General features: G+C 37.1%; 1 protein-coding gene across 1 annotated transcript; it reads right to left on the reverse strand.

Moving 5' to 3' along the window:
• Positions 1-26,848: 26,848 nt before the first annotated feature.
• APOBEC1 (apolipoprotein B mRNA editing enzyme catalytic subunit 1) lies at positions 26,849-53,891 on the reverse strand. The gene is made up of 5 exons (XM_072650560.1): positions 53,759-53,891; positions 31,647-31,674; positions 28,727-29,124; positions 27,491-27,609; positions 26,849-26,998 (listed from the first exon to the last, which is right to left on the reverse strand). Exons 1-5 carry the CDS (start codon positions 53,889-53,891, stop codon positions 26,849-26,851), a joined length of 828 nt encoding a protein of 275 aa, XP_072506661.1.
• Positions 53,892-72,089: the final 18,198 nt, after the last annotated feature.

A 72,089-nucleotide genomic window follows, 5' to 3' on the forward strand; every position in this document is an offset into this window, starting at 1 on the left:
TCCCCCTCCCCTGCCATGGAGCCTACTCAATGCTTTTATACCCTTGGAAGAGAGGGTGCTGTTGAGGATGGCAATCAACTTTGATTGGTTAAGAATTAATGAGAAGAATGAATATTGTAACGAGAGGTGGACTCATTCTAATGAGGGTCTGTAGGATGTCACTTTAATCACTCTCACTTCCAGACCACCCCTAGCCTGGGTGATCTAGATAAAGGATCTACCTCACCCTCCAAGCTTGAGGAGAACACAATAGGTCTCTCCACTTGGGTGGAGTCTGAACAAGATTGAAGAAAAAGTTAATCCAATCTCATTGTCAGCCATGTCCTTCACATGCTGCCTTGATCCAGCAGAGAATGAAGAGAAAGGAAGGGAAAAAACCCTGGATTTCCCCAATAATGGGTTATTTGATAATCATTCCTCTTAATATATATGTACATATGCATATGTATTTGAAAATCATACACACACAAATATGTATATATATATATATATATATATATATATGTATCCAACAAAGCTTCTGGGGTCTTGAGCAGCCAGACATTACTGTCTATCTCATTGTCTTCAGATACTCATATCAATGGGACATACAAGTTCTAATGCTCCTTTAACAAAGATTTTGAGGCAGAGCAAGTTTCCATATGTTGCCCAAGGTCTTATAGCAAGGCAATAATAACTAAAGTGGGGTGAAAACTCAGGTCTGACTTCCCAGTGAATGCTGAATCCAGGAGATGGATTTTAGCTATCAGAGGGATTGTTTACAATCTGTGTGAATGTTTCACAAGGATGCCGTTGTTCCTAGGCTTGTTTTATAGAGTCTGATAGTTCCAAGGGCATAGTTTGGTGGTTTCCCTTTTACCTCAGAAACCATTTCGAAACAATCCCAGGAGGCCTGGCCCACATACTTTGTTCATTAGGGCATCTTGACACACTGTAGATTCCATTAAAAAATCTTTGAGAGCTGTGGATGCTAAGAACCTGTGCTTTTTTTCTTCTTTTGCAGATTGCCAGATTAATGCAGTCTCTTAGGGAATGAATCTTCTTCAATTCATACAACAGGGAGCTAGAGAGACATCAAGACCAGCTAACCTGGCACGCAGCTGGCTGTTCTAATCCTCAGACCACAAACTCTGCATGACGTAAACATCTCCTAGTTGAGTGAATAGTCAAATGATTTCTTACCCTAAGGGTTTTTAATATATCATGGGCCAGGGGATAAGTTTCCTTTTGCTACTTAGTCAAATCCCAAGAGCTTCATATATCTTGATTCAGACCTCTGGGTTCAAACATCTGATTCAGAAACACCTGAAACAGTTATAGATGCGAAACAGAAAACAAGCCAAGAAAGGGAAGCACTGGACTTTGCACTTCAGAATCACCACCATAAATTGTAGGCCTGGAAAAAGTCTTTGTATAAAACTTTCCAAAAGCCAGTGGAATTGACTTTACTTCATGGAAGTAACTGGAGTTAATATCAATGCAATACCAACTCTGAGTGAAAGTCAGGGGGTACATGAAGTTATAAATGCCCAAGGTATCATAGAAACAAGGAAATTACAAGAAGCACATCATGTAGATTGTATCATAAGAATGTCACTGATTAGGAGGTTATTAGGATTGGCATGACAGCAATAAAGTTTGGTATAAGAGGTTCATGATAAGACAAGAAATGCTGCAAAAAGTTTTCTGAGAATATTGAGAAAAGGTGAAATTGGCAGCATTATTTAAATTTCTTCTAAGTACAGAGGAATACCTTGTTCATGATCATGTACAAAAATAATGACATGAAATTTAATTTGGAAAATATATTTGAATTATGAAAAAAGTATCAATACTTCATTGGGTGTGTGATGTCATTATTTTAGGCATTCCCTCCTTTGCTACAGATAACTCATTCATGCCTTACCCTCTTATTCAATTCTTGTCTACGTTCTCCCATAGATCCTTATCTGAAGATCATGCTGTCTATATTGTCCCTTATTCTTGCTACTTGGCAAGCTCAAACACTTTTTCATTTCTATATTTCCTTCCTTCTTTCTATTTTATTTTTCTTCCTATTTCTTTCTTTTCCTTCCTTCCTTCCTTCCTTCCTTCCTTCCTTCCTTCCTTCCTTCCTTCCTTCCTTCCTTCCTTCCTTCCTTCCTTCCTTCCTTCCTTCCTTCCTCTCTCTTAATTCTTCTCTCTTTTCTTTTTTTCTTCCCTTGTCTCTCTGACCCTTCCTTCCTCCTCCCCTTATCTTGTTCAGACTGGAAGTTCAATAGGCATTCATAGACTTGGTCCCACTATGGATTAAGATAGAAGTTTTGACTTACTCTGTTTCCAACCTGGGTCAATTTCTCTCACTTTAAGCAGCCCAGAGTCTCCCCACTGTATTGGTGCCAGATTTACTGTGAAATTCTGATCATATTTTAGTCCTAATGCAGGTCAAGACTCCTGAACTCAAAGGCCTTAGCCTCTCCAACAACGGGGATAATAGGTATTAATCATCACAGCTGGCTCCTATCCTGTATTTCTTCAGTGAGATCCCTTATGCCACTTGAATTGCACGTAGAAATTCAATGGGAATATGTTGTAAACTACTTCTGTCCATTGCATATCTTTCCATTGTCCTTGAGGTTTAACTTTCCATTTTCATAAAGAATGGTTTTCTAAGATTTACAACAATAGAAAAGCACTGGAAAAAATTTATGTGAAAAAGAAAGGGGCAGGGAGACCAATTAGAAGGATGTTGCTTTTGTCCAAGCTAGAGGTGATGAAAACTTGTTCAGGTTGTGGCCATGAGGGGATAGTCAAAGAGATGTTATGGGGGAAGAATCACCAAGACTTGACAAGTTATTAGATATAGGGGGTAAGGAAGAGTGAAGAGTTGAGGATGACTCAATGGTTGGGAATCTGGGTGGCTGGAAGGACAGTACCTTTTGAAAACAAGAGGGAAGTTTCAAACTGCAGTGTGTTTTAGAGAAAAGATCTAAAATTCTGGGTCTCATAGGTCACAATATCACCATTTGCTAGGAAGCTTAACCTCAAGAGAGGTCCTTGAGCAATATAATCTTATGCCTTGATCAGTGAACTTCTACCACTGATGCTCTGTTCTTGATTCACTGCTCAGTGGTTAACAACTTCCCATCCCTTTATATTCACTCCATCCAAGTAGTCCAGAATTTCTGAAACATGATGCACAAACTCTGTTCCCCTTTCTCAACACTCCCCACTCTCAACACTCCCTCTTCATACTTAAACACTTCAATTCTATCTCCTTCATGTCCTACTTCAGATCTTACCACTGTGCCTTATGGAATGCCTGTTCTATAATGAACAAAACTGGATTCATCCTAAGCCTGTTTCTCTCTCATTCCTTCCATTTCTGGTCCTCACTGCGGCATGGTTCCCCCCTAGCAATGACATTTTCCTAACAATAACAGCCTTTCTAGAACTTACTTTATTTTCTCTCCTACCTCCTGACTCACTGATCATGGTGGGACAGTTAGAATACTCTTTGCTCTCACTGCCACTTTCAGATCCTCCCTTGGTCACTTTCACTAAGCAACTTCTCCAAAATAGCCATCAGTGATTAGATTCTTTTTACTTATTCATTTCTATTTTATTTTTAGCAGCTTATTATTATAATCTGGTTTTAATTCTGAGTTGTGGGTAATGTTGCTCCCCTCATGTTCTCTCTCTCTGCTTTTTTGGAGGCCGTGGGGGTTAAGTCACTTGCCCAGGGTCCCACAGCTAGTAAGTGTTTGAGGCAGGATTTGAACTCAGGTGCACCTAACTCCAGGACCTGTGCTCTGTTCACTTAACCACATAACTGCTTCTTGCCCAGTATATTCTCCTTCTTCAATTAGTTCAGAATCTGACTCAAAGGCAAAGTTTTTCCTCTTACCCATGTCCTGCACTTATACTAGGAGACTTCAACATCGATATTGATACTCCTTCAAATATCCTGATTTGTGAGTTCCTCGATCTACTTAATTCCCAGGAGCTAGTCCTTCAGTCCCTCTCAGCTTGACCTTGCCATTAACTAGAAGTACTCCGTCTCCGTATTTCTTTATCTGTTCATAATCTCTTTTAATTCCATGACCCCTTATGACCCCTTATGACCCCTAACCTTAATTTTCAGTCTCATCTGGACCTTCAATCCCTTCACTCTTCAGTTCTTTTCCATGCTATCACCCCTACACAGACTCCTCTCTTCTCTATCTAGATCCGTTGATGAATCTACTGGAACCTACATTATCTTCTACCCTGATTCCCTTGGCCCCTTGCCCTACTTCTGATCATGCCTTGCCAAACTCCCACCCTGGATTGCTCTCATCATCTACCTTCTTTTCTCCTATCTGTATACTGGTGATCTGAAATGGAATAAATCATGAAACTATGTTGACTGTAGTCACTACAAATTTCTGTTATGTAATTCAGGAGTAGGGAGCTTGCGACCTTGAGGCCACATTTGGCTGTCTAGGTCCTCAAGTGTGGCCCTTGGACTGAATCCAAATTTCTGTGATTTGTCAAAGGACTCTACTTGAGGACATAGAGGGCCACATATGACCTTGAGGCCACAGGTTCCACATGACAGAATCAACCTGATCCTTATTTCGGAAAAGCAAATATTCTATTTTTGCCTAATCAATGTTGTACAATTCCCCTCAGCCACTATTCTGAACCATCTTGTGTTTCCTAAAGCTTCTCATGGCACTTATGCCCCTGTCTTAGCCTCTGAGAATCTTGACTCATATTTCATTGAAAGTGAAGTTTTGGGAGCGTTCTGGGAAAATGGTGGAGTAGGTCAGAAATTTCTAGGCTCTCAACATTTCCTCCACAGCAAATCTCCATGAAATGAGTATAGAGCAACAAAAATGAAAGTGTAAAGCAGTTGTCCTCCTAAGATAACTTGAGAAGATCTCAGAAAATACAGGGTCTCCAGGGGCTGAGGTTTGGCCTGAGTGAAGTATGTCTACCTCCAGGCCAATTCCGTTGAGTCAACAAACAGTAGGCCTAGGGTAGCTCTTTTGGAATGTGAACTAGGTCTAAAGAAATTTCACCTCACAGCCTCAGGTACTTTCACCTCATTCACATCATAAAAACCAGAAATCAGCAGGGAAAGATTGAAGCACCCCCTGCTGTGTCTGGAAGCCAGGCTTAGTGGTGCTGACCAGAAGTGATGTTTGGGCTTTGACTGTGGGAGGGAAGGAGTCAGCACACACCTGATGAGTGTGGTACTCCAGGGAGCAAGAACATTTTTGGGACAGTGAGACTGGGGGCCCTAACTATGGCTTAGGTGAGGAGAGGAGTTCCTGAGGTTGACTCCTGGAAAGAACTCAGACAATAACAGTAAGGAGATTGTGAGGCCTAGAGTACCATTACCCTTCCCAAAACTCGGAATTAAAATCTGATTATAATAATAAGCTGCTAAAAATCAAACACAATAAAAATAAAAATGAGTAAGCAAAGAAAAAAGAACCTGGCTAGAGATAACTGTTTTGGTGTAAAAGATGACATGGGTTCATATTCAGAAGAAGATAGAGAGGTAAGAAAAAAACACTCCCATGGAAGAACTTCAAAAGGAATTAAAAAATCAAATAAAGGAGATCGAGGAAAAATTAGGAAAAGCATTAAAAGTAATCCAATAAAATTATGAAAAGAAAAGTTAACCAATTTGGAAAAGAGGTCCAAAATCCTAAGGAAGAAAATAAATCCTTGAAAACTAGAATTGGGCAAGAGGAATCAAACAACGTTATGAGACACTAGAAAAAACAGAAGAGATTTTGAAACATCTCATTAGAAAAACAACTGATTTGGAGAGGAGAGACAACATAAGAATTGTCAGACTACTTGAAAGTTATGATCAAAAAAGAATCTGAATACAATATTACACGAAATTACTAAGGAAAATTGCCCTGAAGTTCTAGTACAAGAGGGAAAAGTGGAAATAGAAAAAAATATCTACTGTTGACTTCTTGAAAAAGAGCCCTGGAGGAAAATTTACAAGAATGTCATAGTCAAGTTTCAAAACTCCCAAGTTAAGGAGAAAATATTGCAAACAACAAGAAAAATATTTAAATACTGTGGCAATGTAGTCAGGATTTCACAAGACCTAGCAGTTTCTATTCTAAAAGAGTAGGTCTTGGAATATTTTGAAGGTCAAAAAAAAACTGGGGTTGCATCCAAGAATAACTTACCCAGAAAAGTGGAATAAAATTCTGATTGAAAAAAAAAGGACATCTGATGAGCTGAAAGACTTTCAGGTATTTGTAATAGAAAGACCAGAACTCAATGGAAAATTTGATATAAAAGATCCAGAAGAAATATAAGGAAAACATTAATGACTAATTATAAGCCACTTATTAAGCTATTTACTTATTTTATTTACTTATTTACTTTATAACTATTTACTTATTATATATATGAAAATGTTTTCAGTATTCTTAAAACTGTCTTCATTATTAAGGTAATGTAAAAGAAAGGTTGGAGTCAAGTTGTATATGATGGGGCAACTCCAAAAAACAAAATAGGATAGGAAAAAGTAAAAGGGGGCAATTATATTATAAAAATGGGGCATGAAAGGAAGAACTAGTGTAGAAGAGGGCTGGTAATGTTGAAACCTCACTCTCATCTCATAGCAGTTCTTTTTGTGGCGGCAAAGAACTGGAAATTGCAAGGATTCCCATCAATCGGGGAATGACTGAACAAGTTGTGGTGTATGGTTGTGATGGAATATTACTATGCTTTAAGAAGTGATGAGCTCAATCTTAGACCTAGAAAGTATTGGAAAGACTTGCATGAAATGATGAAGAAAGTTAGCACAACCAAGAGAACATTGCATGCAGTAGCAGCAAAATTGTTTTAAGAATGACTTTGAGCATCTTAGTGATTTTGAATATTATAAATGCACAGATTTAAAATAATGGACATATGAAGAAAGATTTTATCTGCATCCAGAGAAGGAACTGATAAATAGAAGTATGAGATGGATAATTTTACACACACACACATATATGTATATGTAAAATTATATCTCTTTGTATCTAATGGTAGCCATCTCTGAGAGAGGGGAGGAAGGGAAAAAAAGAAATTTGTATGAAGATTTTCTTGTATATTTGAAGGGAATAGCATGATGGATTTTCAGTTTCATGGCCAATCTTTTTTATTGTACTGTTTTATGGAAATGCTTTTTTTCCCCTTGGTGAATTGAAAATGAAATAAATGTGTACTATAAAAAGAAAAAAAAGAAAGTGAAATTTGGCCATTCTTCAAGTGCTCCTCCCTTCCTTCCTTATCTCACATCATTCAACATTTTCCTTCACTAATTCTTCACAACAAGCTAGATGAAGAGATGATCTTTTTATTTGGTAAGGTACCGTTGATACCATCTCATCATATCTTTACCAAACTTGGTTTTTTTAAATAAATAGTCTTTTATTAAAGAATAAAATTGCTGAAGATTTAATTCTATATACCGAAGACAGTTGCTAAGTAAAGTGACCAAATGACATGAGAAGACTCATACCTACAGATTGATATGACTATATCAGTTTGCTAGAGATCTGTTCCCAGGAAATAGGAAACAACAAGAGCATTTAGAGATCAGACAGGCAGCCAGAGAACTGTTCCTAACGGATACAGAGGAAGTTGGCCAAAACGATTAGGTGGACTGACCTGACCACTTGGAGAGGATCAGTGTTTGCTATTATTGTTAATAACATTTGAGCATATTATTTTTATTTATGACAATAATAATAGACACTTTGGTTATTCACAGACCAATAAACAGGTAATTGTTCACATGCCAGGACTCAACCAAATTCATATAGCTAATTAGTGACAGAACTAGGAGTCTTTTTAAACAGAGCCAGCGACATTAATCAACAAATAGAAATTTTTGGAGCATATAACGTGTACAACACTTTCCTAGGCTGCTTGTAAGGGGCTACGAAAAACCTTCAGATGCATAGACATGGTTCCCAAGTAGATTACAATGTAATTAAGGAGATAAGATATACTCAGTGAGAAGGTAACTAACAATATAAGGTGATATAGACATTAGGTGCTGAAAGAATTCAAAGCAAGAAAAGATCAGTATAGAATAGGCTGGTTATTCAAAGATTCACGGAAATAGGCCCTGACCTGGGTTTTGAAGTATGGGTTTTTTTCAGATAAGTATGAAATAGTAGGGAAGGGGATTCCAGAAGAAGAGAATAATGTGTGTAATGGCTAATAGAAATTACCAAAGTTTAACTTGGAAAGGCAATAGTGTCAGTGAAGAAGTCAAAGTTAGAATTCAATTCAATTCAATTTCATTGATCAAAATTCAGTTATAGTCCTCATGTAAGAGACTAAATCATGACATGAAAGGAATAGGGGATATTTCCACCTTCTTGGCTCATGATCTTCATCTAGAAAATAGGGTAAAATACATAGATAATAATATTACATAGTATCTTGAGATTGACTCTTCACTTGAAAGCTTACAGCATTATAGAAGAAGGGGAGGAAAATAGTATAGAAATGCTGCAATAAACATTTTTTTCCTGAAAGTTTACATAAATGCATATAGTCATGCAATAGTCCTGAGTTAGAAGATTTCACTCATTGAGAGTCATTCTTCATCAAATCCTATCTTGATATTTTACTTTCTTCCAGTTATAGGGGGAAAGAAATAACATTTTGTCAACAACACCTGCATACTCCAAGCTCTGTAGCACTGAAAGATGGTCTATCAGTTTATTTTTTTTGTTTTTTATATTTAAAAAAAATTATTTTATTAGTTTTCAGTGTTCTACAATCACTTCCATACATCTTAGATTTTTTTCCCTCCTCTCTCCTTCCCCTTCAGTCCCCCACTCCATCCCTGAGAGAGCATACAATTTTATATAGATTCTACACATACATTCCTATTAAATACATTTTCATCTTAGTCATGCTGCACAGAAGAATTAAAATGAATGGGAGAAATCATACAACAAAACAAAACAAAACATAATACAAAAGAAAATGGTCCGCTTCATTTTGTGATCAAAGTCCATAGTTCTTTCTCTGAATGTGAAAAGCATTTTGCTGCAAGAGTCCATTGGGAATTATTTAAGTCCTTGCATTGCAATGAAGTACTAAGTCTACCAGAAAAATTCCTCGCACACTGTGGTTGTTGATGGTTACAAAGTTCTGGTTCTGTTCCTTTCACTCAGCATCAGTTCATATAAGTCTTTCCAGACCTCTCTGAAGTCTTCCTGTTCACCATTTTTTATAGCACAATAGTATTCTATTACATTCATATACCACAGTTTATTCAGCCATTCCCCAGTTGATAGGCATCCCTTTGATTTTCAGTTTTTGGCTACCCCAAAGAGAGCTGCTATAAATATTTTTGTACATGTGGGACCCTTTCCCATTTTAATGATCTCTTGGGGGTACAGCCTTTTGGGCATAGTTCCAAATTGCTCTCCAGAATGGTTGGATCAACTCACAGCTCCACCAACAATGAATTAGTGTTTCAGTTCTCCCATATCTTCTCCAACATTTATCATCTTTCTGTTTCATCATCAATCTGATAGGTGTGATGTGCTATCTCAGAGTTGTTTTGATTTGCATCTCTCTAATCCATAGTGATTTAGAGCATTTTTTCATATGACTATAGATAGCTTTAATTTCTTCCTCTGAAAATTGCCTGTTCATATCCTTTGACTATTTATCAGTTGGGGAATGACTTGTATTCTTGTACATTTGACTCAGTTCTCTGTATATTTTAGAAATGAAGCCTTTATCACAGACAGTAGTTGCAAAGATTCTTTCCCAGTTTTCTGCTTTTCTCCTAATCTTGGTTGCATTGAGTTTGTGCAAAAACTTTTCAATTTAATGTAATCAAAATTATCCATTTTGCACTTCATAATGTTTTCTATCTCTTGTTTAGTCAAAAATTTCTCCATTCTCCATAAATCTGATAAATACACTATTCCTTGCGCCACTAATTTGTTTATAATATCAATCTTTATACCTAGATCATGTATCCATTTGGACTTTATTCTTGTGTACTGTGTCAGGTATTGGTCTATGCCCAGGTTCTGTCACACTGTTATCCAGTTTTCCCAGAAATTTTTGTCAAACAAAATTGAATTCTTATCCCAGAAGCTGGGGTCCTTGGGTTTATCAAATAATAGAATGCTACTGTGTCTTGAGTACCTAACCGCTTCCACTGGTCTACCCGTCTGTTTCTTAGTCCTTACCAAGTGGTTTTGATAATTGTTGCTTTATAATACAATTTGAGATCTGGTAGGGCTAGACCATCTACCCTACTATTTCTTTTCATTAGTCCCCCTGATATTCTGGACCTTTTGTTCTTCCAGATGAACTTTGATATTATTTTTTCTAGCTCTAGAAAATAATTATCTGAGAGGTTGATTGGTATGGCACTGAATAAAGTATTTAGGTAGAATTGTCACTTTAATTATATTGACTTGGCCCTAACCATGAGCAACTGATGTTTTCCCATTTACTTAGATCTGACTTTATTTGTGTGAAAAGTGTTTTGTAATTGCTTTCATATAGTCCTTGGGTTTCTTTTGGCAGGTAGATTCCCAAATATTTTATAATGTCTACCTTAGCTTTAAATGGGATTTTTCTTTCTATTTTTTACTGTTGGGCTTTGTTTGTAATATATAGAAATGCAGAAGATTTGTGTGGGTTTATTTTGTAACCTGCACCTTTGCCAAAGTTGTTTATTATTTCAAGTAGTTTTTTACTTGATTCCCTGGGATTCTCTATAAGTATATCATCATATCATCTGCAAGGAGTGATAACTTAGTTTCTTCTTTGTGTATTCTAATTCCTTGAATTTCTTTTTCTTCTTGGATTGCTACAGCTAGGATTTAGACTACCATTTTGAATAATAGTGGTGATAATGGACATCCTTGTTTCACCCCTGATCTTATTGGAAACGCATCTAGTTTATCCCCATGGTCTACCAGTTTCTTAGCAAAGTCTTATCCATCCTTGCAAGATGAGGTCAACAGCCTATCCATATGATCCTTTTCAATTGCTACAGGTTTTGACCCATAAGGTCTTAATTTTCTTTCTCTTTTTTATTCTTTGCCAATGACCAGTACCATACATCAGAGGTATATCTTAGAAGCAGACATACTTTATTTTTCTAAAGTACACAAACAGAAAAGAGAGGTGCAAGTAGATATTCTCCAAAGCCCAATACATTTGCCCCCTCTCTCCCCTGCCCCAGTTAAAAATGTCCAGTCCTTGCAAATTCCACCAGATACTTTATATAATGGTCACTAAATAATCATTCACATGTAACATAAATATTGATGCATAATAAATTCACACTTTCCCACTTGACTGGTAATTTCATTAGTGCAGGGAATTCCTGGCATGGAACCACCCTCTTCTGATGGCAACTCATCTTACTTTCTAGTCTTAAAGAACTGCACCAAGTACTCAGAGGCTAAGTGGTATTTATTATAGCTAGTGTCAGAGACTGGGACTGGAAATCTGTTCTTGACTCTTAGGTTTCCTGGCTCTCAATTTACAATACAATACTACCTCAGAAAGAAATAAAGGAAGAAATTATAATTGCAAAAGAGGAATAAAACAAGATGATGATGTGCCTATAAATAAAACAATGGATTCACTGAGAAATATACCACTATTGTAGGAGGGTAGATTGATAGAAACCACAGAAAAAATGACATAATAAGCTAAAATGACCACTCATATGGAAGAATTCTTGGAAGCTTAGTCACCAAAGGTGATATATGTAGAAGATGGAACTCATTGACAATAAATGAAAACAAAAAATACAATATGTCATTTGGAGAACCAAAAAATGGCATGAAAGGAATTGTCACCCAAGAATCATCACCCAAGAAAACTTCCAGAAACAGCAATCAAAACAGATCAAATTGATGGTTTTTATATGTTATATGTTATGAGAAAAGGGATGAATCCTAGAAAAATTCTCATAGAACTCTGAGACTATGATTTTTTCACCTTCTAAAAAGAATATTGCATTAACCAGTTTAAGAACATTAATGTATATTACATAAGATTGTTTACCCAAGATGAAAAGTGACAAGGAATGGTTGGAAATTTATATATCTATACATATGTTTTATATTTGTATATATATTTATATATATTTTATATTTTTATATTTTGTATGTATTTGCGTGTATACGTAATTATAGGAAACTGAATTTCACCCCTAAATCAGTCATCCCTAAATCAGTACATACTTCATTTTTATACTTTACTTTAGCATTCACTTTTTAAAAATGTTTTGAGATCCAAATTCTTTCCCTCCATCCATCCCCTCCTCCACCCACTGAGAAGGCAAGCAGTATGATTTCAATCATACATGTGAAATCATGCAAAGCATATATCCATTTTATCCATGTTGTTCAGAAAAGAAGCAAGAAAAATAAAATAAGAGAAAAATGTATGCTTCACTCTGAGTTTATCAGTTCTATCTCTGGAGGTGGATGGTGTTTTCATCATGAATCCTTTGGAATTGTCTTGAATCATTAAAGTAAATCTTTCACAGTTGAACATAGATATAATATTGTCATTTATGTGAAAATATACTTTTTAAAGACAAAAGATGACTGTTCTGGCATCCAAGAGAATTTTGAGAATTTGTGGATGGCAACCAACCTTAAAATTGCTTTTGATATAGGAATTCATGAAGAAAGTAAAACACTAGAATACAAAATCAGGAATTTACTTCTTTCCCAAAGAGATTTTATAACAATTAATAGCTGATTATGGATTGTACATTTCATAGAAGGCTAGTAAAACAAGGATAGTTTTTGAAAAAACAACTATCAATATAATCACTCTAAAGGAAAAACAAATAAAAATGTTTGTATTTAACAACTGATTGACATAATTTTAGGATCAGCCGGCCAGTCAATAAATACATATTAAGTGCTTACTATGTGCCAAGTTCTGTGCTAAGCACTAGGATACAAAGAAAAGCAAAAGATCAATCTTGTTCTTAAGGACCTTACAGTCTAATGAGACTGGGGTTAGGGAGAGAGGAAACAATATGCAAATAATTATGTATATATGAGATATGTGTAGAATTAATTGGAGAAAACCAATAGAAGGTTTTAGAATTAAGATGGATCTGAAAAGTTTTCCTGTAGAAGATAAGATTCTAGCTGAGACTTGAAGGAAGCCAAAGAAAGTAGAAGGTAGAGATAAGCAGGTAAAACACTCTATGGATGGGGTATCACCAGTGAAAATGCTTGGAGTTGGGAGAAAGTCTTGTTTGGGGAATAGCAAAGAAACCAGTTACTGGATCACAGAGTATGTAGTGGGGTGTAAGGAGCAAGAAGATTGTAAATAGTCTCAGTAGACGTTTGTATTTGACCTCATTTAAGCATCTCAAGAAAGCAAAAGCAAGGTTTTACTTGGGAAGAAATCCAGATGATAACCAATACCCATTTAAAAACCTTGCCAGACCAAATACTGCTCCAGAGTTTAACAAACTCCCCAATACTTGGGAGTTTACCTGCCAAAACAAACTCAGGAACTACATGAACACAATTACAAAGCATTTTAAACACAAAGTCAGATCTAAACAACAACAACAACAACAAAAGATTGAAAATGTGCATGTGTGTGTGTGTGTGTGTGTGTGTGTGTGTGTGTGTGTGTGTGGTTACGAAGGGCTTTGAATACTAAACAGAGTATCTTATGTTTGATTCTGGAGGTGATAGGAATCAGTTGGAGTTTATTGAGTGAGGGACGGTGGCATGGTCAGATCTAATGCTTAGGAAGTTTGATTTGACAGTTGTGTAGAGGATGGATTGGAGTGGAGAGAGACATGTCAGGGATATCAACCAGTAAGTAGCCTTTTGCAATAGTCCAGGTGTGAGGTGATGAAGGCCTGTGAGAGGACGGTTGCTGTGTCAGAGGAGAGGAGTAGTATAGAGGAGGTGTTACAAAGGTAAAATTGAGAGGTTTTCTCAATAGATTGGCTATCTGCCGGGGGTGAAAGTGTGAGGAGTAGAGGATGACACCCAGGTTGAGAGCCTGAAGGACTGCAAGGATGATAGCACCATAACAGTAACAGAGAAATTAGGAAGAAGGGAGATAATGAAGTCTGTTTTGGCCTTGTTGAATGTAATATGTCTATGAGACATTTAGTTTAAGATATCCAATAGGTAGCTGGAGATATGAGTTTGGGGGTCAGTGGAGAGCTTAAATCTGGATAAGTAGATTTGAGAATCATCAGAATAGAGTTTTTGATTGTTAGAAGACTGTTGAGTATCATAGAAACTTAGATTTGGAAGGTAACATCAGAGCCTAATCAACTCAAAGCTGAAGAATACTCTTTAAAATAGTTGTTCCTATTTAGTGATTCATGAGTCTGTAGGAAAGTCTATGAGGTTTGTGCTAAAAATTCTTTAAAGGTACCTTAAACAGTAAATAGTTGTCCAATTATGTTATAAATCTATTTTTCTCCATGACAACATGGATGTATATGTTTAAAACATTATAAGTTTGTTTCTATAGTGATTTTTAAATCATCATAATCATGTCCAAAATGATTTTGGTATTTGTACAGTGATTGCATCAAACCTGACCAACATGTTCTTGCAAGTTCTTAACTTGTCATCAAATTATTTCCAAACCACCAGAAGAGTTCAACATTTGAGCACAATCAGATTCCAAAGTATTTCAAATGCATGCACATACTTTCATTTTTGTTCTGCACACTGCACCGGAATAGTTCCTTTGTTAGCCTCTGTAACTATACCTTATCAGCTGTGTAATCATGTGATCAAGATGTTATGAATGTTTGTATTCTTGTAGCACAATTTCGGGCTGTTTGAAAACCATAACTTCTGAGCATATGCATTAAAAACCATCTGGAAACTATAACAGACCAACAAAAATACAGCAAAAATAAAACTCAGATTGCCTCATTGCAGCATTAGTGCTGTTTTCTGATTTAAAATTATTCTTCATTTATGTTACTCTTCTTTTCTCTGACAGATTTTCAAATGAACTGGTTGGTAGCACTGGCTAGTTCTTCAGTAGACTTTCTGTGAGTGCAGCCGGTGTACTAGTTGTAGAAGAGAAGCGAATCACAATGAAAGAGATTCTTTCCTTACAAAAGCTGGCTTATATACAAGCATTGTCAAAAATGAAGCAATATGTGCAATTGCATTTTAAGTACGTTTGTCATTTAATATATTGCTTGTCATTAGCCAGTAGAGAAGAAGGCATTTTATATCACAGTTATTCATTTTTATAGATTGATTAGGGTTAGGTGTCTAAAAATAAAAATGAATTTCAATCTCTTAGCAAAAGCTTGTAAAATTTTTCCACCCTTTCCACCATATATTTGTTGCAAATGAGCATTTTCACGTTACTCTTGTTTTAGATAAAAATGGAGAAATAAGCAACACAGAGACAGATTTAAGATCATGTCTGGTATTGAGCCAAATATTGCAAATCTTTGTTCAAATAAAAAAGTCCAACATCAAAATTAAGTTTACATATGATTATTATACTATGGGGCAGCTAGGTGGCACAGTGGATAGAGCACCAGGCTTGGAGTCAGGAAGACTCATCTTCAAGAGTTTCAAATCTGCCCTCAGACACTTACTAGCTGTGTGACCCTGGGCAAGTCACTTGATGCTGTCTATCTTAGTTTCCTCATCTGGCAAATCACTCTGGCATCTTTGTCAAGAAAACCCCAATGGAGTCACAAAGAGTAGAACACAACTGAAAATGACTGAACAAAACCAATAAATTATATTATGTCAAACATCTTCCAGGTTCTAATTTTTCATTAAAATTATTTCATTAATTGCTCATTAAAATATTACTTATATTCAATAAAATTTATAGAATAAGAAAACAATATGAAATTGCAGATAATAAATAGTAAGCATATATGGTTTTGCTTGATCACTTTTAATTCTTACAAAATGTCTCACATGAAATATTCATGGTTATTTTATAATTACAGAGGAAAAGAAGAGTATACTTTAAAAATTTTGTACTTAGAGTTTTAAAATTCATAGACAGAATAAAAATTTTATATTTTATAATTTAAATTATATAACAAAATTTAATTACTACATTTTGGGGCACAAATTATCAACTTAGTTAATGTAAACATTTAATAAATAAGATTAAAATATTATTATGAGTAATAAATATATTAAACTACCCTAAGGATTCACAAATATATTTTATTGTTGTTGTAGTTGTTGAAAGAGATCCATGGAACAAAAAATAGTGGGAACTACTGCTTTGTAACACAACTGATAAATGTCCATTCAATCTTTGTTCAAAGATCTTTAAATAACGGGGAATTTTCTTAAGGTACAGCTGAGTGCTAGGTCTGGACCCAGCAAGATCTATATTCAGATATGGCTTTAGACACTTACTGGCTATGTGATCTGGACAAATCACTTAACCTCTGTCTGCCTATTCACCTGTAAAATGGGGATAATGATAGTATTTACCTCCCAGGGTTGTTGTGAGGATAAAATATAATAAATATAGTAACTTATATTATGGTATACATTATAATATTATATGTTAACATAATAATATTATATTATAATAAGAAGGATCAAAGAAAATAAATAAATAAAGATAATAAGTATAAAGTGCCCAGAACATAAATAAAGTGCACAGTGCCTGGAACATAATAAGCACTATAGTCGTTGTTATTATTCCTGTCAAGAAAGACCATTAGAATTAGAGATTTAAGATAGTCCCTAATGAATGGGAAGTCTCAGAAATCTCATCTCTTTCACTGTAACAAAGAAGTTTAGTATAGTGAGTATATGAATTATATATTCTCTCTCTGTCTCTGTGTGTCTCTGTCTCTCTGTCTCTGTCTCTGTTTCTCTATCTCTCTCTCCCTCTCTCTCTTTCCCTTCCTTCCTCCTTCCCTCCCTCCCTCTCTGTCTCTGTCTCTGTCTCTGTCTCTCTCTCTCCTCCACTACCCTTTCTGACCCAACACCAGATAGGTTGGGTTATCTGTTTCTTTACAATCCCCTTCTGACCATCCCAAGTACAGGGAATCCTGAGGTGTATGTGTAATAGAAATGTCTACTGATTTGCGTCTACTCTGCTATGCAGGCACCAAAGGAAGATGGAGAGGCCAAACTGGGCCAGGCAAAGAAGAGAATTCCAGAAACATTTCAGCCAAGTTGCATGGACCGGGGTCAGGAATAGAAGTGGGCTACTAACTGTTTAACAGCTGCTTCTCTGATACAAACAATGTATGCAGATCACAACTTTTACATTTAATCTGCCTTATTAACATTTTTCCCCTATCACTTTCTTAAGTCTAGACAATCAACAAAACAATAAATCAAACTGCGATTTGTGTTAATTATAGATTTCCAAGGTGTTAATGGTCACACTGAAAATTTAACAATTTGAACCAGGTGGAGAACACTCCAAGTCGGAGGAAGAGCAGAGATAAAACAAAGGCATATATGCCAGCTATTCCACATAAGGGTTTGAGAGTGCCAACATGGATAGGTGAAGGAGAGAACAGAGAGACACAGAGAGACACACATGAGCCAGAAGGAGCCCCTGAGAGCTTTGGGAGGGAGAGATGGGGACTGCAGGAGTCAGGGTGTTGCAGACCACAACTGACAGTAGGGCACTCTTCAATGTTTCTCAGGGAAATTTTGTCATAGGGAGAATTTTGTCACAGAAGACTCTGAATAAGTCATAGGAACTACGATGTGGAATACTCAGAGGAGAAGGCACATTTAAAGGGGAAAAGAATTCTATTTAATCCCTATATGCTCAAGTACAAAACCTTTCTGTGTTCCTTGATGGGTAAATAAATCCTGTTCTGTATATGACGTCTTTGTTAACTGGAGAGCTTGCAGGAGAATTGATGGACACCTTTTTTCTTTTTTGGTGGGAAGAGTAGATCACAACAAGGAAGACCTCCTGGGTAAGAACTGTAGATAACAGAAGTTTACAGTCATCCCTAGTCATTCTTGGGTTTCACAATTTTGGTTTTGGTTGTCCCTGGGTTAGCCATCGATAATTAGTTGGAAATTTGGATCTTCTTACAGGAAATAGCAGAGACCTGTGGATGTAAGGAAAACAAACAAAAATTAGTCAGTCATAAATGCATAAACACTTTATATTATTAATCTAGTTTATAATTCGCTACCAAAATTATACATACATAAGCAGTTAAATTTTGTTAAACGTTTCAGTCTGCACTCCCTTTGGGAAAGGCTCCTTTTTCCTCTCTGCCATTCTGACTCAGTGACACGATTTTCTCCTGTGGTGACCATTGTATCTTACACACTTTTAATGGGAGAAGGAAATCCCTGAAGCAGTTACTATAGCTACACTGGACACCTGAAGACTCGTTATAACGTGTAAGGTACTAATCTGTCTCGCATAGAAACTGCAACTTTTTCATGGGTATAGTGTGCTATTTTACTTGTTTTTTGTGTTAAATGAGTATGATTTAGTTATTAAAAAATAAAGCTTTGGGGTGGGACCTTAGAGTTATTGTGTTTTTTCACATTTGAGGGGGTCCTGCACCACTATAACCCCTCTGGATGTTGAGCATCATTGTACAGTTTCATGTGCAATAACAATTCCCTTCCCCTACCTCTTTTTTAAAGTGTATTTATATATTTGTTACTTACTTCCGACATGAGATTTATCCCAATTCCTCTGGTTGCTAGTGTTCTTCATTGAGAAATAACCTTGTATTTACTTTTTATAAATTTTGTATGGACTTGTCTGGGCCCATGTTTTGCCCTTCCTATTCCCAGTCCCAAGCAATAGAATGCAAACTGCTTGAGAAGAGAAACTGACTAATTTTTTTTCTGTGTATCCCCAATGCTACGTGCTGTGTCTGGTACGTAGTCAGCGCTTAATAAATTCTTGTCAAACAAAGGGCAAAGATACTGAAATGATTTGTCATTTCCTTCTCTCTTTCTTAGCTTCTCTTTTACTTTTGTTACTTTCTTTTCCTTATTGACAAGATATCAGTGTAATTTATCGTTTCTTTCTCTCTTTATTAGCTTCTCTATTTACTGTTCCTCTTCTGACTTCTTTCCTTTCCTTCATCTGAGAAGTTTCTAAAATCAAACTCAAGATAAGTTGATGATGGTAATGGCTCAGAAGGCTACGTTAGAGACCTGAATTGTAAAGAAACTTACTATGTCTAGCCACCCCTGCCTTCTATCTTATAGTTTCTGCAAGGAAGCTATACGATCCTTTAAACAAATTATAACGTCATTATTATCAAATTATCAAAAATATCAGTCATCAATATTATCATTACACTTCACTCCTCTTAGCACACAGAAGGATCTGAATAAATGCTTACTATTTTACCCCTCCTCCCCAACAGTATACTCCCAGATGAGATTGTTGGGCGGCTTTATGATGAAGGCAATGCTTTCGACGCATACCTGACAACAAGTATAAAATCCTAGGAGTGTCTCTAGTTTGATGCAATTCAGCAATACACTCTTTTGATATGGCCAGGTAGCAAATCTCAGGCACAGAGCCTCTGTTTGCTTATTGAATTATTCAGCAAGTGCTTTGGAGAGTTTGCTAAGAAAAAAGAAACTCCAGAAATACCTGGGTTTGGGCAGACCCAGGAAAACAAAAGCAGCTACATCTACCCACCTCTTTGTTAATATCCATTGCTTTCCATGGAAATTTTAGTGGAGCTATGACATGCTCTTGATATGGGTTGTCTCTTTCATTAGTGCCATGAAAGTTTAGTCTTCTTATTTGACTCAAATTTTGCTCATAGGCTAACTCAAATCCAAAGTTTTCCTAAAATCTACAGCTATGTGCAGCTGAGTGCTCTTTCCCTTTAAATCTGATAGTCACTTTATTCCATAAGTAATGGAGAAATTGGTCTATGACTGAGATAACTACTGCCTCCATGCCCTTCAAAGACTTCTCCCAAATGTACATTAGTCTGTAGTTTCTGGAATGGCAAGAGTTCTCAGAGCACCCAGCTTCACTGCTGCATATACTCAGAACACAGATATCCATCTTGCCTTTACTGAAAAAAAATTTGTTGATTCCTTCCTTTACTTCATTCCCTATTAAGGTGAAGGTATTGGTTGATAGAATTAGGATGTGAAAGGTTCTCCACAATCTAGAATCATGGACCAAATTTAATAAGATAGGATTTAATGAGATGCCTCATGTTTTGCTTTTGGTTCTGAGCTTTTTAATGTTCCAATGCAGATTTTATAGAAGTACCATGTACTGGTGAAAAATCTATCAATTCCTTTTTGTTCTCTTTTAGTAACTTCAGAAATCTATCATCTTTAATTTTAATGAAGCTCTTTTTAGGTCCTTAATGTCTTCCTTATTTATCCTGTTTTAAAAAAGATTTTTCTAGGTCTAAAGGGAGTGCATTAAGACCCCTCAACTCTTATAGTTTTTCTGCCAATTTCTTCCTGAAATTTGATTAACTTTTAGGTATTTAGATTTGGTGTCTGTATTAGATATTGGGGTTAATTCATCATCTTTGGTGCTTTTAAGAATGATGTACTTTCACGGCTTATCTCTTTTAATTGTGTCTGTTTTCACTACTGCCTTCTCTGAAATGATGATTGCTACCCTAGCTTTCCTGAGTTCGCATATAGCAAAATGAATTATACTCTGGTCTCTAATTTTAGCTTGGTGTGAATATTTATGCTTCAGGTGTATTTTTTGCAAGCAACATATTGTTGGATTCTATTTCTTAGTCCATTCGCATATCTTTTTCTGTTTTATGAGTGGACTCATCTCATTTACATTCACAGTTATGATTGTTAATTTTGCACTTACCTCTTTCCTGTTCTTTTGTATATTTTCCTCTCTTTGCCAAAGAAGAAGAAAGTACTGAAGAAGAAATGTTTTGCTTAATACTAGTGATTTTTAATTAATGGGGTATATTTCTGTTCTGTTTCCTTCCTCTTCTCTTCCACCCTTTCCTGCCTTTGGTTTTTATTCTTTTTAAAATTTCCTTTTAATTTCCCCCTTGGTCATCTCCGGTCATCCTGATGAATATCTGGTCACTGGATTCAGATGGCTCTGGAGGAGAAGTGAGGCTGGTGACCTGCACAGCCCTCCCTCACTCAAAACAAAGTCAAGTGCAAGTCATATCATCATTTCTCTGATGGCATGGTCTTCTTTGGCAATGAAGGACGAACACAACAATTAATTTCCCCATCATTCTCTCCTCTTTTGATATTGATTTGTTTTGCTTATGACTACTGCTTCACTTAATCTTCCCTCTCTCATAATTATATCTCTACCTGTCTGTCATTTCCCTTTTAAGAAATGACAGCATAGTCTTTGTATGTCCACCTGTCTTTTTTTTCTGGTTTAAGTGAAAGTGAAGCTCATAAGATGCCCAATCACCCACTTCTTTCTATATGCTCATGTAGTATCCATTTTATATACTCCTATTATGTAGGACAATATAGTCTCTTGTTTTCCTCTGGCTTTAATCCCAAATGTATCCCCCTATTCCTTCTATTTCTTTTTTTTTCTAATACCATCAAAAAGGAAATAGAACCATGGAGAGAGGATTCTGGGAAGATGGCAGAGTAGGTCAGAGAATTCCAAGCTCTCCCCCTACCCCAAACAAGACAAAGTAATGCCTCAGGGCCAACACAGGGTGTTAAAAATAAACAAGAATTGGGACAGGGTAGTCCTCCTGGGACAAGTGCAGAAGATATGAAGAAAAATGCCAGGACTGAGGTTTGGTTTTGTGAAGAGTAAACAACTCCAGAGTGAAAGAGCAAGGGCTTATTATTAGTAATTGGGTAGTTTGTAAGAAAGATTGGCGTATACCTGAGTTTCATATGATTTTGAAAAGTAAAGCCATTTAGGAACACATAAAAAGAGCAATTGTTTTATACAAATGAGATCCAAAAGGAAGAACTGAAACAAAGGAATTAGATGGGGGAGGAGGGCTGGTAATTTTGCAATTCTACTTTCATCAGCAATGAGTTTAAGAAGGTAGAAGGGTATAAAAGTCTTTTAAATTCAGAAAGACAAAAAAAGCTAAGGGGATGGGGAGGGGGGAGAGGATAAGGGAGGAATTTGTAGAGGGGAAGATGAGAGATTAGGATAAGGGGGGGATAATAGAAAGGTATTTAGATTAAAGGGAAAGGGAGGATAAGGGAGGAATCCTTGGGGGGGTAGGTTAAGTAATAGGAGGGCAAGGTAGCAAGTAGAAGGAAAGTAGAGAAGCCAGGAAGGACAGGAAATAAGAGATATACACAGACATAAAATAATGATCAGGAGTAGAATTTATTAGGGAAAAAAGCAGAGATAGTAATCATAATTTTAAGGGGTGGAGTAAAAGCAGGGACTTACCTGAGCTCTCCCCCAAACAATTCCAAATATCTGTAAAAATGACTCTGAACAAATTCTAGAGTAGCAGAACCCACAAAATGACAGAGTGAAACAAATTTCCAGTCAATGACAACCTGTAAGGTTGACAGGAAAGGTCTGTTGCCCCAGTCTAAGAGAGGAGCACAGTACAGTGCAAAATGTAGCAGCATAGACAGGGCCCCAAGGAAGCTGGAGCAGGCTGCAGGGGACAGCTATGGTGCTTTCCAGACTTCTCAACCCACAAATGTCAAAGAAAACTTAAAAAGTCAGTAGGAATGGTTGGATCTATGTAAGAGAGGAGCCCAGTACGGCCTCAGTCCCAGGGAGGCAGGAGCTAATTCCAGAGCTCTCAGTTCACAGACAGTGGGGAGGTCTATAGGGAGATTGAATGACTGATCAGAGGGGGATTGCAGGAATCTCTTTGGTGGCACTGAGGCAGGATTCTCTTGCTTTGCCTGTGCTTGGATCTGGGTCGCTGTCCTAGGTGATCATCCTGAAGTTAGGGGGAGTACTGGAGTGGTAGAGCTTGTGACAATGGTGGAGAAGGAATCCTCCTCACAGTTCCAAGGTAGAAAAGAGTGCTTGTCACTCACAGAACAGAGCACAGGACAGGAGAGGAGTAAACACCTCTCCTTTGATCATACCATCTTGGAAGAACTGAAAATTTACAGGTCCCTAGAAGTATCTCTGAAAACAGTTGACAAAAATCCCAAAGCTTGGAATAGTACTTCCTCCATGCTGGAAACAGAGTCCTACCTTAATAAAAAGTTAAAAAGTCAAATAGTTGACTGGGAAAATGAGCAAACAATGGAAAAAAAAATCAGGGTATAGAATCTTACTTTGGTGACAAAGATGATCAAAATATAAAATCAGAGGAAGACAACAAAGTCAAAGCTCCTATATCCAATGCTTCCAAGAAAAATATGAATTGGTTGCAGGTCATGGAAGAGCTCAAAAAGGATTTTGAAAATTAAGTAAGAAAAGCAGAGGAAAAATGGGGAGGAGAAATGAGAGTGATCCAAGAAAATCATGAAAAACAATTCAATGGCCTGTTAAAGGAGACTTCAAAAATATTGAAGAAAACAACACCTTAAAAAATAGACTAACTCAAATGACAAAAGAGGTTCAAAAAGCTAATGAGGAGAAGAATGTCTTAAAAAGCAAAAGTGGCCAAATTGAAAAAGAGGTACAAAAACTCACTGAAGAAAACAATACCTTCAAAATTAGAATGGAGCAAATGAAAGCTAATGACTCTATGAGAAATCAAGAAATTATAAAACAAAATCAAAAGAATGAAAAAATAGAAGACAATGTGAAATATCTCATTGGAAAAACAACTGATCTGGAAAATAGATCCAGGAGAGACAATTTATTGGACTATCTGAAATCCATGATCAAAAAAAGAGCCCAGACATCATCTTTCAAGAAATTATCAAGGAAAACTGCCATGATATTCTAGAACCAGAGGGTAAAATAGATTTTGAAAGAATCCACTGCTCAACTCCTGAAAGAGGTCTCAAAAGGAAAACTCCTAGGAGTATTGTAGCCAAATTCCAGGGCTCTCAGGGCAAGAAGAAAATATTGTAAGAATCAAGAAAGAAATAATTCGAGTATTGTGAAAACACAATAAGGATAACACAAGATTTAGCAGCTTCTATATTAAAGGACCAGAAGGCTTGTAATATGATATTCAGGAGGTCAAATGAGCAAGGATTAAAACCAAAAATCACCTACCCAACAAAACTGAGCATAATCCTTTAGGGGAAAAAAGGGATATTCAATGAAATAGAGGACTTTCAAGCATTATTGATGAAAAGATCAGAGCTGAATAGAAAATCTGACTTTCAAATACAAGACTCTAGAGAAACATGAAAATGTAAACAGGAAAGAGAAATCATAAAGGACTCATTAAAGTTGAACTGTTTACATTGCTTCATGGAAAGATGATATTTGTAACTCATGAGATCTTTCTCAGTATTAAGATAGATGGAGGGAATCTATCTATCTATCTATCTGTCTGTCTGTCTGTCTGTCTGTCTGTCTGTCTATTGACAGAGCACAGTTGAATATGAAGGGATGATATCTAAAAATAAAATAAGGGGTGAGAGGTAAATGTAATGGGAGAAGAAGAAAACGAGAGGTAGAATGGGATAAGTTATCTTACATAAAAGAGGCAAGAAAAAGCTTTTACACTGGAGTGGAAGAGGGGGCAGGTATGAGACAATAAGTGAACCTTATTCTCAACAGATTTAACTTAAGGAGGGAATAACACACACTCAACTAGATATAGAAATCTATCCTATTTTACAGGAAAGTAGGGGGTAAGGGGATAAGAGAAGGCAGGCTGGTAGAACGGAGAGCAGATTGGGGGAGGGAGTAATCAGAAGCAAAAACTTTTGAGGAGGGACAGGGACAAAGGAGAGAATAGAATATTGGGGGATGGAATAGGATGGAGGGAAATATAGCCTTTTGCAACACGACTATTATAGAAGTGTTTTGCATTATTACACACGTATAACCTAAATCTAATTGCTTGCCTTTTCAATGAGAGTGTGTGGGGAGGGAGGAAGGGAGAGAATTTGGAACTCAAAGTTTTAAAAATAAATGTTAAAAATTGTTTTTCCATGCAACTGGGAAATAAGATATACAGGCAATGGGGTGTAGAAATCTATCTTACCCTATCTTTTCTTCTGGGTTTCTCTCCATCCATGGTATGTCTTTAATATGCTTGGAATTTTCTTCTGTTTACTCATTTCTCTGGCACCAGTCTCTGGATTAAGATTTTATTCCTTTCCATACTCTTAGTTGGTATAGGCAGCTCCCGCTCATCCCTAGATGTGTAGTAGACCCCCCACTTTCTGCAGAAATTCCTAAGTTTTGACTGAGTTTCCTTGTGGCTTGACCTAGATTTTGGACTTGGTTCCTTCTGTCTTCTTGAATAATTCTGAGGCAGAGTTTATTTCTGTACCTTAGTGTGAAGCTGATAGATCCCACCCAGATATTGTTGATGGTGATGGTGGCAGGCTTAAAGGAGATTCTAGATGATTTGCTTCTGAGGTGCCATTGTGTCACTTTCTCCTGCTGTGCCTTGAGTGTTGGCTACCTGGATATTGGGTTTCCTGTGTACTATACTACTGCTTAAGTGTGAAACCAATCTGGCCCCTATCTTTCTGTATTTCCATTGGAACTTCTTGGCCTCTGGGAGATGCTTTGGTCCCATCTCCTTCTATGCCTCTGTTGGTGTTGCCAGGCCACTGGATACTAAAATACTGAGACACTGTCAAGGTATTGATCTGGCCTTGCATGCTGCTGTGCCTGATGCCATCTGCCTAGTTGCTGGGATGACTGAGCATGGAGGTAAACTGAGTGTTGATATATGCTGTGTTCCCAGCATTGTGGTCTTACCTTCCAGTCTAGGTCTAGACTATGCCAAGGCTTATTTTTGCTCTAAGCTTCTCATGGATTCTGGCAATCTCTCTGTGCATTTCTAGACTGGATAGAGGAGCTTCCAGCTATTTTGTCTTTGATTTTCTTTATCATTCTTCCTTTGGGTTCATTTTTAAATGTTTTCTCAGGGTGTTTATAGGAAATCTGGGCTCCTCCTAATATGCCATCATATCCCTATAATTCTGATGAAATTTAATAGGAATAAATTTAAAGTCTTTAACTTCAAAAAACCAAAATTCTCAAATACAAGATGGTGGGGGGGGGGGGCCTGACTAAACCTAAATTCATTCAAAAAACATCATGGTGTTTTCACATATTTCAAGTTCAATATGAATAAATAGTCATAGAGTTCTGGGTCAGCAGCCAGTTGAAAAACTTTTCTGTCAGTATGCTCTCTGAACTCCAAAACCATCATGGCCAAAAGACTACATATTACAGATAAAAGTGGAAGTCAGATCATAACTATCTGATGCCTATGGATGTCCTCTTACATCTACACATTCTCTGAGGTGTGGTAGTGGGGTGAAAGAACCCCTCTATCATGTGTGGCTAATAACACCTCAAAAGAGATGTCTATAGAAGTGTAATACTAATATTTCCCATTAGTATTAAATCCTTGAGGGCGGGATGTATTTTATATATTTTTTCTTGGCATCTCCAGACTTTGAACATTAGCTAGTGTTTAATAAATGCTTGTTAAGTTGAATTAAAAAGCAAGTAATGAGAATATCAATGAGCTTTTAGTAGCTTCTCCTTAAAGTTATCCCCAGAAAGTATTAGATGTTATTATTTGTTTAAGAAATAGATCCAAAACTGCCTGAGCGGGAAAATCTATGATATTACTTTTTGCTGTGTTTCTTGTATGTTCTCTTTCCCAGTTCTTTTTCAAGCCCAGTTAGTAGTATCATCAATACTATAGTCTGTATTATAGTTAGTTCTATTAGTTAGTATTGTACTAAGTTAGTAGGTCATCAGTGCTATAGTCTGAAATAAGAATACAAAAGAAAGAAACATTTATTCACCTCCAGGTTACAAATGGTTGGACTATCCCTGTGGCTACAAGAACATGAAACGGAATTCTTTGGAAATGACAGTCTTGCAAATCAAGTCTGAAGAGCACAAGTTGATTGGAATGATGTACTGAAATCCTTAAACAAGGTGGAAGCCCCTGAAAGAGCAAAATAAAATGAAAAGAAAATTAGGATCATATCATCGTTTCTATTCTTTTTTCATTTTTGACATTTCGATTATCATTTAATGTTTGACTTTTACTCATTAATTTATGTTAATTATTAGATGAGCATATAAATGGTTTTCTGTAGTTGTTCTAATAAATCACACACAGACACACACACACAGAAGATATTAAACATCAGAGGTAAAAATGGTTCCAGAATCTGATTTCTTTACTGTAGGAAGGGGTGAAATACTCACTTGTACCATCTGTTCTGCATCTTCCATCTAATTATTCCCTATAAGAGGTTGTCTTGCCCCACTCCCAACCCCCAAGACAGGCCATCATATTAAATAACTGGCTAGTCTGATCCTGGAACTAAGGCAAGTGAAATGCTGGGCATCATGATACCAAAAGCCTCAGAAAGGAGGTAAGAAATAGGGTTGGTTATTTCTATGCTCCATCCCCCTATCTCAGATAACTCACTAAAATTATGCAGTGGAGTTCCAGGACATATAACATAATCCATTGAGTAGGGTATTTGGGCCAGAGATCTTCTTCCCCAGGAAGATAGTCAACAAAATGTATCCAACAGTGATGGTACTCTAAGAAAACAGAAATATTGACTCAGTGAAATAAGTACTACAAAGAGATTAATATTATAGGGGTTTACTGTTATATCTATCCCTGCAAGATAAAAACAAGATTGAAACCCAAAGTTGGATCCCAGTTAGGTAGGACTTTTATCTTTCTTAGGTGACTATGATAGACTTTGAAGTGTGATTCCTCAGGTAGGCTCTCCCAAAAGCTTTGGAGCAGGAGTATTCTCTGAATTATTGTAGCCCATTCTTTATACTGACCAAAAGAATGATGCCAAGACTACAACAGAAATAGGGAAGATGTGAGATATAATCCTGGTGCTACCACATTCCCTTCTTGAGCTTTATCAGTCTGGTTCTTTCTTGTGTCAATTTTTTTTCCTAAAGGGTTGGAACAACTGATTCCTTCTGCCAGAGTGTATGAGATACCTAAAGTTTCTTAATTCCATCAGAAGGCTGGGGATGACTTACATTTCAAAGTTTGTTATAGCCACCTAAGACGGAAAAGATTATCAGAGATTTGGCCTCAACTCCTGGTTTTTAGCTCTGCCACTGATTTCTGAAGATAAGGATCTTAGCAAGCACCTAGAATGTATAGAGATTGTGTTCTTGCATAGGAATTTAACCCTTTGTAACAATGTTTCTATGGGAGAAATGCAATCTAACTTTTTGACAAATGATTTACAAGCGGGAGTATGCTGTGAATATTTAACAACCAGCTTGGGGCAGGAGAGTGAATACATGACACACTTTGAAATTTCACTTGCATTTTAAAGATTATCTCCATCCCTCTCTTTAGTCTGGAAAATAAAAAAAAAATAAATCAAGTACTGATTTGTAGTGGACTTCTAAGGAGAAAATGCTAACACTCAAAATTTATCAGTTGTTGTGAGCTGCTTTGAGCTGCCTCCAGCACATCCCTGCTTATAACTGTAATTTTGAAATACAATTATTTTGTAATTTGGCAAAGGACTAGTCATGCCAACACCCATGGATAGGAGATTAGATCAAAAACCAATCATCTCATGATTACTTTTCTAAAATAGAGACTCTCTGGCACCCCTTCCTTCTTTTCCTAGAAATGTTCACCTTCAATTCCCCTTCAGGATCATGATCTTTATACCTGGGTAGCTCATAATCCAGATAGCTACACCTGAGGAGTGAAGCTCCTTGAGTTCTTGACGATGCCGTTGATCCATGTGCCAGTAAAGCCGAGCTACAAAAATGATGAGGGTCACATTGGGGTGTTGATTCAAAAACTCTCTAATGGCCTTGGAACATCTCCAACAAGGGCTCCAGGAGAGGAACCAAGTAATGGAGCATTTGACAGATGACTTGAAATGTCTTTCTGAAGTGAATTTTTCCATGAAGTTGATTTCAGCATGTTGAGATGAATTTTGATTTGAGTTTCGCCAAATATTATCACTTGTACTCCACTTGATTTCATACAGTAGACATGTCTCCTTACGGAGTTCTTGAGGGTTAAAAAATGCCTCAAATTCCCAGGGTTTGATCCTTCTCCTGAAACAAAGGAAGCAGCCCCATGTTGGTATGGAATCTTTGAAAAGACACTAGGGTTTTGTTTTTTTTTTTTTTGCCTTCCTTCCATTTGTCAATTCTGAATTAAGAATCAATGAAATGTGCATGTATTTTGTTTTCATAGACATTAGAGTAAGCAGGTTTTTCATTATGCTATTAGTCAATATCTAGTCAATGTTCTTCATAGAACAAGTGAATGGGTTGGAGGAGTGTCCATGAAAGAATGTCAAGTTTCTGGGAAGCTTGGTGCCAAAAGATCCTTGTTCATTAGAAAAATGGTCTTCACAGTATAATACCATTACTCAACATGGATTCTGATTGAATCTAGTTGTGGTTTCTAGCTCTACTCAAAGCCAGTCCAGGGCACACAGTTTAAACACACACACACACACACACACACACACACACACACACACACACACACACACACACACACACACACACACACACACACACCCCAAGCCACTGATAAGACTTGTGAGCATGTTGGTTGTGAAGAGATAAGAGGGATGAGAAAAATCTCAGCCACATTTGGATCATGCCAGGACAAATATAGATAGCAGAAATGAGTGCATTTCCAAGACATTAGAACACCTCATACTGATGGCAGGAGAGGTGAATCAACACTAGGTTGTAACTTCTGCCCAAGAGAAGTCAATAGCAATCTCTATGCCAAGAAGCACCAAACTTTTGTGTCAAAATCTTCTAGGACTTTTCCAGGAGAAAGCTGTTGTGTCCTTCTCTCACTTTATTGGGGAAAGAAAAGGAGTTTGTTGGGAGTCAGGTGGCTTCTCAGTATAGCAATAAGAATATGCTGTAGAGATGATGGTTGATATTTTTTGGGAGGGAGGGGGCAGCAATTGCTACCTCAGTGCACTGACCTCTCTCCACACAGCAGTCACTTCTGTCACCCTCACTAGTCCCAGCATGGTCCAGATGACAAACTTCCTCATAAGACTCCATAGACTTTTAAAATATGCATGCATATCCAATCTGAGTGCATACTGAGTGATGTCACTATGCTAAGGTGTCCACATGTAGGTTTCCAAGATATATAGTCCAACATATATAGTTCTCTTTCAGAGAACAAAAATTTCTTTGCCCCAAGCATTGTCAGAGTATGGGTTCCCAGCGCATAGGGACTAGCAACTGAGAAAGGTAGTTGTATCCTGAACTGCATCTGCTGCGGGAAGAGAAGTCAGCAGTGATAGCTATGGTGTCTTTTAATGGTTATCTATTTCCAACTGATCTCTCCTTCTCTGCAGTGCAGGGGAAGAGGGACAAGTTATTCCATTGAAGGAAAGGTGCTAGGGAAATATAATACAGTAGAAATAAAGGCACAGCATTTAAAGAACTTTATAGAAATTGCATTTGATCTGTCTGGGAAGTGCCAATTTCTCAGTGCTATGGTCTGAGATGTGCTGATCTCTTTTGGCACTTTAGCCACTTCTGTCAATTCTTTTGTAACCCCCTCTTGTCTCCTTGCAACAACTTGCCCTATGAGACTCCCTAGCTATTTTAAACTGCAAACTCTGTAATCATCCTTAAGTAATCAGAGTACATAGTGATGTCACTATGTTGTAGAGCCCATACAGATGTCTGGAAGGTGTAGCCCAAAGAAAATGTCCTGCAGGGAACATGGCTCTCTCAGCCCCAATCATTGTGGCACAAGTGTGAACACATAGCCCCCTCACAAATGTTTCATTTGTTTGAACTCAGATATCATAGATATCTCTTCTACATGGTCCCAACTCGAATCATTTCTATTATTACACAACTGATTCCATGCCTTTGCAGGCTGTGAAGCCCCAGATTAGGTATCAGATTCTAACAGGTTCTGAGGAGAGTAGAATGGTCTTATGATTCCTCCACATTATCCCTTTGGTTAAACAAAGTCCTTCTAAAACTGGAAGGCAATTTTATCTTTGTAGCAGTTTGAGCTTTGACGCCCTCAGTATATCTCAAAGTTATAATTCAGGGGAGAGTCAAGACAGTTCCGACCAGCACACAATGTAATCGTCTTGCTATGTCCCAACAGTTTCTACTTCTTTCATTCCTGAAATAGATAATTTGCTTTACCCATTATCAGATAATACTTCTTTTCGACATGGCTTCTCTGTGATTCTGACATCTTAAGGGCACAGCTTTGGGGGAAAGTGAGTCCTACATACCAGGACGATGAAGAGAAAGGATGAGGGAGCTTGGGACATAATTCCAAGACATTTCAAAATTGATTCTGAAATGGTAGACTTACTGTGAAAATAAGAACTAGAATAATAGAGAGATGGGAAAGCAGATGAAGAACTGATTGTTTAAACAGAAGCTAAGGAGCATAGAAACAGATGTAGATAGTAAAGAAAATGATTAAATAGTGTGAGAGAGGAGACAATGTGTGGAGAAAGGAGGTTGATAAAGGTAGGAAAGACTGTTGAAAGGCCTTTGACTTTTGCGGCACTGTGTCTTTAGCCCTTAGTGCAACCGAATTAGAATATTATTTTCCTCACCTTAGAGTGGCATCTCCCGTGTAAGGACCTGTTGGCAAAAAAACAGAGTGTTATGTGGCACCTTAGGGAGAAGAAGATTCTTTGTTGATGAGATTCTTATCATAGAATTCTTTATGTCATTCATCTCTAATATAATTAATATTATCAAATGGAGTTTGAATATGTACACATGTACTAACCCATTTGCCATTCCCCTGCTTATTTTCATTTATCAAGATATTAATAAACTTGCATCTGATATTCTGGGGAGATACTTTACCAACTATGTTCTAATGCAAGAGTCAGAGGCATAACCAGTGTGGGGCACTGAAATTTAGAGGGTGCTGACAGGCCTTATGCTCCTTTAGCAGGATATGAATAACTGAGGTCAGCAGGATGAATAACTAAAATAAGAAGTCACCAGATGAGAGGCGTCTGTCCTTTGTGACTATTCCCCTGGTCTTGTGCCTCCAGAATTCTATACTGGGTGGCAATCCCTCAAGTAGCAGTTTTGTGGTATACCAGGTTATTCCCCACCCATATCAATTTATTTCATCTTTTCAAATTGATTTGATAAGGGAAGACTTTCATGAACTGAAGCTGAGTGAAGAACCAGGAGAGGTAATGTGTACATAAGTATTGTAATGATGTAAACAGAAAGAATAGTAAAATGAAACTAAAAATCATATGATGATAATAACAAAACTTGGTGTCAGAGAAGAATTGAGAAAGTGCCCCTGTCTCACTTGATTGCTCAGATGGGAGACCATGGGTATGAAATATTGAATATAATGGTGCATGTGTTGCCTGGTTTTGCTAAACTGATTCTTCTTTTTTTTAAATCTCTGTTACAATGAGAGGCTTTTTGGTTAGGGGAATGAGGAGGCACATATTTGGGAATGAATCTGATGTAAAAACAAGAAAATGTATCAATTTCTAAAGCTCTAATTTAAGTGTACACTTCCTTTGTTTGTCTTTGCTGTCTTAAGGTTTAGTAATGGCTCTGGTAGGGGCAAATAAACCCAGACATGGATGTCACTCACTGACACCTGGAGTAATTTTTGGTAATCTCCTACTATTCTAAAAGCATCTTTTTCCTTTTCTTTTTACCTTTCTTTCTGTCTTTGTTCTTCTTTCTCTTTTGCTTTTTTCCCCTCTCACTTTTTCTGTCTATGCCTTAGGACCATAATGGTACTACAGAGAATCATAAAGCTTTGCCTGAAAGTGTTAAAAAGATTAGAGAGAGAAAGTCCAGTGCAAAGAATTTTTGACTGGGGCAGGGGTGGGGGTGTCAGAAGACCTGATTTCTAGTTCTGGTTGATCTTTAGATGCCTATAATACCCTTCTGTGTCTCAATATCCCTATCTTTAACATGACAGTGATATCTGCTTTAGCTTTCTCATAGGTTTTTCATGAGGGTAAAAATCTGATAAATGTTTAGAAAAGTGTTTAGAAAAATTAGTTCACTATAATATTCATGTTTATTAATATGATTATCCTATGTGTTTCCATGTACATGATTATAGTGTACTCATGGGAACTCAGCTTCTATGAAGAACTATCTTTTTTTCCATTTGAGAAGATGTTTGGTTCTTATCTGAGTCTCAAAATGCCTGGCATAAAGGATGATAATGGGATGAACCTCCTAAAGTGATAATAAATGAATTTATTTTCTTCAACAATGCCAGGCACTTGAAAAATGTTCTCATAAGAAATTCCACATTTAGTCTAAAAAATGACGTGGCAGAACAATAAACTACAGAACCTTTATGCCTTACTTAAGCAAGGTTCAAAGGCTAGACCTTCAATAAAATGTCAGCTTCATGCTCCAAAGCAATCAATTTTCTGTGTTTTTACCAAGTGTTTTCAATTCTTCCTTTGAAATCCATCTTTTCCCCCATCCTAATTTTAGAGCTATGGAATTTTAGATTTGAAGAACAATTCAGTGATTATACAATCCCATATCCTTATTTGACAGATGAAGGAAATTGAGGCTCAGAGAAGTTTAGTTATTTTCCTAATTTTACACAGGTAGTTGGTGGCAGAGCAGAAACCAGATGCACATCTCCATGACTCCAACTCTCTAAATATTAAGCTTGAGTCCCTGGAAGATTAACTCCTGAGATTGATGGTCCTCAAAATACCTTCTACATTGCTTGTTACAACCTTGGGCCTAGATATATAAATATATTTTGTAAAAAGAGTTGTTTTTGTTTTTTTGGGTTATATCAAGAAGACATGTTTTCAAATTCCTTTTCCATTTGGGGTGGGAGCAAAAACTCTTTAGTCTCTGACCTTCACTACTCACCTTACTCAGACTGACCTTGGAACATATGTACCTATAAGTATGAGTGAATCCACCTAGTTCTATGCTAAATCCTCAGGGTTCCAAGAATGTCACTCACGTAGCGATTACATGCTGTCTGTTATTATTATTTAATAATTTCATGTATGTCTTACTAACTAGAATGCAAGATCTCTGTGTTTGGACTCTTAGACAATTATGAGAGCCTCCCAACTGACCTCCCTACTTCTTGTTTCTTTTAATTAGATCATAGATGTAGGCTGGAGCAGACCAACTTCCCAGGCCATCTGTCCCTATGACTTCATTTTACAGATGGTGAAACTGAGACCCAATGATGTTAAGTGACATAGCTAACTTTATATAGCTTATACATGTCAGAAATGGGATTTGAATCTAGGCCCTTTAAATTCAGCAGCACTATTTTTCCCATTTTCTCATGCCACCTCAATCAGTCATTAAGCATTTTCAAGTACAATGTAGAACAACGTGCTAGGAGCCAGGGAGACACAAAGTCAAAAGAAGTCATAACTCCTCTATCTAAGGAGTTTGTAGTGATCTAGGTGAATCAAAGACCATCAGAGCTAGCAATAACAAACAATTTTACATAATAATTATATCAGAAAGTTCTAAAACATTAGTGACAAATAGAGTAAAATGTAAGCCTTACTCTCATAACTTTAAATGTGAATGGATTAAACAATCCAATTAAAAAAAAAACCAGACTGGACAAGTAAACAAAACCTCACAATCTGCTGCTTACAAAAAATACATTAAGAAAAACAAAAACTACACTGAATGAAAATAAAGGGCTGGAAAAAAATATTTTGTTCATGAGGTAAATTTAAAAAATGCCAAAGTTTGAATCATACACAAAACACATAGACAAAACAAAAACAAACTTACAAAGCATAACAAAGGATAAACAAGAAAACTACATATTGCTGAAAGGAACCATAGATAAATAATCCAATATCAATATTAAACTTATATGCCTCTTATAAAAACTTATAAATGCCTCATCATCTAAATTCATAAAGGAAAAATTAGCTGAACTACAAGAAGACATAGACAGTAATACAATAAATGCAAGAGATTTCAGTGTCTCAGTTTTGGATAAGTCTAACAGAAAGATAAATGGAAAATATTGATGGAGAAATTAGATACAAAAAATATAGGATATCTTTCTAAATGAGACTGTTAGAGAATGTGTGTGGATGTGTATGTGTAAGGATGTGTATATATGTAAATAAGTGTTGGTGTGTGTAAACACTGAGTTTAAAGAAATTATGAGCTCTTTCCTCAAAGAGCTTGCTGTCATCTAGGGAAATCAAATACTGGCAAAGTTAACCATAATAAACAATCTTGTGTGATTGTTTCATTAGAAAGCTCCAAAGCATTAGAGACAAGTGGAGGAAAACATGAGCTTAACTTTCATAATTTTAAATGTGAATAGATTAAACGATCCAATAAAATGAAAAAGAGCAATAGAGTAAAAAACAAAGCCCCGCAATCTGTTACTTATGGGAGACGCATTTAAAAAACAATGACATAACACAGAATAAAAATGGAGGGGCAAGAGATAATGATGATCCTGAGGTAGCATCAAAGATAATTTCAGAATGTGCCAACAAGATGTCCAATTGATAACTTTATTTTCTTGACCATAAACTCTCCAAATCTTCCCAATATTGACAGCATAGAGTCTAAATACAACCTAGAATTTCAGGATCTTCATAATGCGTTATCAACCTGTTTTAAGCTGTATGCCCTTTTGCTCTCCTATGCAAACTCTTTATTTCAGTTATACTAGTTCCTTTATCATCCATCTAACACATCCTATACTTTCATGCCACACTTTTTGTTTCTCCTATTGAATTTTACTGGGATGCCTCCCTTCCCCACCTCTAATCAAATTCTACATATTTCTCAAGGCACAGCTTATGTTCTCTGTTCTCACCTCCCTTCTTAACTACTCTAGTCTCTGAAAACTTAGAGTAATTATCTATATAATCCATTAATCAATTGCTGTATTTTATGACAGATCTATTATAATTCTGAGCTATTATTTCTGTTTTTTATTCTCACTGAGCTTTTTGTATATGCTCTCTGTCACTCCTTTAAGCTCATTAACAGTAGAGGCCATGTCTATATTTCTTTTTATCACCCTAAAAAAACATTCACAAAGAAGACCCTCAGATATTTGTTGGTTGGATTTACTCAGATTCGTTTGGTTTGCCCCAAACATGGTGATCATTGAAGAATAATAAATGTCAATGACAATAATGGTAAACATCAACACACCTAGAAAGACATGCCTAGCCAAGATATACCCAGGTGAAGCTTGAAAATTGGACATGAGTACAGAATGACACAAACTTCTTCCCTTACTGCTCCCCAGAGAAAAGATATGTTACCTTTCTTGGAATCCATGACTTCTTTTCGCTGGGATTGTTTCTGGAGTGGTGAACTGGGTTGACTATCCCTGCCAGCAACAATGTGAACTTTGATTCTCTAGGAGCACCCAGTGCCACTTTTCTAGGCAGAGAAGGATGACTCATCCAGACTCATTAGAGTAGTCAAATGAGACACAACTGAAAAAAAGGAATTAGTAGTGGGGGTAGGGGTATCACTGTGTTGTTAATATCATGAACCCTAAATAAGAGCACTTCTCACTCTGACCTTTGAGACTGTTGGCACTTGAATTGAACAACTTTACTCTTCCCTTTAAATACAGGTTAGGGCAAGTTTGCCCATCACCCTGTATTGGACTGAATGACAGGGAATGAAAACTAAAACTAAAAACAGGGAATAAGGTTGGTTTCTGTTTCTGTTATCAGAATATTTCAAGACACTGGCATTTGTCAAGTTCATAGGAATAAAAAGGAAAACTATATATCTTCTAACTTTTATCTAGAACTAATATTATATTGTTTGCTGCCTTGTTCCTCAGATATTACTCATCCTGTTTATTTCCTCATTCTCAAGATTTTGTCCTTTGATCCTGTGATGGAAAAGAGAAAGGGAGGGGCACTGCTAGATGTACAACCAGAAGGACCTTGATCTTTGAGATGGATTATCAGTGTATTTAGAGTGTGTAGTAGCTTTTAGAGGTCTTGTTGCTCCTGCCTATAGCTGAAGTGAAGTGTAATATGCCTTCTTCTGCTTTTTTATCTCCTGTGAGTGACTGAATGCTACAGTACACATCTCTCGTCATTTTCCTTTTGGCTTGCCCAACTTCCTTTCTTTCCATTGCTGCATGACAAAATCTTGCCTATTGTTGGAGTACTTTAGTACTATCTTTTCCTATCAAGATACATATAATGTTTGTGATTCTGTAGTATCAAAAGAATATGATGTGAGGGTAGTGGTTTGTATGGGAATCCTGAAAAAATAGAACTCTTGCTTCCTGGTTTGTGACATTTCGCTTAGATTTCACCCATACAATGCCAATGCACTCAAACTATCAAGTTACCTAGATTTGTTTGTTGAGAATCAGAGCCTCATTCCCTTGATCCCTCTCAGAGGATGACAACCAAATCTACATCCTAGCCAGCGCCTGGGACACACATGCTCTGGCTAGCCAGAAAGGGGGAGCAGATTGGTTTCATCTCAGCATTACATAAATAATGAGGATACAGACACCAGGACTTTTACCATTTGGTCGCCTGACTTGGCCTAGAAACAAAGCCTACACTCCTGGTGCATTCTCTTACCAAACTACAACTCCCTGCCCTCAATAAAGAAAATCAGATCAAAATCTCATTTTGGGACCTGAAGTCCAACTACCGTTGTTTTTGCTTGGGAATGCGATCATAGGCTATTCTCCTATCAATCTATCAGTCAAATCAATAAACATTCATTAAGTGCCTACATGCTAAGCCCCCGGGGCACAAAAGGAGGCAAAAGATAGTCCCTGCAATCAAAGAGCTTATAATCTAATAGAATAGATAACATGCCAAAGAATATATACAAAGCAAGTTATACACAAGAAAAAAATTAACAGAGAGCAAGTCACTTAATCCCTGATTACCTTGATTTCTTCAATTGTAAAATAGAGGCATCTCCTTCACAAGGTTGTTGTGAGGATCAAATGAGTTAGCATTTGTGAAAAGTACTTATACTTACAAAACTTTTCCTCTTCTCTAAATCCTTGTGATACAAAGGCTCCCTAGGCAAAAATTTCCTTCCTGTAAGATCGATATCTATCAATATCACCATTTACCAAGATAAGGTCAAAATGAATTTCTGCGACCTAGATACAGAGATATTATAAGAAAATTTGAAGAACACTGGACTTATTACTTATCAGACTTATAAATAGGCAAACAATTTACGAATAAAGTGATAGAAAGCAGTGAAGTGTAAAACCGATAATTTTGATTACATTAAATTAGAAAGTTTTTGTACAAATAAAACACATGTAACCAAGATCAAAAGGAAAGAAGAAAATTGGAAAAAATTTTATAGGCACTTTCTTAGATAAAAGTCTCATCTCTCAAATATGTTAAGAACTTTGTCAAATGTATAAGAATATGTCATTCAACAATTGATAAATGGTCAAAAAATATGAACAGCCAATTCTCTTATGAAGAAATTCAAGAGATTTATAGCTAGATAAAAAAATTATCTAAATCATTATTGATTAGAAAAATGCAAATTACAACAACCTCAAGATGTCATTTTACTCCCATAAGATTGGCTAAAATGATTGGCAATAAGTGTTGGAGGGCATGTGGAAAAACTGGGACATATTGTTGGTGGAACTGGAAACTGATTCCCCCTTTTGGAAAGCAATCCGGAATTTGTCCAAAGAGTTATTAAACTGCCTATACACGTTGACCCAGCAACATCACTACTAGGTCTATTTCCAAAGATCATTAGGGAAAAAGGAAAAGAACCTGTATGTTCTAAATATTTATAGTACTTCTCTTTGCGGTGGTAAAGAACTGGAAATTGTTGGGGATTTGTGTTTTTGGCATTTGTCAAGATGGGCAAGGGATGCCCATCAATTGGAAAATGGCTAAGCAAATTATAATACATGTTTGTGATGGAATACTACTATGCTATAAGAAATGATGATTTTAGAAAAACATGGAAAAATTTGCATGAAGTAATGAAGAGTGAAATGAGCAGAATCAAGAGAACATTATTTACAGCAAGAGCAATATTGTTTTAAGAACAACTTTGATTGAATAAGTAATTTTGACTCTACCTAAATTACTAAAATACTTAAATTTTAACTCCTCATTTAGGTATTAATATTTAGGTATTAAAATACTAATATTTCAATTAATTGAAATTAAGTTAGTTAATTTAAATGCATAAATAAAATTAACATTTATTTAAAATAAATTTAATTAATTTAGAATAACATTAATTAACATTTTGATATTAATGATTAAAATATTTTTGGTATTAAAATACCTAAAATAACTAAAATACCAAAATTAACGATAAAGGACACATGAAGGCACTATCTGCATCCAGAACAAGAACTGATGAATGTCTAATGGTAGCCATCTCTAGGGCAGGGGCCAGAATGAAGAAAAAAAGAGGAAAATCCACAAATGTTACACATTGAGCCTGTTTTGGGTTTTTTTCTATTGACCAGTTATACCGATTTTTTTTCCCCTCTCTAAAAACCAAACAAATCACTATTTATTTTATGGGATGACTCTTGGAAAGAAGTAAAGGGAGAACATACATGCGACACTACATCCATGTAAGAAACAGAAAACATAAGTAAAAACATTTTTTAAAAATGGAAACTTACTTGAAACAATTCAGAGAGTAAGCAGAACCAGAAAAAGTTTATTCCCTATCATCAATATTATAAAAATGAACAATTTTGAAGATTCTTGTAAACTGATTAAAAATGAAATGAATAGAACCAGGGAAAGAAGTTATATAGTAAGAACAATGTAAAAAAAAAGCAACTTTGAAAGTTGAATGAACTATGATTAATAAAATAACTATCTGTGATTCCAGAGGACTGATGGTGAAACATATTATCTATTACAGAGATATGAAAAACTAAGGGTATAGAATGAGACATACATTTTTTTATTCAAGCATTGTGAGAATTAGAATTTTATTATGCATATTTGTTACAATAAAATTTTTCTCCAATGCAATGGAGGATGAGTGAAAAAATGGATTTTTCTTAATTTTTAAAAATAGTGATAGGGGAATGTTGGGAAGTGCTGATTGCAGTCTCAGATAACATCATTGTATTATTGATTTTGCTTCACTACTTTACTCTTGTTATAAAAACCTTTCACAAAATAGGAATTATCTAAATGTAATGTAAAAATGAAATATGAATAAAACTTTTTAAATCCTCTGGAACAAAAAGAAGAAAAAGCAATTTACATGATAACTGTTATATACTTAAAACTAATAGCAAGTTATACATAATATGCAATTTCATGTGCAATCACCTTTTTTTATTATACTATGTTATGGAAATACCTGTTTTGTTTCATAAACTAAAACAAACTATTCTAAAGGGAAAATATGTGTTTGAGACAAAGTTTTCAGAATAACAAGGTGAATCAATTTATTTTCCTTAACATTTCTTGGAAGCTCTATAGGAGTACTTTTCGCTAACTGTATATAAGTTGACAAATTATTTGCAAAGGTTTCATCTGTAATTGCTTTCCTAATTTCTTTCACAAGAAACCATTTTAATAACATCAAAGCAAGGAAATCAGGTGTTACCTGGTCCTGCTCACCACCTTTCCATCACATCTTAACCTTAACAATAAAAGCATTAAGGAGCAAGAAAAAAATCTTCCCTCCCTGAGAGTACCATTGCCAACCCTTTCAATGTGCTTTTTGGAAACCCTTTCTTTACTCTTCATATTAAATCTTTTCATCTTGCACTCTTTCCACTTTCTTGAAAGAGTGGAAACTTAGCTGCCCCTAAAAGATGCTGAATGGCCTAGCAACTCCTTCTAGTACTGGATACACATTCTTTCAGGATCACAGGACACATGCTCCTTGCTCTTCTCTGATACTTACATACCCACTCATTCTCTTTGTTACTCTGCAGTATTCCTTCACTCTACCCATATCCTGATGTCTATTATTCAGTGTCCCTCTAGAGATTCCTCCTCCTTTTTGAAAGGACTCAGTACTTGTCTCACTGTTTTCCTTTCCACTTCACACCCCCCCTTTTACTTGGAAGTTTCATTATAAATATTAATGTCCTCTCATGTCATCAGCTTCTTCGACTCCCATGATCTGCCTCTTCACTGTGCTTTAGTGGTTCCATGGGATGCTTATGTTCCTGATCTCATTACCCAGAAGTGTTTCATCAAAACTCTAAAGTTGTTTTGTCTCACCACAACTTCCTGTTATGCTATCTCTACTGTGACTCATTACTCCTAAACTTATTTTTTATTTTCACTACAACTCTAGTCATTCTTTTCCTCTTTCACTTCCAGTTCTTTGCTTCTACTCTAGCTTCACTTTTCAATCTTTTCCTAGTCTTGAACCTGTCAGTGACAAGTTTAACCTAGCATCATTGCTAGGTCATTCAGCACATTCAAGTTCCCATAAAATCCCTTACCCTCTTGTCTTATTACCACCCATCCCTTTCCAAACTCCAATACCAGATTCCATTATCTTTCTGTCTTCTGTCAATTCTGATAACAAATGACCAAAGAGTCACAGAGGTTTTGCAATTGCCGTTAACTCCAAAACCACGTTGACTTTTGGGAAATGATGTATAAGGTAGTTTTGAGAGGTAGTACACTAGCAGTTGGGGAGATAAGGAAAGTTTTTATGTATAGGGAGTTGTGAAGGAAACCAGGGATTCCAAGAGTTGGAGGCGAGGAAGCAGTATATTATAGGTATTCAGGACAGAAAGTAGGCCAGTATGACCATATGGTGGGTACTTAAAAAGGAGTTTTAACAGAGTGTGGTCACTCACTGTATCACTCACTGGCCATCATCAATCATCTTTTTAAAAAATTTTATTTATTTAATTTTAGTTTTCAACATTTGTGTCCACAAGATTTTGAGTTCCAGATTTTCTCCCCATCGCTTCCCTCCCCAACCCTAACATTGTGCATTCTGATTACCTCTTCCTCTAATCTGCCTTCCCTTCTATCACACCCCTCCCTTCCCTTATCCCCATCTTCTCTCTTTTCTTGTAGGGCAAGATAGATTTCTATACCGCATTACCCGTATTTCTTATTTCCCAGTTGCATGCAAAAAGAATTCTCAACATTCGTTCTTAAAACATTGAGTTCCAACCTCTCTCCCTTCCTCCCTCCCCATCCATCCCCATGGAGAAGGCAGGCAATTCAATACAGGCTATACAAGAGTTGTTATGCAAAAGACTTCTATAATAGTCATGTTGCATCATCAGCCATCTTGACCTTTGTCCTCCCACTGAATTTCCATGACTCTGGAGGAGAGTGGTGTACAAGGTTGTCAGTTCTGACTCCCTCATATCAAATTCACCTTTCTCATATAGCTTTTTGTAAGGTCCTGTCCTGTCCCCTGTCCTGTCCTCTCTCAAAACCCTAAACCTACTGCACTCTAAAACTGGGACCCCAATGGGCCCCTGCCAAGGGCTCCTGGACCCTCCTAGCTTTACAGTGATTATCAGCAGTAACTGTTTCCTACCCAGCCTGATGTCTCTTTTTCTTGACCTCATTAAAGGGGCCATGCCCTGGCGACGTCTTAAACAGGCCTATTCAATGAATGGACGTTGCCTCAACCTAAGTGAGTATCTGCAAAGACCTTGGCCTAAAGGGTCCCTAAAGGGTCTCCCAGTGCATCCTGGGCCATTTTCAGTCATCCTGAGGAATATAAGGTCACTGGATTCAGATGGCTCTGGAGGAGAAGTAAGGCTGGTGACCTGCAGAGCCCTCCCTCACTCAAAACAAAGTCAAGTGCAAGCCATGTCATCATTTCTCTGATGGCATGGTCTTCTTTTGCAATGAAGGATGAACACAATCATGAGCATTTATACTTCTTAAGTATAAGATATGTATACAATTACAGATAGAAATACTTTTACCAAAAGACATTGAAATAAAATAAAAAATTGAAATAAAATAAAAGTTGAGTTAAAACCAACTAAACTTAAATGAGTCATAGCCAACACAAGTGGGGTCTGAACTTTCTAATTCCCTCTACCCAGTCTATTATGTTCAATTTTTCACTGGCTTAGAAAGAGACCATATTGATAGTGGGTTGACACTTTCCTCCACCTAAGAATTTTGGTCTTAAAGGGAAAAAGGCATAGGGCAAACATCCTTAGCTTACCATATTCATCTCCTACCATCTGGCTTTTCTTATAATAAATAGCCACCATTCAAACTCTTAGCCACTTGCCAGGCAAGTCTTCCATTGGATACCTTGGATACCTCAGCCAGGAGATGCAGTCAGGATTTTTCTCTGAAGATCTTCATAATATGTCATAGTTGCCCCTTGGAGTTCTCAGGGAAGAACATCTACTACTAAGGCCTTCATTCTCCAGTCAGCTTCTTTCTGGATGGCTACTAGGCCAGGGATATGAATCCCTCTGAAAACACTCTACCAACTCAGGCTCCCAGAAGACTGGGAGGAGATTGAGAAGGTGAGTTTTCCCAAAGTTGGGGTTGGGGGAGGGAGGCAGAGTGTAGTATAGGGACACTGGTAAAGTATAATAGTAACAGTGAAGAAGGTTCTCTAATGCTTGTCTAGAGGTGCTTGCCCAAACTCAGGGACCATCAGTTCTGTGATTCAGTTGCATCAGAGTTTACCCAGAAGGTGAGTGCAAAGAATTGTTGCTATCCCAAACTCAGGGCACAACTTGTTTGTTGGACCTTACCTTTGGAACACAGAGTGTCTCCTAATACTAAAAAGAGAGGTGCGAAAAGAGAAGGGTGGTCTTGGATCATGGTACTTCTTCCCCTCATTAAGCATGCTGAATACCCTTAAAGTCATGCAATCATCCCAACTATATCCACTAAGAATTTATGTGGTCTTATCTTAACCGAGAGTGTGGGAGAATGGATAGATAGTTGATCTTAGAATCAAGGAGCTTCGTCCACAGGTCCTACTTCTTACAGATACTAAATGTTGTTTGCCCTTTGGTCTTGAAAAAGACCAATAACATCACAAAGGTGAGATCTTGATCTGTGAGTGAATTTTTAAAATATTTCTTATTAAAATTCAATATGATTACTATCTTATGCTAATCACTCCAGTCAATTTTCAGACTTTGCGGAAACATCAGCTGCTCCTCAGTGATGGAAAAGATTGAATTTGTGATTGTAGCCTTAAGATCATTCAAAGAACAATGTTTTGATGTATATATGACAGTTTTGATATGACTCTATAAGAAAAAGCCTAATGAAGACAGATTAGTTGACTGGGGAGGCGGAGCAAGAGGACCTCCTCTACCAGTTCACTAGTCTGAGAAACTTTTTGTTTGACATGACTTGCACTTGACTTTGTTTTGAGTGAGGGAGGGCTGCTCTATCCACTGCACCACCTAGCTACCCTTGTTACAATATTGCTGTTTCTATGTACAATGTTCTTCCTGGTTCAGCTGTACCCATTCCCATAGAATCTTATTTTCTCTTTTCACTTTGTGTGGTTACAAAGAATTAAATTTTCACACAGAGATCAAAATACTTTTATTAAAAGAAATTGAAATATAATCAGTCGAGTTAAAACCAATTAGACTCAACTGAGTCCACAACCAATACAATTAAGTTCTGATCTTTCTAATTCCCCCTCCTTTGTTTTTTGTGTTTTTCACAGGCTTAGCCAGAGACCATATTGATAGGGGGTTGACATCCCCCCCCAAGAATTTTGGTTTCAAAGGGAAAAAGGCATAGGGCAAACATCCTCAGCTCACCACATTAGTCTCCTACCATCTGGCTTTTCCTATGATAAATAATCTTCATTCAAACTCCTAGTGACTTGCCAGGGAAGTCTTCCATTAGATACCTCAGCCAGGGATGCTCATCAAGATTTTTCTCTGAATCTTCACATGATATGTCATGGTTATGCCCTCTTTCCCCCTTTCCCCACTTCCCATGGAGTTCTCAGGGAAGGACATCTACTACTAATGCATTCATTCTCCAGTCAACTTCTTTCTGGATGGCCACCAAGCCATGGATTTGAATCCCTCTGAAAATACACTATCAACTCAGGCTCCCAAGAGATTAAGAGGCAGGATTCTGTGATTGAGCATTCCCAAAGTTGTGGTTGGGGGACAGGTAGAGACAGAGAAATAGAGAGGAAGGAAGGAATGAAGAGAGGGAGGGAGAAAGAGAGATGGAGAAAGAGACAATGAAAGGGAGGGAAATAGATTTATGAAGCACTGACTCCCTCTTTTAAATTCCCACTAGAGATCATGACTTCTCATGTCTCTGCAGTTTGGTCCTTCAGATTAGCCAAGAAGTTTTTCATTTCTCTCTCTCTCTCTCTCTCTCTCTCTCTCTCTCTCTCTCTCTCTCTCTCTCTCTCTCTCTCTCTCTCTCTCTCTCTCTCTCTCTCTCTCTTTTCTTCTACCTAGTAGAAAATAAAAGTAGTTGTGGTTGCGAGGGGCTATATGGTTGAATGATCCTTCGGACCTAGAGTCTTTGGGTTTTCATTTCTCTTTTTCTCTTATTGTCCCAGAATCTGGACTATGGCATGTGAGGGCAGATAAATCCTAAGGGAGCTGGGAGAATAGAAGGTGAGTTCTATATTGAGAAGAGCTGAAGTGCTTGGGAAAGTACACGGAAATGGGTGCATTAATTAGTTCAAAGGACAGTAAGCAGATAGTTTCTGACAGCATCACTTATATAAATAAGAAAGTGATCTCAATGTACAAAGGTGCCCATTCAAACATGGTTCTTGCAGTGAAAAGCTTTGTCTAAAATCAGTTTCTCAAGCTTGTTGCAGCTTAGCATAAGGTTAGTCCCTATCAAAGAAACTGGTTTTGCACAAAACCTCTCATGGCTCAGAATGGGTTTGTGTGACTATGTTTGCATGCTGCTGGTACCTCACCCCTCCTGTGTGTGCCAATGAAGATATAGTAGTATTTTGTTTATGGTAAAGGACATCACATCAGTGTGCAAAGTTGAGAAAATATTTGAACTATGTGAAAATTCCAGGATTTCACAATAATTAATAAGTGGCTTCAAAAGACAGGACAGTAAGTTCAATGAAGAATAATGTCTTCTTTATGAAGTCTTCTATGGCTTCAACTCATACTAATCTCTCTTTTCTCTGAAATCTTATAGCACTTGTAATACAGACTATTCAATGTGACACTTCAACAATATTATCTTATGCATTATATAATTGTTTTATGTTCATTAGTATTTTCTTCCCAATTAGATTGCAAACTCTTTGAAGTCAGAGACTATTTCTTATACTTTTATATCCTCCCACAAGTGTGGCATAATGGTGGGCATAAGTAAACCCTCAATCAATGTTGTTGGTTGGACTGCAATTGAAAAGCAAAATTCAGGCACAGTTAGGTGGTGCAGTGGATAGAACACTGGCCCTAGATATAGGAACACCTGAGTTCAACTCTGGCTTCAGAGACTTACTACCTGTGTGACCCAGGGCAGTTGCTTAATCATTGTTGCCTAAAAAATAGAGAAATAAAAGATTAAAACTCAAGAAAGAGAGCACAAGAAAACATAAAAATAGGTCCTATTTCAATTTTCAGAGGTAAATTATAGTTTCCCCATTGTCACCAATAATCATTCTCTCTCTCAAATTTTCTTAGAGCCCTTTGTCTGGTTCTTGTCTTTGCACCATCATATATTGCCGTATGTTGTCTGTTTCATATCTCCTGTAGTAGTAGAAGGTGAGCTCCTCAAGGGCAGAGGCCATTTCATTGTCTTTGTGTACGTAGCATTTAACATAGTTCTTTGTAGTTCCATAGTAGGTTAACAAGACCATAAATGGAAGGAATTGTAGAGGTCATTGAGTCCTCTTATTTTACTGATGGGGAAACTGAGGTACAAAGAAGTTAAGTGGTTGGCCTAGTGTTCCACTAGTAAGCGTCTACAACAGGATTCAAATTCAGGTTTTCCTGAGTCCTGCACTCTAGCAACTATGCCATTTTGTTGCCTACATTTAATAAATTTATGTTAAGTTGAGCTGAATTCATAATATCAGCATCCTTTGAGTGGAACAGGTGTTCAAGTATACCCCAATGACCCAGGAGAAAAAAGTTATTTTTCTATTGCAGATCCTAACTCCCTCTCTGTTTTGCTTTTCCCCAGCCTGTCTCAAAGAGCATAGAACAAAGTTTAAGAATTTTAGAGGTAGAAGAGACCCTAAAAGTCAATTAGACTAGACTCCAATCTCCACATTTTACAAATGAAGAAACTGAGGCCCACATATGCAAAATATTTTGCCTAAGGTCACAGAGCTACTTGGTATTGGAGCTGGAATAAGAATGGAGGGCCTCTGTTCAGTGTTCTTTGAGCTAAATAACGAGACCTGTCTCTAGTGCACTGATGATTCAGAGGATTCAAATTATTCATTTCTAAAAAAAGAAAACTATAGAAATTCTCACACTTAGACATAATCATTGGGACATTTCTATCTGCCTTCAAGATAGAAAAACATAAAAGAATATAAATCTACATCTTGGAGTGAAATTTTTTCTATCTCTAACTTAGATTTTGGAATTCTGTACTCCTAAAGTAGTCCCCAATGTCTTTGTACCCTTTGTTTAGGCAACCCAATATGCAGGCATACTTCAGTGCATGGCTGGAAGCAGTGAGGGAGTTCATCATTTTCAATGTGTCCAAATGCTGAATCACCATGTCCCTGGAATCCCCAGAAGTTTCCAGGATAACTATGGGCATATAATCCCTAGGATGGCTCCTATAGGGCAGCTCACCCATAGCTACATGGATATGGGGGCTATCCTGTACAAAGATATGGAGAGAGAAGATGAACTGTCTTATAGGAAGAAAAGCAAATAGGCCAATTTAGCTAGAACATAGAGTGTATTAAAGGAGGTGACATGTAAAAATCTGGAAAGCTAAGGTTGGAGACAGATTGTAAGCTTTGAATGCCAGCAAAAATACCAGAGGCAAAGGATCTCTTCAAAGAGTGGCCTGAGATAGTCCAACTTATATTTCAGGAAAATCACTTTGGCTGCTGTGTGAAGGATGAATTGGAGTGGGAAGGAACTTGAGGCAGGAAGATCAATAATGATGCTCTTAAAATAATCCAGGTAAGAGGGGATGAAGATCTGAATTAAGTACTACTGACAATATGAGTAGAGAGATGGAGATGGGTGTGAGAAATATTGTGGAGGTAGATTCAGCCAAGTTGGTTATGTTCGGATTGTGATTGGATATATATTCATGAGTAAGTCACAGATTCTTAGTGACTCAAAGATACAAAATAAGGAAGAGGGGAGAAAAAGAGTATTTAAGGGAGAAAGAGTGGTCAACAATGTCAAATGCTATGGAGATTTTAAGGAGCATGAAATCTGAGGAAATGCCATTAGATTTAGTGTTCAAGAAAGAGATTATTGGTAGCTTTACAGAAAGCAGATTCAGTTGAGTAAGTAGTCTTAGAATCTAGTTTGTAAGGAGATGAGAAGTGAGTGGGAAGTGAAAAAATTTAGCCAATTAATGTTGATTGATTTTATTTTTTTCTTTTCTTTTTTAAGATCTTTTACTGTGAAAGAGCGGAAAGCTATATGATGATAACTTGAAGGCATCTAAGTCAAGTAAAAGTTTCTGAAGGATGTAGAGTTGGGCATGTTTGTAGTGAACAAGGAAGGGAACTAAAGTGTAAGGAATATTGATGGTTTGAAAAAGAGAGGGAATGCTTATTAATAGATTGATTAAAGAGGGAATCCTCCAAAGGAGATAAGAAGAAAGCAGATCAAGGACAAAAATATAATGGTTGCCCTTGGCAAGAAGGACTACCTCTTCCTCTTGAGTCTAGAGCAACAGGGAGATATATGGAAGATGATATTTGGAGATTTTGAAATGTATAATTGGAAGGGAAGTCAAAGAAGGAACTCACTATCAATGGCCTCAGCTTTCTTGATGTAACATGAACCAAATACAGTTTGATATTCTGACACAAAATAAAATAAACTTTCCCCTTAAAAAGAGAATTACATTTTTTAAAAAAGGACAAGCATGTATTAATTGCACTCTTCAAGTAAATAAAAAATACCAAAAATAGACCACAAGAATTTTATACTAAAGAAAATCCAGTTATTTATTAAGGGATAATTCTTTTGCTTAATACTTATTTTAAACTTCCTACTTTAAATCAGTAAACTTTAACAATGGCAGCTACCTGTCAAGAAAATCCCATAATACACTGACTAAAAAACAGAGAGGGGGAAGGGTGGGGGAAAACAGTATATTTTCAACATTTCTTACTGTTCTCAAGATTACATGCATAATTAAGAATGTTCACCTTCTTGCAAAAATTGTTCATGTAAAGTTTGCTGTCTTTCTCATCTTCACTCTCCATGCTGCAAAAATCAGACCCCTTCTGATAGGAAAAACCCTCAAAAAACTATTTTCCTTTGTTGCTTATGATGAAGAAGAGATGTTATGAAACCAACACAGAACATACAGTTTACAAAATACTAGTTTATAATTTCTAACATAAAACTAGCCATAAAAACACCATCATTATCCAAATCTTGATTTAACTCCTGTGTCTTGCCCATATTGAGATTTGGGGGCAAGTATACCCAGACCCTGACCATAATGGAGTAAGCAAAAAAAACCAGCTCTAATGAGATTTGAGCTTGAAGACTGGAAAAACGGTCCTCTGCTTTACAGCTTGTGACTTTCACCTTTCCAGTTGCCTTGGGATGTTCTCTTCAGATATGTCCATTATTTCAAGAGATTAAAACTACATTCAATGCACAAGCAAGAAAGAGAGTGGAAGTCAGGGAGGAGAGTCAGATTGCCTGAGAATAAAACCTGGCCTGGCATCATCCAGCCTGCTCAACCTATGCCGTAGATAGAAGTTGATCTACCAAGGCAAATTTGTTAATTTAATTGTTATTTTTAACAGTATTTTATTTTTTCCAATTACATGTAAAGATAATTTTAACATTCATTTTTAATGAGATTTTGAGTTCCAAAAATTTCTCCCTCTCTTCTTTCTCTCCTCCCTTCTCCCTAAGACAATAAGCAATTTGCTATATATATAATCATGAAAAGCTTATTTCTACGTTAGTCATGTCATGAAAGAAGAAACAGAACAAAAGGAAAAAAATGACAAAAAGTGAAAATATTATGCTTTGATATGCATGCAGACTCCATCAGTTGTTTCTCTGGATATGGACAGAATTTTCCATCATGAGTCTTTTGGAATTGTCTTACCAAGGCAAATAGGTGAATGGTAAAAGCCTGGTGCACACTACCTGGTGGAAGCAAAAAGTGATTGAACTTAGGAGCCTTGTTTTTGTCTATTGGGCTACTTCTAGAGCCTCTGATTTGGACACCTAACTTAAAGTGTCTGCTCTTGACAAGTGGGCACAGTTGCTGACACAATTTTTTAAAACACAAGTCTTGACTACAGCACACTCCCAAGGAACCTTCTGTGGCTCCTCATTGCTTCTAGGAGAAAATGTGAACCTCTCAATGCAGCAGCTTTCCTTTCCAGATTTATCACATCATGTGCCATTTCATGCTGCAGATAAAATTGTCTACTTGCAGTTCTCTAAACTCGATGGAGCATTGTCCATGGCTGCACCTTTTTCTGGGCTGTTCTCCATTCCTGGAATGCATTCCCTTGTCATCTCTGCCTCTTAGGAAGCCTAGTCTCAACTCAAGTCTCAAGTTGTTCAAGTCTCAGCTGGTTCTTCTGATAAACCCTTCTTATCTGCCTAGTTACTAATACACTTCCATTCTTCAAATTATCATGTTTATATTTCTTTGTTTTTTCATTATATCCCCTCCATTATTATGGAGGGAATTATGGGAATTGAGTGAATCACACTGGCTTCATCTTATGCTGGATCTAGCTCAGTTTCCTTTCTATCCAGGTCTAATCCAATTTCTGTCTTGTGAGAAACTTTATTAAATTGTGAGAACTGGGAGAAAACTTTACTGTATTGTTTGAACCTAGCCCTCTGTGGCTGGAAAGTTGGACCACCTCTACTTGGTGCTTACAGATTTGTAATTAAACTTATGGTGACCAGAAACCCAGTCATATCTGAAGATTGATGTAAGGGGGTTTTCTTTCTTCCCATAATTATATATCTTAAGGAGCCCATATATTTTATCTGAAAACTGGCTCCGTACTGGTCAGTCAGTTACTGCTTCCACATCCCTTTGACTGAATTCAGACACTTGGATGGGGAGATTTCAGAGTATTGCACCTGCTCACTCTCCTCCTTCTTATTTGGAAAGCCTCTAGTCTTTCTTCCAATTAGAAATTCCAACATCAAACAACAGATCCCCTAATCTTATATCCTGGCTTACATAGTTTTAGCTGTTTTCTTTTAATGCATAAATATCTGCCTCCTCCTATATTTGTGGTTCAGTGCCAAACTGAGGAGACCTAATCCCAACTTATTATGCAATTGTCATGCATTGCTTAATAATCTGCATGCTTGGAAGCTCAAACCTTTGTTTCCTCAGTAATTTTTTATTGTTCAGTCATTCCGTTGTGCCCGACTCTTTGTGACTCCATGGACTGTAGCGCATGAGGCCCTTCTGTTCTCTATTATCTCTTGAAGTCTGTCCAAGTTCATGTTCATTGTTTCCATGACACTGTCAACTCATCATCTGCTGTCCCCTTTTCCCTTTGTTTCTAATCTTTCCCAATGAAGCTCTTTTCAGGTACAGACTATTTTTTCAATGTCTTTGTTTTTGTTTTGTTTTCCCAGCATTTAGAATAGTCATGTACATCAATAAGGCTCATTAGACTAGATTGTTGTGCCTGAGTGCTGCCAATTTTGATGGGAAGCTTTTTCTGATTTCCCCCCAGTGGTTAATGAACTGTTTCCAAATTACTTTGCATTTTTTAATACACATGTATGTACATATTGTTTCTTGCTATAGAATATGAGCTCCTCAAGTAAAGGAATTGTTTCATTTTTGCCTGTGTTTCAGCAAAGCCTGGCATAGTGCCTGACGTATAGTAGGCACTTAATGCTTATTGATAGGATTGGACTGGATATTACAGAAATTCAAAGCCTTTTTTACATCTTGACTGCTCTCTTCTCTATGTTTTCTAGTTTATCCTTCTGAAAACGTAGTATCCAGAATTGCACACAACACGTCAGATGTGGTCAGACCAGGGCAGAGTGATCATCATTGCCCCAGTTCTGGAGACTGCTCCTCATCACAGGCTCAGATCGCAGCAGCTTTCTTGTCTGCCATATCATGCTGTTAACCCATATTAAGTGTGAGTACTAATAAAATACTCTGATTTTTTTCAGACAAATTGTTTAATAACCACATCTCTTTCATACTGAATTTGTGAGACTGATTTTTTTGTAAAATATAAGTATAACTTGGTCATGTCTGGGCGTGCTAGTTTTATCTGACATGGAGGCCTCTGCATTCCCTACCAAGTGGGTGAGAGTAGCTTCCTTTGATTGGTTGTCTATGTCATTAAAACTGGTGGGAATGAGCCAGTCAATCTCCTGCTGCTCTCTTTTCAGTTATTCTCTTCAGAGGGTGAAGATCATTGTTCCCCCACAGCATAGATGTCATCAGCTGGCTTGGTAAGAAGGGAGCATCTTCCTTTTCCTGCTTTCTCTCTTTTACCTTGGCTCTGAGAAATGGACCTGGAGGTGTTTGTTTCTGTTCTGTGTTACTTGTCCTCCTCAGTTTCTCATGCTGGAAGTGATCCCCATGAGATTGAGGAGTGACTAGAGCCAGGATTCCAGACAGAATGGCACAACCAGTCAGTCTTGGAAGTCTTGAGAGTCTGGAAGCCTGGAAGCCTGAGCCTGAGGATGGACCTGAACTTGGAATTGGGAATGTGCTTTATAGGAACTGAACTGAGCCATGAAGATAATCCTTTTCCCCTCTCCAGAGACTCAAGCAATACAGTGAAAGAGGAGAATGAGACTTCTTCTGTGTTGAAGGTGTTAATTTGTATATTTGTTATAAAACTTTCTGAAGTAAATATTTCTGATTGTTAATGGCTAATGGAACTTCCTGGGTGATGGAATGGAAAGTAACATATCTGGCCTTAAGGCAGTAGAGTCTAGGGTGGTATATTAGTTAAGTTTAAGACTTTTCATATATCTCTATTTCATCTTAGTAGATTCAGCCTAATGTTTTTACCTTGCAAAATCAGGGTAGTACAGTAGACAGAGTTTTGGACTTAGGAGTCAGGAAGATCTGAGTTTAGATCTGCCTCAGACACTTACTAACTACATGACCTTGGGCAAGTCACTTCACCTTTGCCTACCTACTTACTCATTCTCCTTATCTATAAAATGGAGATATTAATAGCACCTAGCTGCCAAGGATAATGTACAGATAAAATGCAAAATTTATAGATTGTTTAAGATAATATCTGGTACACAGTAAGGGCTTACTGCTTATTAAAATTTATTTTTAAAATATCCTTTTGGAACTTGTCTCTGTCACATGGTGTTTTAACTATTCCTCAGGGACATCTATTTCATTACGTAAGTCACTGGTAAAAAAATATCATCTCAGGATTAAGCAGAGTCTTCTAAGAGCACCTACTGGAGACTTCCTTCTACGTTGACATCAAATGTAGATGCCTACCCTTTGCACCTGGCTATTCAGCCAGTTTTGAATACAGCTAACTGTCTATCATCCTGCATTCTATTTAGAGTCAGAAGATTTGTGTTTGAGCTCTAGTTCTACTACTTGTTATACATTACCTTGAGTGTGATTTATCATCTGTGATGGATTCTTCTTAAATCCTTTCCCACAATCCAGATTGGTTTTGGGGCCACCTGGAAGTACTTTGGGACCATGAATTCCCTGAGGCAAAGTCACAATTACTTCCTCCATGACTGCCCCTGTTACCACCCCTAATGCCATCAGCAGCAGCAGAAATGACAGTATACCTCAACACCTTATATGGTCTGAGGTGTACTCTAGTCCAGTTGAGGATGAAGTAATAAAGGTAAATACTCTTGGATTATAGTGTGCTAATGTTTGACTAAGAGGAAATCATGAGAGGTAAAAGGAGAGGAGAGGGGAACTTAGGAGGCAACAGTTAAATTTAAATGAAACTATGGGTTCTAAAAGCATTGAAAAGTTTTGGAAGCATCATGGTAAAATGGGAGAAGGACTGCCCCTGGTTCTACCTTTTTAAATGTCTAAGATTACTTAAATTTATAATGCCTTTGAGCCTATTGCTTTATCTACAAAATTGGGATGATACTAAATGACTTATTTTGTAGACTTCTTCTGACGATGAAAGTAGATAATATATATGAACACATTTTCCAACTTTAGAGCAGGCTGTCTCTCCTATATCCACATAACTCACCCATATATGTACACTCATATACTCATACCGATACTTAAATGCCACCTTCCACTCCATAAATACTGACTCATACTCACATATATCCCCATAACTACGTGCAAGGATACACAAACTACTCCCACCCTTCCCTGTACACACATTCTATTGAATACACCTCTGTCCTCCCCCATCCACATTCTTTGCATACTCACAAACACATACTTGCTATGTACATTCACACTCATATATACCCCATATACCCACCCTACTTCCATACAAACACCCCTCATATACATATACTTATAGATATGGTAGTGACCAAGGAGTCAGTGAAGACAAATGGGGTATCAGAAATAACTATTAAACACAGGTGTGTGAGTATACCTAGTTCAGCAAAATTGAGTGATATGAGACTTATAACCATAATATGTATCTGATTTATGTGTTGTGTTCTTGAATTCTTTTGAGATTTAGTAAAAATTGATGCATTTTGAAGGATTGACTGAGAATGCCGTTGTGGAGAGAATTTGATGGGGAAGGAGAAGGAGAATGGAAACAGTGAACAAAAGAACATAGTATTAATGGCTTTGACATAGAAATCCCCAATTCCCTGAGTAGATGTGGTGAAAAAGATGCCTGCAGTAATGAAACTTGAGATTAGAAGCTATCTGTTTTGGATGTTGTCTTGGATTCTTTTTTGTCATGTTCTCTTTGGATGTTACAGATAATAGAACACAATTAAGGTCTCCAGAGTTTGCCAAGTAAGTGATTACCCTGATTTACTCTCTTACTTCCATCACAGTCTTATATCATAGTTTCTCTATTCCTTAGGGAAATGAAATGATTAAAGATCCAAGAAGTTCACTGTGATTTCAGATCCTGGAGATCAGAAAACTAAATAATAAGTAGGTTTATTAAACTTTGGGATGACCATTCACATGTATATTGTATCCTACACACATCTGGCTACCCACAGCCACATTCATCAACCACCATGCCCTCATGGTGTTGAAGGATGATATTGCCATCATTGTCATAGTAAAGCATGGAAATGGGGGATAGTTTTGTGGGAACACAGGCAGCTTTGGGGATTTCAGGGGTTCTGGAATTCATAAGAGTCTGTAAGAAGGCATAATTGGAGCTGTTAAAGAAGGACATCAGTGAGAAAGGACAATCCCCTTTACAATAGTTGGTCCTGAACTCCTTGGGAGCAATGATCCACTTGTGCCAACCCAGGTCTTCAAAGTTGATGACCATCTGGTGACGCTGGCAGAGGTGACTAGAGGTAGATTCCCTAGTTGGAAGAGTGGCCCTCCTCTTTCTGGGAAAGTGAGGAAAGTGGGGGCATTCCTGAAGGATTAGGGTCACCACCATCAGAGAGGCCTGAATGGACTGTCTCCAGTTGTCACAGGTGTCCTGAGGGTAGATTGTCACTGTAGAGTCATCATCCCCTTTTGGCAACAACTCTAGAACCAATCCTAGATTACTCTGGGGGTTAGAGTTCCATTCCTTAACCACATCCAGTAAGTCAACATGAAGAACACGTTGATATCTAGGAAGATAGTGCAGTAGGAGCTTTTGGTCTGGCTGAGGGATGCGCCCATGGACTAGAGACACCATTACCTCTAGGTCCTCTTGCAGGGCATCATAAACGGTAAGCCCAAACCTCAGATCAAGCTTGGCCATCATTAGGTGCTCATCTTGGGTGATGACTGAAAGGTTGAAAAAGAGAAACTTCTGCGTGCATGGTGGACCTTGGGCCACTTCCTTGGGGTAAAAAAGGGCACCTGAATTAGGACAAAGGAACAATACATATCAGTATCTGTGGAACTTTATACTCTCCTACTATGTGGAATAAACCTATGATTTTGAGGACCATTCAGTGGGAATGTATGCTGGATAAGAAAGGGCAAAAATGTGGATTTATAGAAGGGAATAACCATCAGGAAATTAAGCTTTGCCTTAATTACTTTCAGAGAATTATTTTTACAGAACCTAACACAATAGGGGTCTAAGTCAAAATCTTAAGTTAAGGCCTTCCTTCCAATTCCTTACCCACGAAGAAGGTAATGTAGCCCTTGAGAGTAAGCACAAAGAGAAATACTTCAGAAACTTAAATATTGTCTCTACCCTTGCCTTCCTTTGTCTTGACCTTCTAATCCCTGGACATTTCTATGGTTTCCTTTATGGAATCACAATGAGATGAATTCCATATCTAAAATTCTGTACTAACCCTGGTTTTTGAACGTCTCTTAGATAAGCCCACTGGAATGTACCAGTGACACCTCAAACTCAGCATGTCCCAAACTCAACTCACTTTCACTTGTAAAACTTGTTGCTCTTGCATGTACTAATTTTTGCTGGTGGCACCAGCATTGTTATCATTCAGGTCCATAACTTGCATCATCTTTGCTTCTTCCCTCACTCATACTGCATATATCTAGTACATTTTAAAGTCTTGTAAATTGTGGGTCAGTACCCTCCTTTCAACTCCCACTCCAATCATCATAGGTAGGACCTCATCTCATCTACCCTATTGTAATTGATCTTTCTTTTTCTAGTCTATCCATATTCCAATTTGCCTTTCATACTGCTGCCCAAACAATTTTTCTAATGCCAGAAGAGACTCCTCCCTCTCCCCAAATCTTTCGGTCCTCTCTGTTTGATTCCTATATTCTAGAATGTGATAAGTGCACAGAAGAGGTAAAAATAGAGAGGAAAGGATGCAACACTCTTCAACAGGAGGGTTAGGTATACCTTCATGAAGAAAGTGGCAGCTGAGATAGACTTTGCAGGAAGAAGAATTCAAAAAGCAGAAATACAGAATCTCTTCTTGGCATGGAGAGTTATCTGTGCAACTGTATAGAGGCAGAAGAAGGCAGAACAGGGTACAGATTCGTAAATTCAAGTAGCATGAAATAAGATGGAAAAGTCAGGTTAGATTCAGATTATCAAAGGCCTTAAATATTATAGCAAGAAATTTACATTTTATCCTGCAGACAAAGCTAGAATGACCGAAGACATAAGACTTAGATCAGACTTGTTCATTGGGAAAATTACTTTGATATGAGCAAACCCCGCCCCCCCCCAAAAAAAACAAAAAAACAAAACAAACAGACTGGAGAGGGGAATGACTTATGGCAAAGAAATAGCTCAAGTGAGAAGGAATGAACATCTGAATTAGGGTGGTAGTAACAGAAAGGAGAGATCTGACAGATATTTTAGAGGAAGAAGAAACAGGACATGGCCATTGAAAGCATAAGGCAGATGAGGGAAAAGAGAGCTGATGCAAGATGGCTCCTAGATTTTAAGTTAAGTGACTGAGAGGATGGTGATGCTTTCAGCAAAAATAAGAAAGTTTGAAAAGATGGCGTGCATTTTGAAGATGCACCCAAGGGCCCAACCCAAATGATTGGTAACTGAGTGTGTGCAAACTGGTCAACTTTGCCTTCCATATGAACTGGCTGATTGTAGAGAACAAGTCATATTTCAGCTTCCCATGCTGAAGTAATTTGCTTGTTTTTAAAAACTATTTAAAAATATATATACGGTAACTTGAACAAAATAAAAAAATCTTGCTTCCTATTTCTTCTTTTGGACTCTGCATTTTCCTGAATTTTGTTTATTATTACTATTATTGTTGTTGTTGCTTGTGGTTATGAGTGAGGTGGTTTTCTGAATAGTCTGCCAAGCCTGGAAGCCAATTCAGGAAGACCTGAGTTCAAATCTAACCTTAGAAGTATACTAGCTGTGTGACCCTGGGAAAGTCATTTAACTCTGTTTACCTCAATTTTCCTCATCTGTAAAATGAACTGGGGAAGGAAAGGGCAAAACGCTCCTGTCTCTCTGCCAGGAAAACCCCAATGAGGTCATAAAGAGTTGAGACATGACTGAAACCATTGAAGAACAAAAATTGTTCTTAATATTATAAAATTGTTCTCAGTGTATATGTGATTTTTTCAAATAACTCTCTACTCTGCATTGTGTCATGTAAATCTTCCCACATTTCTTTTTAGTGTTTGTAGTTATTTTTATTGCATAATATTCCATTGTATTCACTTCATAAAACTTGTTCAGCCATTTCCAAGTCATTAGATATGTTTTTGCTGTTATAAATAATGCTACTCTGAATATTTTTGTGTAGGTTGGTCTTTTTCATTTTCTTTTCATTTTATCATTAGGATATAGTCTCTTTAGTAAAGGTCTGAAAGGAGTCAGCCTGGGTTAGTGGGAAAAAAGTGTGAGGTTTAGAACTGGAGAACCTGGGCTCGGATCCTAATTCCGCCACTTTTGTGATGTTGGTCAATTTACTTCTCTGTTCTGGATCTCAGTTTCTTCATCTGTAAAATGAAGAGACTGGACTGGATGAAACCCAAGATCTCTTCTAGCCCCAAATCTATGACGATGAATAATTTTGTAACTTTCATTGAATCTTTCTATATAACTATCCAAAAACAGTCCACCAATTCATAGCTCCACCTTTTATCCATAGCCCTGCCAGGATTGAAAAAGCCCGACTTGGGTGTATTGGATAGAGACCTGGATTCAGACCCTGCCTCAGACATGGAACTTTGGGCAAATTAATTAACCTTTCTGCCTCAGTTTCCTTATCTGCAAAATGAGAGGGTGGACTTGATGGCTTTTGAGGTCCCTTCTAGCACTTAAATCTATGACCTCACAATTATTTTAACCTGTCTTTGCCAATGTGACTAAATTAATTTACATTTGTCTTATTACTAGAGCATTTAATCAACAATTTAGGGAATTACTGATTGTGTTTCTTCTGAGAATTGCTTGTATCCTTAGGAGGAGATTTCACACAAATTTATAAAGAAGAGGCAGGGATTTTGAAGTTTTAATTAGATATATTTATGGCAAAGTTTTTTTTTCCACCCTCTTTTCTTTTTGAGCTTGTCACATGGGCAGCACACACATACTAAAGTTATTTTAGATAACTTTTTATTGATAAAAATCAAATCCATCAATTTTATCTCTTCTAATTTTTATATTAAATTAATTAAATTATATATAATATGCACATAAATTAAATCAATTTAAATTAATTTATTGAAGGTTCTTATCTATATGTTAGGGGTATGTGACTATAAGAGAGGCAAGAATAGGGGGTGGGTAATGGGGTATCATGTAGAGAACATCCATGGAGTCATAAAAATCTGGGCTAAGTTCCACTTCTGACCTACATTTGCTATATGACCCTGGGAAAGTTATTCCAACTCTTGGTGACCCAGAGACTCTCCAGGTTTGCAGATAAGGTGCTGATATGCATCCATAGAGAGTTTCTGCATAGTAAATCTTAATTAGGTTTACCAATGAAATCAGGCTCCCATCTCCATAAAATGGCAGAGAAAGACTGGTATGGTGGATAGTGTGATGCATCTGGAACCAGGAAGACCTGGATTCAAATTAAGCTCCTCAAAACTTAACTACTTATGTGACTCTGAGCTTCTCTGAGGCTTGGGCAACCCTGTGACACTCTATGTTGGTGTATTCCAAGCTGCTCCTATCATATTACACACCTCTGGACCTGACATCTTATATGGCTAGAATGAAGAAGAAAAATGTTCAAGAGTCAAGAGTGGATTGTGCCACAGCAATCTTGACCATTTCATGGGTGGTGGTGGTGGTGCAGCGTGCAAGGAGGGGATACCTATCCTATTTTGTCTATCACCAGGAAGAAATGTCGTTCTTTCCTTTTTATTATTTTCATTCACATTACCTTCAAAACTCAATATCTATGGCATTATCCACTCAATAAATGACTATATGAAAGCTGGAACATCCGGGCAGAACATTTCCTTAAGGGAATAACTAACAGGGATGCTCCTTCAGGGTGTGTCCTCACATCTGGTTCATGCTGTATGCACATTCATGGCTGACAGGAGAACCCAGGTCTCCTCATTCTCAGTCCAATGCTCTTTTCTCAATAGGAGACTAACAATAATAGCTAGTACTTAGAGAGATCCTTCATATTTAGGACTTTAGGGCTTTCAAAGTACTTTATAAATGTTATCTCGTTTGAGCTTTATGACAACCCTGTAAGTCAGGTGCTACTATTATTCCCATTTTACAGATGAGGAAACTGAGACTGAGAGACTTGCCTAGGGTTCCATAGCTAGTAAGCATCTGAGGCAGGATTTTAACTGAGACCTTAAATCCGCACTCTATTCACTGTGCCACCTATCTAGGATTTTCTTTCTGCTCCAAAGAAAGGAACAATGCCGTCTGGTTTCTGCCTCCAGAGAGCTATCTGTGTTGCTTCTCATCCTTAATTTCCTGTAGTTAATATTTAGTTTTTGTAATTGTTCTTTTGCTTCAGTCGTGTCCAACTCTTCATGACCCCATTTGGTGTTTTCTTGGCAAAGATACTGAAGTGGTTTGCCATTTCCTTTTCCAACTCATTTTACAGATAAGGAACTGAGGCAACCAGGGTTACAAAACTAGTAAATGTTCGAGGCTAGATGTGAACTCATGAAGATGAGTCTTCCTCACTACTTCAAGTAGAAGCAATAAAAATTGGTCTTTGTTACCCCTTTCTTTCTCCCTCCCCTTTCACCATTCCCATTCCATTCCTCACCCATCCCCTTTACAGAATTCTAGGCCTTTTTCTGAACTCTAAAACTAAGAGAAAATATATGAGTATGAACTCTGTAAATGGTTTAGTGTCTCTGTGTGTGCATGCTTGGGAGAATGTTTGGGTTCATCTATACTGAGACCTCTGTTTCACACTGGATAAACCTCAGCTGTCCAAGTTTGTGGCTATTTCTTAAGCTGGCCTAAGAGTCTCTGGACAAGTAGGGTTGCAGTCCTGCCTCTGATACATCTTGGCTGTGTGACCTCCTTGTATAAGTTAATGAACCCCTCAGTGCCCCATATGATTCTCCAATGAAGTAAATGGCCTTGGTTGAGGGAGTACCTATATTGTTGAAATCATACAAGTCTGGTCTTTAGAAATCTCTTGTTGAAATTCACACTATTCATTTATGCAACCAAAGGGAGCTTTTAACAAAAAAGGGGGTGAAGAAATTTAGAATGCATTGATATTAGACTGGGTCAAACTAAAATTCTGAGGGGAGGAGGAGGAGTAATTCAATGCAAGTTTAATCCAATGCAATTCACATGAACAACCATTTTACTATGAGTAAAATGTTGTAGCTGATAAATGTTGGTCAAGTTATCAAGAAAAATACATCTGGTTTGGCCTTTGGCCTTGTTGGAGTTTATAATCTAGTAGTGGGTCATACCATAATATACAAATAACTATAGCATGCTATAAGCACAGTAAAAGCATAATAGAGGTCTAAATTAAGCATCGAAGGAAAGATGGTGCTTTTGGGGGGTAGGTGGAGATGAGGGAAGTCTTTGAGGTTTGACAGTTAGAGGTGGAGAGCTTTCCCACATGGGCAGTTGGGGAGTAGAAAGTACTCACTAATACAGTCAGAACCAATTGTTCATGTGTTGCACTCAGAAACAAAGAACAGCCTACCTTTCTTTTCTTGGACATTCTAAAAGAGTAAATATTGCTGTTCTGCATTCTTTCTTACCTTGGTCTTGGATAAGACGGATCAAGTTCCCGGGGACCCCAAACTCCTTCACATAGCAAAGTTTTTGGTAGTGGCCTGTGGCTACAGCCTTCTGTCTCTCCTGGAAAATCTTCATCAGGATAGAGGGCACTGGTTGTGCTATCTGGGGTGAGGGTACCTTGTTCAGGCCCATAAAATGAAGCAAGGAAGCTTCCTCAAGCTGTGGTGTCTTCTTTAAGGCCAGGGTTAGCTGAAGACCTAAGATGAGGCAGAAGAAATGAGACATGATCTCAGGCAGGGAGATAGAGGGAGGGTAAAAGGTGCCTGTGACAGAGGAGCTGCTAGGAACTGACCTTTCAATCTCCTGGTCATCCTATGTATATGGAGATTATCTGATTAAGGATAGGGAACCTCAAATTTCTCCCCTCCCAGCTACTTAGGAAGGACTAACCCAATTGCCTTCCACTTCTTATGCCACCCAAAATGTGAAAACATAAGGTATATATTGATCATTAAAATTTATTTTAAAAAAGTAATCAGCATGTTACCCAGAATGTTACCCAGAAAAAATAGCCCAATTTTACACAGTAAAACCACAGAGGTCTGGGAATCAGGAAGACTTGAACTCAAATCTTGACTGACATATTTCCTATCAGTGACCAAGGACCAAGTCACTTAATCTTTCACAGACTCAGACTAACATCAACCAATTAAATTATTGTTGGATTGGATGTGAGTAGAAGGAGGGCGTTCCCAGGTATTAACATATGGTTAGGTGATACTATAAGCACTCTCCCTTTCCCCAATCACTCAAGCTGCAGTCTGACTTGTGCATATATTTATCATGATCTAAGTTATATACATCTCATCTACCTGAGGAGACTGGAAACTCTTAGAAATGCAAAGATTGTCATTTTTTCAAAAGGTGTCCCTAGGGTCTACCACATTGCCTAACCCATGTAGACAGTTATTAAATATTTGTGGAATTGAAATAGGGAAGCTTCTCACATGCTTTAGCTCTTTCTAAAGTGAGTCAAATGCCTTCTACTACCTATTGTTCATTCTTATCTGAATCTTAATGAGGGCAATCAGCTCCTAAACCTCTCTCACATGAATAAGCTGGAAGTGATAGTGTAAAGACTTTGGTTGGGGGTGGAGTGAAGAGATTGAGATCCTAGGTGAGATGGAACTGGGGTGCTCGAAGTGGAAAACTGAACTTGTCCTTGGAACAAATCTCCAACCACCCCACCCTTGCTTTGGTTTAGATACTGAGGTATATAGAATCTTCTTCTATATTCTCAGTGAGTCAGATAGCAAGTGTCACGGATCCTTTTGGCAGTCTGGTGAAGCCTATATACCCCTTTTCACAATATTATTAAAAGTGTATAAAATAAAACACACAGGATTACAAAGGAAATCAATTATGTTGAAATATCCTTGTTATCTTCATGGACCCCAGGTTAAGAACATCTGTTGTATTGTAAGCTGGAAGTTTACCAGGTGTGAACTGAATTTCTGAGCACCACAGATAATGCTTTATGGCTCACAGAGACTGGCTAAAAGAAAAGGTAAAATGGCATGAAATGACCAACTTACCAGGTGAGAGAAGGTGGGAGGAGAGGGGCTGCTAGGGGCAGAGTTCTGAGTTCCCTCATGAATCAAGTGACTGGCTGCCATGTGTAAGGGTCAGGCAGGTTGCTGAAGAAGAAATAAAAATAAAAAGATGGTTTCTCTAGACCTGTAAAAGTAAGGAAGAGATAATAGGGTAGCTCACATAATTTTAACGCAAGCTAGAACATAAATATATAAGAAAAGTAATACTTCTATACTCTTCAAAGATATCCTGAAGATGTACAGAAGATACCTTGAATAGTCAGATTAAAGGGCTAAGACAGCTATAAAGAAATTTGTCTAATGTTTAATTATTAGATGAAATGTATTGCTGGATTAACTATTTAAATTAGTTTTATTACATTAAGTAATTGTATTTTACTGTAATTATTTAATTTAGTTAATTTATTACAGTAATTATTTAAATTAGTGTTATTATAGTAATTACCTTTTTAAAAAGGACTTCACTGACATTGTTTCTTTTGATAATCCCAACACCATGTAGGGCTAACATGGTCTTATTTGATTCTCATTTATAATCCTGTGTATGATTTGGGCAGCTAGGTGGTATAGTGGATAGAGCACCACGTCTGAAATCTGGAAGAGCTGAGTTCAAATCCAGTCTCAGAAGCTTACTGCTGTATGACCTGGGCAAGTCACTTAACCCTCTATTTGCTTCAGTTTCTCATTTATGAAATGAGGACACTCTGGAGATGGAAATGGCAAACCACTTCAGGGTGTCTTTGCCAAGAAAACCGCATGGACAAAAGTCCATGGGGTCACATACAGTTGGAAACTATTGAAGAACAGAAATCAGTATCATTACTTTAATTTTAAAAATGAGAATTTGCTACCTGTCCAAGAACCTAGAATTATGGGGTAGCAGACCCCAACTCAGCTCTGGATCTCCAGTACTGTCATTCAGTGCTCTATGCTTTCCCATTGTTAAGTTTCAAAATACGCATGTAATGTATAACTTATATCAAATTTATTTGCTTTTCAGTGGAGGGAGGGAGAGAATTTGGAATTCAAAATTCAAAAGAGTTTTAAAAAGAATGTTAAAAATTGTTTATACATGTAATTGGGGGAAAAATTAAATATTAAATTAAAAAAACAAATACAATAGGTACATAAGTGCTAATCATGGCACACATCCATAATCCCTGCTACTAGGGAGACAGAGACTGATTGATCCCTTGAGCTCAGGAGTTCTAAACTGCAGTAGGGGTAAAGTCAATCACGTGTGCCCACTAACTCTGATATGCATTTGGTACCATTGGGTCACCAAGTTGCCTAAAGAGGGGGGAGCCAGACGAGGTTTGAAAAGGAGCAGGTCAAATCTTCTGCGCTCACCAGCAGGGAGACCGATGCAATTGCATTCTGGATGAGACAAAGAGCTACTCATGCTCCCTTCCACCATGGTATATGTCATAAATAAAGAAGTTTGCTTCAGTCTGTTCCATAGAAGAGCTAATTCAGGAAGAAATGAATGAGACCTGTTACAAAAGTGATGTTTTGCCACAAAATGGTGGTTACTCTGACAAGAAAGAATACAGACTAGCTTCTTTGATCTCTGAGAAAAAAGTCAGAAGTGAATTTACTACACTGTCATAGTGACTTAGCAACATAATGAGTAGAGAAGAAAGGTGATACAGAGGAGAGAAGGCTTGCTTCAGAGTAAGGAAGACTTGAGTTCAAGTCCTGCCCTTGATACAAATTGCCTGTGTGACCTTAGGGGAGTCACTTAATCTCTAAGCATACCAGACAATGATCTAACATTATGATTTATGGGAAAGCTATTGGTCGGCATTAGTGGAGGAAATCATTTTACCAGGAGCTATTTAGACTAGTAGAATCACAGATATAGACCCGAACTTTGTTGTAGCTGTGCACTTATTCTGACTCCTCATGACCCAATTTGGGATCATGGACTGGTTTGCTATTTCCTCCTCCAGCTCATTTAACAGATGAGGAAACTGAGGCAATCAAGGTTAAATGACTTGCCCAGGGTCACACAGCTAGTAATGTCTGAGGCCAGATTTGAACCCAGGGAGATAAGTCTTCCTGACTTCCCAGTGTTCTATCTACTGTGCCACCTAGCTGCAAAACTTAGTGAGTAGAAAAAAATGTAACTTTTCTTTTGCCTTCTCTCTCAGCTTTTTATACCTATCAGGTCCAGGGGTTCAATGCCATATTAACACAGTTCATTTGGATCTTTTTTCTTTGTACTTGTTCTTTACCCTAATTGGTGGTATTTAGTTACTTATGTTTGATAAGGTAATTCATGGTTTTACTATGTTATGTATAAAAGTATGCATGAACATGTGTAAGGCATTTCCTACATATGCCTTGGATTTTTAGTATCCAGGAGGGTGCTTCCTATACCAGCCAACCCTGAAGCTTCTGGTTTTTTTCTGGTCTTACTGAGCATGCCTGAACAAAGTTACAGAAATATGCTGACGTTGTTAGCACTACTAATAATGGAAATTTAGAACTGATGGGACCCAGCTAGTGTATTCTTGATCCTTTTTAATCTGGTGTCATAGACACCAGAGAGTTTTTTTAAAAGTCCTTGGCACTGACAAATGGTTCAATATCTGCAATTGATACAATTTTATCAGTGGAAATAACATTGAAGAGATATTACTACCTTCTTTTCCGCTGGGAAAAGGACTCTGGGACCCTGGGATTTTTCCCATCTGACTTTCACCTGAAACCTTTTTCAGGTGCTGTCTCCTTTATTAGAATATGAGCTTTCTGAGAGCAGGGATTGTCTTACTTTTCTATTTGTATCTCCAGTGATTGGGGCAATGCTTCATATTTCATTCATCAGTTCATTAAGTCCCCCTTTCAGAATGTTTTTAAAAAAATTACAATAAAAAAATAGTAAACTTCAGTTAGTGGTTAATGAAAATAAAGATGTAATTTTTTTCCCTATTCAAGTTCATGGACTCCTATTCCTCCCCACACCCCCCCCAAAAAAGCCTTATGTGTAGAGGGTCAGTGGACCTCTGGGGAAGAACTCCTAATCTAGTCTAACTTTCTCATTTCAGGAACAAAGAAAGTAAGAAGTAACTTGCATATGGTTAGATAGATTACATAACACTAAGTAACAAGCCAGCATTAAAAAACAGGTACTCTCTCTCCAAATCCAGTACTTTCCCTGCTAACTTCAAGGCTTCTCTATGATTCAATTTTTTTTTCATGTATATATATATATTTCCTTTCTTCCCCAATTACATGTTAAAACAATTTTTTAACATTCTAAAAAAAAATCTTGAGTTCCAAATTCTATCCTTCTCTCCCTCCCTCCCCTTCCCCCTCCCTGAGATGGTAAGTAATCTGGCATAGTTTAAGCATGTGCAATCTGATCCTACTCTTAAAAGTCTTTTTTTTTGCTGCTCTACAATTTGTTTTTTTGCCACCTAATGACTTAGCTATTGTACTCCCTGAGGCCAGCTCATCCCACAACTTTTCTAGCCAACTCAAGCCTCAAATCTCATCTTCATCTCACTCAGGTGATCTTATTTCCTTCTAAGACTAAAGCCCTCCATGGTGAGCTACCTCAAAGTGATTCTGAATCAACAGTATGATTGAAAACAGGATGTTGTTTTGGGATTTTCTTTGTTTTAAATGGTGAAGGGAATGGGGGAAAAGAAGATATGCAGGGACAGGACTGTGAGAAGTCAACAGGTCAACAAGCATTTATTAAGAGCCTAATATGTTCCAGGTACTGTGCTTAGTGCTGAGATAAATTTAAAAAAAAGGAAAGAAAGGAAGCAAGAATGCAAAAAACAATCGCTATTCTCAAGGAGCTCGTGTTCTAATGGGTGAGACAACATTTAAACAACCATGTACAAACAAGATTTTTCAGGATAATTAGGGGTAGTCTCAGAGGGAAGGCATGAAGATGGCACTTGGATGGTTTCTTTGCATAAGATGGGACTTGAGCTGAGCTTTTGAAAGAAACCAGGGAAGCTAAGAGTCAGAGATGAGGAGGAGCATTTCAGGCATGGTGCTAGTTAGGTGAAATGCCCAAGCTGGGAGATGGCACGTCTTAGTGAAGAACATTAAGCATGCCAGTGTCATTGGATGCAGAGTATGGAATGAGGTGGGAGAAGAAAGACTAGAAATGTATGAAAGAGTCAGGTTATAAAGAGCTTTAAGAGCTGAACAGAGGATTTTATTCTTGATCCTGGAAGCAATAGGCAACCACTGGAATTGATTGAAATAGGAGGGTTATATGGAGTCAGATTTGTGCTTTAGGAAGATCAATTTGACAGCTGAAGACTTGGAGAAATAACAGCAAATGTATGTTGACATGTAATATTTACTCTTTAAACAAATGCCTATGGGATCTCTTCAGCTTTTAAATGGATTTTTTCTTCGTATAGTAAAATAAACTTGTATAGAATCAAAAGAATGGACTCTGAATTTTTATTTTCCCTACATTTCTGTGTTAAATCATGAAGAAGAAGTACATGAAGTACATGAAACTTTATTCGAAATGGGTAGCAGAAAATTAGCTATATTGTACCTGAACAAGCCATATGTATTTAGCTAAAAACAGGATAGAGGAGGATGAACTCCTATTAACAGAACTGTAAACCATATTATATTTATTATTGGAGCTCACTTGAATTAAACCTGTGCTAAACAATCACTCCACGTGTGATGACTATTTCAAGTTTCTTTTTAGCCCCCTTTTCAGTCCAAGAAGTCTACATTAGTAGTGCAACTGAATTGACTTCTGTACTGTGAAGGGTTAGAATGCGTTCCTTTCCTCCATCCTCCGCGTCTGCCCAGTAAAATTTCAGTTCAGATGTCCTCTCCTCCAACAGATCTTGTCACCGAACTCTCCTCTCACTCTGACTCCAAGCTGCAAATGATCTGTAAAAAATTTTTTATAGCACTTCACCTGGATTTCTCCCTTGAGCTTGTAACACTGTTATAATAATTAGCTCATCGTAAGCCTAGGACTTCATTGTCCCTACCAGCCTGGCCACTACCATGTAATATAATGGTCACTAATGTCCATATGGTTCATCCTCATCAGTTTTAGGGAGTATACTTTAACTGCAAAGTTATGAATTCAATCATAATCTCTTAGCCCCTATTAGGAAAATTTTAAATTTAGGCAGAATGTGAGTCCTTTGCCTAATTCCACGTTTATATTTACTTCTAGTTAACTCTTGGGCTCTTTGTGGTTGAGAGAAAGTCCAGTTGACTGCAAACACTTGGGCATTAAAACAGCAATTATTTTAGTGTCTAGAGCTAGACAGGAGCCTGGAAGGGAAGTTGGGGAAAGAACCAATTTTTTCTTGGGACTTTTCTCAGCCTTGGGGCTTTTGCTGAGATGCCTTTAAGGTCAAGGATCCTCCTTAATATCTTTCCCTACCACAACTCAGTACTTTGTTCCTTAGAGGTGTGCTGGAATGCCCTCTCTTCTGCTCACCCTTCCTGGAACTTTCTGATTGAAGCTACCTAGAAGCTTTAATATAGAATTCAGAGGGTGCATGATGAAATCCCTCTGCCAATTGGAACAGGCTTCCACTCTGGCATCATTTCACTTCATCAAATGATTTTCAAATATTTTGTTTTTAACCCTCAGACTAAGGACTATGAGTGAGACTGATTGATTGATTGAACATCTTATCATTTACTTTAAGTGGGGTGAGGTTGAGTAAGTCAATTACCCAACTCTTATGCACTTTACACGTTCCCATGATTATTTGTACACATATTTTATCATTGTTTCCTTTCTCCATTTGATCCCAAGATCCTTGACATGATCACCACATATTGGGACAGAGGGTACATTAATTTCTTTTTTGATATTAGTGTACAGTGTTCTGAGACATTAGAGACAGCAATATCATACCCTCACATAGGCTGTCAGTCACGCCAATCCTTCTCTCATGAACCCACGGATAGTTTAGGATGACATTGGGACAGAACATTTCATTTTTAAAACTTTTCTTTTAATTTTTATTGATATCTTTTATTTTTTATATCATCATAGTTTTCCCAAGTATCCCTGTCCCTGAGAGCCATTCCATATAATAAATAACATTTTTAGAGAGGAGAATCTCCCAGAACAACTGATCAATACATTGGAAAAAGTCTGAAAACAAGTGCAATGTGTAACACCTGTAGATCTCCCATGCCCAAGAAGGGGTGGGTTTGGGATGTCCTCTCATATTTCTTCATTTGAGTCCTGCTCGATTAATATAATGTGCTATGATATAGTATAGTATAGTATGATATGATGTAATATAATACAACAAAATATGATATGATATAACATAATATAATATTGCATAATATGATATATCTTTATAATTTCAATTTTTTCATTGTGTAGTTATTTTCATTTACATTGCTGTAGTAACTGTGTTTATTGTTTTCTTGGTTCTGCTTATTTAAATTTTCATCAGTTCATATAGATAATTCAATACTTCTCTGTATTTATCTCTCAAATAATTTCTTGTAGCACAGTAATATTCCATTACATTTATGTACCACAATTTTTTAGCCATTCTCCAATTGATGGACATCTACTTTGTTTCTAATTCTTTTTTTATCACGAAAGTACTGTTTTTGGAGCATTTATTTTGGAGTATTTGAAGACTTTCTTCTTATTGATGGTTTAGTTGGGGTACAATATCAGAAATGGAGTCTCTGGTTCAAAGAGAATAGGCATTTTAATCGCTTTTTTTGCATAACTCTGAATTGCTTTCCAAAATGGTTGTACTATTTTACAGTTCCACCAACAATGTATTAGTTTACCTATCCTTCCACTGTGTTGTTGTTCAGTTGTTTTGGTTGTGTCTGACTCTCTGTGGCTCCATTTGGGATTTTCTTGGCAAAGATGCTGGAGTGTTTTGCTGTTTTCTTCTCCAGCTCTTTTTACAGATGAGGAAATGGAAGCAAATAGGGTTAAATGACCTGGTCAGGGTCACCCAGATAGTAAGCGTCTGAGGCAAGATTTGAACTCATGATGATGAGTCTTCTTGACTTCAGGCCCCACATTTTATTCACTAAGTCACCTAGCTGTTTTCTACAACTCTTCCTAAATTTACTATTGCCATTTAAAAAAATCATTTTTGTCATTTTGCAGGGTATGAGGTAAAACTTCTGGGTTTTAATTTCTATTTCTCTTATTATTACTGTGATTTAGAACATTCTTTCATGTGGTTGTGAACACTTTATAATTCTTTCAAAAACTATTTGTTCATATCCTTTGACCACTAATCTATTGGGAATGGCTGTTAGTCTTACATTTATTTATTAATAATTTATGTCATGAATGCCAAATCCTTATCAGAGAAATTTGATATAAAACTTCCCCCCATCTCCATTAACCACTTCCCTTCTTATCCTAGGTGCATTAATTTTGTCTGTATAGAAGCTTTTCGGTTTCAAGTAATCAACATTATCTTTTTTACTTTTTGTAATTGCCTCTGTCTTTTATTTGGTTAGGAATATATCTCCTACCTGTGAAAACTATATGATCTGTTTCTCTTCTAATTTTTTATAGTATGATCTTTATTTAAGTCACATATCTTTTTAGATTATGTTGTAGAATATGGCATAAATGTTAGTCTAAGTCTAATATTTTCCAGACTGCTTTCCAATTTTTCCAGAAGTTTTTGTCAAATAAGGAGTTTTTTTCCTAGGTAATTTGTATTTTCCTCTTTATCAAATATTGGGTTATTGAGTTCTGTTGTTTCTGATTCATTCTTGTCTAGTCTGTTCCATTGATCTATTTTTTAAAACCAATACCAGAAGGTTTGAAATCTAGAAATATTATTCCTCTTTTGTCTTTACTTTTAAAAAAAAATCATTTTCCTTGATATTCTAGGTTTCTTTTTTTTCCAAATGAATTATGTTTTTATCAAGTTCTATAAAGTGTTTCCTTGGTAATTTGATTGGTACAGCATTAAAAGTGTAAATTAATTTTTGACAGTATTGTTATTTTCATCATATTAGGATGACCTAGCCATGAATACTGAATATTCTTCCAGCTATTTAAGTTCTTTATTTCTTTAAGGAGCACTTTTTAGTTGAATCTATTTGTCTTTTGTGTCTTTGATAGATCAATTCCCCAGTTATTTTATGGATTTTGGAATTATTTGAAATGGGATTTCCCTATTATTGCTTTTTTGTGTTTTGTTTCTATTATATAGAAATGCTGCTGATTTTTCAGGATTTATTTTGTAGTCTGAAAATTTGCTGAAGCTATTACTGTCTTTACTGATTCCCTAGCATTTTTTCTGTCATTTTTTAAAAATATATTTTATTTTATTTATTCATTTTATTTATTTTTAATGTTCTACAATCACTACCATAAAACTTAGATATTTTTCCCCCCTACCTACCTCCCACCACCCCCTCCCTCCTCAAGATGGCACACAATTCTATACAGGATTGACATATACATTCCTATTGAATACATTTTCACTATAGTCATGCTTTGTAGAAGAACTAAAATACATGGGAGAAATCATGTAACAAACCAAAACATAATACACACACACACACACACACACACACACACACACACACACACACACACAAATG

The sequence above is a fragment of the Notamacropus eugenii genome, chromosome 3, assembly GCF_028372415.1.
Source record: "Notamacropus eugenii isolate mMacEug1 chromosome 3, mMacEug1.pri_v2, whole genome shotgun sequence".
NCBI lineage: Eukaryota > Metazoa > Chordata > Mammalia > Diprotodontia > Macropodidae > Notamacropus > Notamacropus eugenii.

Bases quoted from the DNA above. Each gene is read 5' to 3' on its own strand.
- APOBEC1 (XM_072650560.1), bottom strand. From the start codon at position 53,891: ATGGAGGAAGTAATTGTGACTTTGCCTCAGGGAATTCATGGTCCCAAA. The intron at 29,125-31,646 runs GTGAGGAAAATA...CCTTTGTTTCAG, and splicing joins ACGGGAGATGCCACTCTAAG to GAGAAGGATCAAACCCTGGG. The intron at 27,610-28,726 runs GTATAAAGATCA...CTGTTTTCTTAG, and splicing joins CTGGATTATGAGCTACCCAG to AGTACCATCACTGTTGGATA.